General features: G+C 49.5%; 1 protein-coding gene across 1 annotated transcript; it reads left to right on the forward strand.

Annotated features, from left to right (window-relative positions):
* The first annotated feature begins 16,358 nt into the window (after positions 1–16,358).
* MARCO (macrophage receptor with collagenous structure) lies at positions 16,359–51,710 on the forward strand. The gene is made up of 16 exons (XM_036320594.1): positions 16,359–16,546; positions 27,500–27,601; positions 28,570–28,788; positions 30,216–30,251; positions 34,431–34,475; positions 35,614–35,658; positions 35,951–36,049; positions 39,211–39,309; positions 39,420–39,455; positions 39,864–39,962; positions 40,053–40,115; positions 47,391–47,435; positions 48,276–48,374; positions 48,888–48,932; positions 49,474–49,650; positions 51,422–51,710. The coding sequence occupies exons 1-16, from the start codon at positions 16,456–16,458 to the stop codon at positions 51,550–51,552; spliced, it is 1,431 nt and encodes a 476-aa protein (XP_036176487.1). The 5' UTR covers positions 16,359–16,455; the 3' UTR covers positions 51,553–51,710.
* Positions 51,711–71,254: the final 19,544 nt, after the last annotated feature.

A 71,254-nucleotide genomic window follows, 5' to 3' on the forward strand; every position in this document is an offset into this window, starting at 1 on the left:
AGGCATCGCAGCATTTCTCTGCCAAGGAGATTAACACCCTTCCCTCTCCCATGTAGGGAGGAAGGACTGGCTTTTCCAATACCTCCAGGGTACAACTGGTCTACTCCCCTGACTAAGAGGGGGGAGAAGTAAACAATAAAGGAGAAATCACTGTGCTGGGATTTCTGCTCAGTAGAAGCCACGATGGCTCAGGGGGAGGTCCTACTATCATACATGCACAGTAGGAACTAAGGGGCAGAGCCTAACTTGGGGAAAGGATTGGATTGGATAAGGGACACAGAACCCCAGAAGGTTAGAGAGAGAACCCAACACCAGCCTGCAAAGGATTGGGAAGTTGATCTGTTAGTTTGAAAGGGTACCTGGTCCTTTCCAAGCCCAAGATAATATAAGTTATAATCTCTCTCTCTCTCTCTCTCTCTCTCTCTCTCTCTCTCTCTCTCCCTCCCTCCCCTTTCTCCTCTCTTGGACATTTGTTTATGAATTCTCCCAGACAGGGACTGAACTAATGGCCCTATTGCTGGGCCTGATGAAGACAAAGCTGGACTTTTTCCACAGCAGGATGGCCAGAGATGAGACACCTGGAACCCGGAGCAGCCTTCTATTTCTATCCCAATAAATCTTACCACAATACCTCAACCTCCCATGTGTGTGTCTCCCAAAGTGCGTTTCCTGCAACTCTGTGAAAAGACTCCATTTCCACTGGCAGCATAGCTATCCCACTCCAAGTGTCTTCAAAATGTTTGTCAAGGACAAATACATATTTTAAAAATCTTTTTCACAAGTAGTAAAAGCCTTAGTCATCTGAACAAATAATCTGTTCATTATTTATAAACTAGTGAGTTTTGCATTGTTCTGCCTGTCTCATGGCTAAAATTTTAAAACAAAACTATCTGATCTTTGGTTGCATCTGTTTATATATATGTATGTATTGTGGAACTTGACAAGCTCAGAGGAGGCCTGCATGGCAGCATTGCAAATTTAGAGACCTAAAATAACCACATAGGATGGTCTGAAATGAAAACATTCTAGTTAAAAGCAAGTCATGGTGGACAGTCATGTCGTAGGCTAGTATCTTTCTTGACAAAGAGCAATCTTTACCTTAACAGAGCCTGTTTATTGTCTTTTGCATCTAGGATAACATACCTTTGGAAAGTCAAGGTAATTTTTTTCCTGACTCCTAAAGGCACAATTTTTTACCAGAGCAGGAGCCACAGAACCCTCATTGTTATTGTTAACCGTGTTAATTGTTAACTGTTAACTATCCTATATCCACCTATGAAAAAGAAGTATACGTCTATTTGTTTTACTTTTTATCCAATCCCAGAGATTTCCTTGCTTTGCTTCTCCCACCTCTCTAATCTATCACCAATTAATTTCGTGTAACCCCCTTACACCTTCCCTTGGATTATGATGTATAAAATAAGTGGTAATATTGCCATTTTTGGGAGAATTTTCTTAATCTATTAAGATTTTGCTTCCTGTTGCTGTTAGTTTGGCTCAAATAAGCTCATAAAAATTCTTACATGTTTGGATGCATCTTATGTTGACATTTAGTCTACCTCCAGAGGATATTATAAACTTGATTTGCAAAGACCTCTGTGAAACTCAAAATTAAACTGAAATGCGTGGTCCTCTGGGCAAGATGCAAAGGTGGCTTCCTGGGTTCCTGTCCAGGTGTATTCGAAGAATGAACCACGGAGAAAAGGTGTTACAGCAAAAGATGGAAATGTATTGGGAAACAAGTACAGACTCCCACGTGGGGAGGGGGAGAGACCCACCATGTCCCTCTATTCTGAGGTTTATAAAGACTGCAGTTCTTTGTGTCCTGATATCCCCTCTGATTGGTCACTATAGCAGCTTCAGAGCCCAAACCCCATGTGGGGCTCCCCTCTGTATCTCCCCACTGTTCTTCTATTCCACGTGACCTTCCTCTTTATTCTGCGAATGGGTAGCTTCCTCTCCCTTTATTCTGTGAATGTGTACCTTTTGGCAGCTCCCAGCTTTTCAGTCCTGTGGTTCTCCCCCATGGACCCCCTAATTCCTAAATCTCCCTAAACCTGTCTATTTTTACCCCTAAAAACTCCTTTCATCTGTTTAATTGGCTGAAAGAAATTAAGCACTTATGTAAATTAAGAAAAATAATAAAAACTCACTCAAATGTTTTTCAGGTTATGGGTAAATATTTAGTATTGAAGCTAATTTAAGTTGTTGATTTAATTAATTTAAAAAGACCTGTCTTTAGATTTATACACATTTTTATGATACTTTTATTTTACCTGGGTTTACTGAACTAAGTTAATGTTTTCTCTCTAACAAAATTTGTCAACAGAAAAAACAGTTTGGGATAATAATTCTGTCTGATGTCTCATGAAGTTTTCATGGGTAATCTAAACATAATTGTTGAGAACTAATAAATTAAGTAGATGTAAGTAGAATAGCTTTTTAGCAATAATTGTATTTTATATGTACTTAAAAATTGCTTCCTCAATCTCTGGTAAGTTGAAACTTAAAAATTTGCTAGCTACCTTAAATGGTAGCTAGTCATTGAATAGCTAGATCGTTTCCAAATAAAACACAAAAATATTAATTTCTGAAAATAGATTATTTACCTTTGGCTTCTTACTACAAAGGAGCTAAAAGACAAATTTGGATTTGTTATGTTTTGCACTTTGTTGAGGAAGCATAAAAATTATAAAATATATTTGTCAATAAAAGAGGCTGTGTTTTTAGAGATCATTAAACAACTAAATGGTTTTGCCAATCTGTAGGAACCTGCTATAACAACTCGTAGTTGCTTACTTTTAGCTTTTTAAATGAGAAGTTAACAATTTTAATGGTTAAGAATTCTAATTCAGGTGGAAGAAATTAATATAACATTGGTTATAATACCAGCATAAGGCTGCTTTCACTGGAATGTCATGTTTGAGAGAGACACACATCACCCCAGACAGCATTAGGCACCCTCCTCAGTTTATGCAGCCCCACGCAGTGGACTTGTTCTGCTTGCATCCAGTTTTTTCATCAGTTCCCTTGACCTTGCCTGATGCTTGAGGGTGACGGGTACAGTGAAAATGCCAAGAAGTTTCCAAGGTTGTATGATTTGCTCAGTGAAGTGAGTGCCTCAATCACTAGAGATTGTGAAAGTTAGACCCAAATTGAGAAGCAAATTTCCTAAAAGTTTCTTTGCCACTGTGAAGGTATCAGCCTTGCAGCAGGGGAAAGATTCAATCCATCTGGAAAACACACGACGACAACAACAAGAACATATTGATAGGCCACACTAAAGGACAGTTGCATGAAGTCCAGCTTAAATGCACTGTGGTAAATGAAGGAATAACAACAGCTGAAAAGCAAGGTTTGACAGGTAGCCCTGAAGTATACGTGGCCATCTTGGTTTTCCCATAGCCCAGACAACTTGTTTAATTTATAGCCATTGTTTACCCACATTAGTTTCTCTAACTTAGGAGCAGACTGCTATCATGCTACAAGGGCGTCAGGATGGTGAAAGGCTAGCAATAGGGGGCCGTTTTGGGGGATGTACAATGGATGAAGAGCTGCCTCTTATGAATGAACAATAAAAGTGGTTTCTTGAGACAGAATCTACTCTTGGTAAAGATGGTGTGAAGATTGTTGCCATTACAATCAGGGATTTAGAATATTACATAAGCTTAGTTGATAAAGCAGAGGCAGGTCTTGAGAGGATTTACTGCAAGTTTGAAAGAAGTTCTACTGTGGGTAATATGCTATCAAACAGCATCCCCTGCTGCAGATAAATCAGTCATGAAATGAAGAGTCAATCAATGTGGAAAACTTGGCTATTGTCTCATTTTAAAAGTTGCTTCAGCCATCACCTCCCTAATCAGTCAACAGCCATCGGCATCAAGACAAGAGCCTCCACCAGCAAACATACTACAACTTGCCAGAGGCTTAGATAATGGTTAGCAATTTTTAAATCTTTAACATCTTTGTAGATATTAAATTCTGGTTCCAGTCTTTGAAGCTTTGTTATGTAACTATAAACTGGACTGCATCCTGAGTTTTAGTTTTCTACAACTCACCAAACTAAAGTTTCCAATTTTCTCCCACCCTTCCAATTTCTCCCATGAAGCTCCTGGGAGGGGGCAGTCCCAGGTCTTCCTCACGACCCAGATGGCAGCCTGACTTCAGGGGCTTGAATCTCACAACTGAAGAAAACCCTTCCTGACTCCTGTTCTTGCACACACGCTGGAGACCTTCGAATCAAATCGACTAGGAAGAGAAGTACCTGACACTGATGTAGATTGCTCCTCCCCAAAATGCCAGATCAAGACTTTCTACTTCAACTAAACAGAAAACCTTTCTTCTTTTCTTTCTTTCCTTCACTCTGGCATTAACCTGGAAAGATAATGCCATCAGCTGCATCTCTCAGGCCATCGCTAAGGGGGGTCAGCTCTGGAACGTAGAACATGTTTTTATTTCCAGCTGGTAGAGAGCCTAACTGACCCCTGCTTTGAATGGGCAATTGTGCCCCAACAGGATTAATCTTTGTATGTGGTGGTTATTATTCTCCTTGGGCCCATGAATCCCTAGATGGCTGGTTCACAGCTGGACAATCACTTTTAAATTATTTAACTGCAGCCCTTACCTGTTCTAGAAAGGACCTACCAGAAGGCATCCATGTTTAAGGAATCACTTCCTTCGGCAGGGCCATATTTTCCTGGTTAGAAATAGATACAAATGGGAATATAATCAGAAACTCCTTCTTAACTCTTGGAGACATTGCAGATTATGTTGTTAGGCAGGCTTAAAATATGCAGCAAACCATGTAGATGTGCTGCCATCAGGCTTTGTTGTTGCATTTGCAGAGCACAGGCAGAGTAGAGCAAGCATGCTTCCTAGGGTCCTAGCATTTTTGGAATGGTTGATGAGCATTGGAGTCACCAGCTGTATTAGCCCCTAAGAAGGGAGTTAGCTTGTCCTTTGAAGCCAGGCATTGACTTCTCTTTAGCTGTAAAAGTCCCAGGCGGCATCTTCTTCCAATATAGAGCTGTTTTGTCTACATTAAAAATCAGTTGCTTGGTGTAGCCACGTCATTAGTTATCTTCATTCATCTTCTGTGTAGCTCTCAACAGCTTCCACCTCAGCACTTGCTGCTTCACCTGCACTTCCTGTTATGGAGACGGCTTCTTTCCGTGAACCTCATGAGCCGATCTCTACTTGCTTCAAGCTTCACTTCTGCAGCTTCTTCAGCTCTCTCAGCCTTCAAGGAATTTAAGAGTCTGGGCCTTGCTCTGAGTTAGGTTTTGGCTTAAGGGAATGTTGTGTCTGGTTTGACCTTTCATCCAGCCCACTGAAACTTTCTCTGTCTCAGCAATAAGGCTGTTCATTTATCATTCATGTGTTTCCTGCAGTAGCACTTTTAATTTCCTTTAAGAACTTTTCCTTTGCACCCACAACTTGCCTGTTTGGTGTGAGAGATGTATCTTTCTTGGCTTTTGACATGCTTTTCTCACTGAGCTTAATCATCTCTTGCTTTTGATTTAAAGCTAGAGACAGGTGACTATTTTTTTTTAACTTGAACACTTTGAGGCCATCGTAAGGTTATTAATTGACCTAATTTCAATACTGTTGCATCTCAGGGGATAGGGAGACCCGAGGAAAAGGAAGATGAGGCAACAGCAGTCAGAACACACACAACATTTATTAAGTTCGCCATTTTATGTGGGTACAGTTCATGGAAAACAATTGCAATAGTAACATCAAAGGCCACTGATCACAGATCACCATAACAAATACAATAATAATGACAAAGTTTAAAATATTGTGAGAATGACCAAAATGTAACATTGAAACATGAACTGAGCAAATGCTGTTGGGAAAGTGGTGCCAAATGACTTGCTCAATGCAGGATTGCCACAAACCTTCAGTTTGTGAAAAAGGGCAATAACTGTGAAGCACAATAAAGCAAAGTGAAATAAAATGAGGTACGCCTTTATATGGCATATCTGTAGAAATATGAGTCTGAAGTTCAAAAGAGAAGTCTGATCTAGAAATGTAAATTTGTGAATCATGACAGATAGGGGGACTTAGGAAGGGAGAGATAAAATCAGGAGACTACACAGCATCACCAAGGAAGTGAGTATAAATGAAAAAGACAGCAAAAAATAGGACCCTGGGGCACTCTAACATTGAAAGATGAAGAAAAAGAGAACACAGCAAAGCAGATGAGTGACCAGTGAAGTGAGAAACGTAGGAAGAGAGTGCTGTGTCTTAAAAGAAAACGGAAGAGATTGTTTCACAGAGGAGAGAGTGAGCAACCCTATGAAGTGCTTCTGATACTAAGACTTGCCTATAGAGTGGCACCATGTAGCGTCCATCGGAGATGTAGCAAGTGTAGTTTTGGTTGCAGATGGGGATGAAAGCCCCATTGGAGTGGACTTCAAAGAGCAGGGGAGGGGAGAACTTGCAGACAGTGGGTAGAGACAATTTTGAAGCAGTTTGCTAAAGAGGAGGGCAAAAAATTGGGAAGCTGGTTGTAGAAAGTGGGTCAAGGGTTAGCGATTTAGGAAGGGAGAAATAATAGTATGTATGTTTAGCAGTTGGGAATAACTCCATAGAGAGTGTAAAGTTGATGTGGTAGAGGACAGAGAACTGCTGTTGGCCAAATGCCCTTGAGTAGGTGAGAGGCGAGGGGATTTAGTGCATAGGTTAAGGCATTGTCTCTTGATAGGGGCTTGAAAATTTCTATCTGTATCTCAGGAAGGAAGGCGATTCTTCAGTGCAGATGCTGCTGGTGGTGGGAGTCTGAGGAATTTCACTTCTAATTGCTTTCCTTTTCTTAATGAAGGGGAGAGCAAAGTCATCAACTGAGAGTGAAGACAGGAGATGAAGTGATGATGAGTGAAGACAAGTGTGAAAGAACTGTTTGGGAGGGTAAGTTGAACAAAGAACTCTATACTACACTTGCCAGACAGGATTACGGTTAATTTGCAGTTCATGTCATTAGATCAAAATGAGACCATTAGCCTGGTCACACTGTAAGGTCGTGAATTGGCCTGATTGTCTCAGGGAATAGGGAGGCCTGCGAAGAGGAAGAGAGATGGGGAATGGCTGGTTTCCAACCAAACTGGCTTCCCTCAGTTGCGTTCAGTTGCATGGAGAGTTTGATCTAACCTGCATTGTGGTTTTTGTCAAGTACAATGAAGCAAAAGAGGGGTAAGGTAGTTGAGGATGTGTGCAAGGACGTGATTAGATTAGAGTTGATTAAGTAGGGGAGAGAGAGGACGTGAAATGGGAAATGCACAGTGGAATAGTGGTGGAACAATAGATCAGAAGTCCTAGAGGCAAAGGTTTGATGAAGGCAGTGCACTAAAGGAATGAGATGAAAAGACAGGAGGTGTGGCCTGAAAGTGAAATAGATGAGTGATTATGAAGAAGTTACAATTACTAAAACTAAGGTAGGGCATGACCCTGGGGGCATGTGACTAAGGGGGAGGATAAATAAGAAGCTCATTGGAGAAAATAAGGGTCTGTTTTCTTTTTTCTTTTTCTTTTTCTAGAGTTACTGTATTATTTATTTATATTACAACTGTAAACTTACTTTTGCCCATCCCTATATAGTCAAATTTATGAAAACTAAAGGTGATTATAAAGCTTAAAAGCACTTCAGGAGAACTGACACATTATCAACAGGATAAAAACAATTTGAACAACATTAGATTTCTTTTTTTAATTTAAATTCTTTATTGTTTAAAGTATTACATATGTTTCCTTTTTCCCCCATTGACTTCTCCTCAGCTGCTCCCATCCCACAGCACATGCCCTCAGGCCCCTACTGTCTGTGTCCATGGGTTATGCTTATATGCATGCATATAAGTCCTTTGGTTGATTTCTTACCCCCCCTCCACTGCCTTCCCTCTGAGGTTTGACAGTCTGATCAATGCTTCTATGTCTTTGGATCTATTTTTGTTCATCAGTTTATGTTGTTCATTATATTCCACAAATGAGTGAGATCATGTGATAGTTATCTTTCTCCCACTGGCTTATTTTGCTTAGCATCATGCTCTCCAGTTCTATCCATGCTGTTGCAAATGGTAAGAGTTCTTTCTTTTTTACAGCAGCATAGTATTCCATTGTATAGATGTACCACTGTTTTCTAATCACTCATCTGCTGATGGGCACTTAGGCTGTTTCTTAATCTTAGCTATTGTAAATTGTGCTGCTATGGACATAGGGGTGCATATATCCTTTCTGATTGGTGTTTCTGATTTCTTGGGATATATTCCCAGAAGTGGGGTCACTGGGTCAAATGGGAGTTCCATTTTTAATTTTTTGAGGAAACTCCATACTGTTCTCCACAGTTGCTGCACCAGCAGTGCATGAGGGTTCCTTTTTATCCACATGCTCGCCAGCACTTGCTGTTTGTTGATTTGTTGATGGTAGCCATTCTGACACGTGTGAGGTGGTACCTCATTGTCATTTTGATTTGTTTCCTTTTCTTACCAGCACAGAGCTTGGGACACAGTAAGCACTCAATGAGCATCTGTTGAATGAATGGGATGACTGACAACTACCTTGATGGCAATTTTGATTAAGTTTCTATCTTCCCTGTGCCATCCCATTTGCTCTTAGCCCAGGATTGCTCAGGCAAAACTGTTTGAGATCAACGGGAATTAGCATGGGTGACCATTGGCACCACTGCGCAACCTGCAAAATTCCTAATAGTGGCGCTTGCTTTTCTTTTTTTTTTAATATATTTTTTATTGATTAAGATATTACATATGTGTCCTTATCCCCACGTTACCCTCTCCCCCCCCCCGCTCATGCCCTCACCCTCCCCCCCCCCCCCATTGTCGGTGTCCATTGGTTAGGCCTATATACTTGCATATAAGTCCTTTGGTTGATCTTTCCCCCTTACCCCCACCCTCCCCTACCTTCCCTCCAAGGCCCGACAGTCCAATCAATGCCTCTCCGTCTCTGGATAAGTCCTTGTTCATCAGTTTATGTTGTTCATTATATTCCACAAATGAGTGAGATCATGTGGTATTTATCCGCTCTCCAGTTCCATCCATGCTGTGACAAATGGTAAGAGTTCCTTTTTCTTCTTCCTCTTCTTAAAGAATACCTTTCAGCATTTCATATAATGCTGGTTTGGTGGTGATGAACTCCTTTAGTGTTTTCTTATCTGTGAAGCTCTTTATCTGACCTTCTATTCTGAATGATAGCTTTGCTGGATAAAGTAATCTTGGTTGTAGGTTCTTGGCATTCATCACTTTGAATATTTCTTGCCACTCTCTTCTGGCTTGCATGGTTTCTGTTGAGAAATCAGCTGACAGTCGTATGGGTACTCCCTTGTAGGTAACTGACTGTCTTTCTCTTGCTGCTTTTAAGATTCTCTCTTTGTCTTTTGCTCTTGGCATTTTAATTATGATGTGTCTTGGTGTGGTCCTCTTTGGATTCCTTTTGTTTGGGGTTCTCTGCGCTTCCTGGACTTGTAAGTCTATTTCTTGGACCAGGTAGGGGAAGTTTTCTGTCATTATTTCTTCAAATAGGTTTTCAATATCTTGCCCTCTCTCTTCTTCTGGTATCCCTATAATTCTGATGTTGGTACGCTTGAAGTTGTCCCAGAGGCTCCTTACACTATCTTCATATTTTTGGAATCTTTTTTCTTTTTCGGTTGAGTCTTTTTTGTTTCTTCGTATTTCAAATCTTTGACTTGATTCTTGGGATCCTCTTGTCTGCTGTTGGATCTCTGTATATTATTCTTTATTTCAGTCAGTGTATGCTTAATTTCTAGTTGGTCCTTTTTCATATCCTCGAGAGTCTCACTAGATTTATCAAGGGTCTCACTAAATTTATCGGCGGTTTCCATAAAATTCTTGAAAAACCTTATAAACGTGGCCTTGAACTCTATATCCAGTCGTTTGCTTTCCTCCATTTCTGTCATTTGTGACCTGTTTCTTTGTCTCCGCATTTTTTATGCTTCCCTGTGTTGGTAGAGTGGTTTTGTGTGCTAGGTGCCCTGTAGAGCCCAGTGGCTCAGCCTCTCCAGTTACCTGAGGTGGACACTCTTGGTGTACCCCCTTGTGGGCTTTGTGCACAGTCTTATTGTAGTTATGCCTTGATTGTTGTAGGATCACTGGGAGGAATTGACCTCCAGGCCAATTAGCAGTGAGAATTGGCTGTGTCTGCAGTGGGAGAACTTCTGTGCTGAAGACACCCTTCTGGGGCAAGACTTGCTTCAGTGGGGTTTTGGTGCTCACTGAGTCTGCACGCTGAGTGTGTCCCTTACAGATCTGAGGAGTTGTAATCTGGATGGTCCCCCTCTGACCACTGGGTACACTGGCTCTTGGATCTAAGGAGGTGCTAATTTAGCCTCTGCCTGAGGTTACACAGCAGGAGCTATGAAGAGAACTGAAGATTCCCCTTCCTTTTTTGGAGTTTGGAGGTACCCTGATGAGGCCCAGCTGTGAAGCAATGCAAGCTGCTGTGGGGCCTTGGGCCTTCTCTTGGAAGTTCTGGGTCTGTCTGGCCCAGCTGCAGTTAGGTAATTTTCAGGTTGCAAAGGGTCGGGGCATTCATATGCAAAAGCCTCTGCCGCAGCCTGGGTGGGGCAGGGTCTCCAGGAATCAAAGGGCGGAGCAAGCAGCTATGGCAGATTCTCAGCCCTGCCCTAAGGGGCCCCGTGTCTCAGTGTCCCGGTGCTTGCTGCAAGCACCTCTGAGGGAAAGCCAACCTCAAGTTCCGAGTTCTGCCCGCTGCCAGACAGTCCAGTTTCTCCCCGTATGAGTCCTGGGTCCCCAGAGACTTCCCGGAACCGGAGTTCAGAGCAGTCGGGAGCTTGTGACTCCCTCCGGATTCAAAAAGACAGCCTCGTCCTCAGGTGCCAGCCCCTTTCTGTGCGCGTGAGCCTCCGTACCTCTCCACTTTACTTCCGCAGCTCCTCTGGCTCTCAGTGTGCTTTTCTTTCCTTCTAGTTGTAGAATTTCCACTCAGCCAGCTTTCCTGTAGTTCTGGATGATGTCCGTTTTGTCTTTATGTTGTTTTTTTTGAAGTTGTTGTGGGAGGCAGCAATTTCCCGGTGTTTATCTATGCCGCCATCTTAGTTTCCCGTCCACTTGCTTTTCTTTATTACTTTATTTTTTAAATTACAGTTGGCATGCAATATTGTATTTGTTTCAGGTGTACATCATAGTGGTTAGACATTTATATAACTTGGGAAGTGATTCCTCTGAGAAGCCCAGTACCCACCTGTCCCATACATAGTTATTACAATGTTATTACAATATATTCCCTATGCTGTACTTCACATCCTGTGACTATTTTGTAACTACAAATTTGTGCTTTTTAATCCCTTTCCCCTTTTCACCCAGTCCCCCAACCTCACTCCCATCTGACAACCATCAGTCTGTTTTCTGTATCTATGGGTCTGTTTCTATTTTGTTTGTTCATTTACTTTGTTTTTAGGTTCCACATATAAATGAAATTACATGGTATTGGTATTTCTCTGTCTGACTTACATTAGTTAGCATAATACCCTCTAGGTCCGTCCAAGCTGTCACAAATGGTAAGATTTCATTCTTTTCTCTGGCCGAGTAATAGTCCATGGTGTGTTTTCAGTGAGTATTTAACAACTTCTTGTGCAGAGTCTTCCAGGTCCTGGTTGGTCTCACTGTCTCCTGCTCCATCGTTTCCTCCAAACCACAAACCTGCTCTGGGACAGGAATAACATTGCTCATTTTTACTGCAGAGTGAATAAGCCACGGAGTCTCTCCTAGGAAAGCATACATTTTAACTGAGGGAATTAAAGGTTTGGCTCCTATGGAAATATTACAGGTCACAGGGGGGCAAAGCATAGTCTGGGGTCAGGAGAACCGCATCCTGAAATCAGACCAGAGAAGCACAGCTGCCTCGTCAGCCTCTGCCCTGGGTGGGCCCTGCATCTGTGGGAAAGTCTTCCCATAGACCCGTTTGCTTCCCTTTTCATTCCACTGTTCTGAGGGCACAGCCTTTAGTCCTGACACATTAATCCCATAATGTGAGGAAGGATGCCAAGACAGGAAGAAAGGGTGTGAGGGGGCCTCCCAGGTGGGGCACCTGGGAAGACAGCCCCCGTTTACACCTGTTGTGGGGAGGCTGAAACCACCACCCCCACCCACCCCAGTGGCTCTCAAACAGTTAACTCCGTGAGTTAGGGCAAGATCCAGTGATAATGATTCTGTATTCTTTTTCATTTCTGTTTTATTTAATTTTGTTGAAGTATAACTTATACACTGTGTTCAATTATCTTTATTTAAATGTAATGTGCAAACTATATACACTACATGCACATTTCAAGTTAACACTCTAATCAAGACCTAGAATGTTGCTATCACCCCAGAAGTCTCCCTGAACTCGCCTGCAGTCAATTCTCCCCCACCACCACTGCAAGAAACCATGGCTCTATTTTCTGACACTATAGATGAGAGTTGATTGTTCTGGAACCTTACATAAATGGAACCATGCAATCTGTCCTCTTTGGTGTCCAGCTTCTTTTATTAAACACAATGGCTTTTGAGATTCATTCATGTTGTTGCTTATTTCTTTCTATGCTGATTAGTGTCCTGATGAATAGATGTACCACAATTTATCAGTCTCTGTCTACTCACCTGTTGATGGCCATTGTGTTGTTGGGTCTTTAAATTTTTCAAATGGATCAGCAGTTAAGCTTCACTTAGTACCAGGCAGTGACGGAGGCTGGGAACACTGACTACCACTGTCAGCTCCAGTATCAGGAACAGTGAAGTCAATGGGCAAAATTGTTAACATTTGTCTCCTCGGCTTTTTCTTTAGTGCAGGTTCCTCTTCCCTGGGCTCTGCTGGCGAGCTGGGGCAGGTGGCAGGCTCCGGCAGATGCCAGGCTCAGGCAGCGGCAGGGAAAGTGGCCAGACAGCTAGTGAGGTATGAGGGAACTCAGGGTGGGGTGGATACTTGGCTGGCCTGCTTGCTGTGGGGTCGTGTCATTTTGAACATTAGCGGTTTTTATATCGTGCGGTAACCTGGTGGCCCCAATTTCAAGCTGGAATGGGGTTCTCAGGAGTTTTAGGTGATCTTCCAGGTGACCCACCAACTAGGCTAGTTTAGGACCCACTAGTTCATGGAGTGTCCAGTCTGTAGAAGCCACCAGGAGTGGGCTGCCTTTGCCTGGGATTCCAATCCCACTCCCTTTTCTCCTAAAGCACTTGAATCACAAGGCGGTCACTTTGGAGAACAGCAGAACCTGATATAACTACAGCAGAGCCGCTCTAAACACACATGTAGGTTCTCTAATCCAGTCATAGGCACTCTGCTAGAAAAATAAAGCCAGCCCTGTATTTCTTGAATAACATGGTCCCTAAATGCAAGTCAACCACTTCATCTGGTGCTGGGGTTAGTAGGGAAGTAGCAGCCAGATCCGTGCTCTCGAAGATAGATGTGTCTGACTGCACACTTTCCCCAGATTGTGTGCTTTGTACTTTATGGAAGATCTAGGGTACGGTTAAGGGTAACCTGGACAACGCAGGAGTTTCACATTAGGACGTGAGTCTTGATAGTAGATGCTGTTCTGAGAGCCTTTCATTCACAAATGTGCTTACATTTCTATCTAGTTTCATCCTCACACCCATGCTCTGGGCAGACAGGGCGACTACTGGTCCCTGCTTTGCAAGTGGGGATGTTGGCGTGCAGAGTAGTGCGTGGGGCTGGACCAGGGAGAGCGAGAGACCTATCACTGCAAGTGCAGCATGGGACCCTGTCTTTACTTAAAACAACCATGTTTTGCCCTAGATGGTTTGGATCAATGGACAGAGTGTTGGCCTGCAGACTGAAGGGTCCCAGGTTCGATTCTAGCCAAGGGCACATGCCTGGGCTGTGGGCTCGATCCCCAGCAGGGGGCGTGCAGGAGACAGCTGACCAATGATTCTCTCTCCTCATTAATGTTTCTATCTCTCTCTCCCTCCCCCTTCCTCTCTAAGATCAATAAAATATATTTTTAAAAAACCCCACAACAACCATGTTTTGTTCATGATGGGCTTTTTCCATTAACTTTCACTCTTAAAATATTGTGTTCAAATATTATTTACCTTGATTACTGAATCTTTTGCACCCCAGGCGAGTGCCTCGGTTGCCTCACTCTAGTCTTGGCCCTGCAGGCTGGATGTATCAGCCTAAACCCTATGAAGTGGCATTTATCACATGTCAAGAGGGATGGATAGCAGTAATTTCGTATGGCTCAACCTTATGGATCCTCCCAGGGTGGAGTCGTGAGGGCGCACTCGGGTCTGCGTGCTGCCTGTGAGCACTTCATTGTTTCATGCAGGGCTCTCAGCTTGGCGGCGCCTAGAACCCACCGGGGGCTGTTAAAGCCAGAGCCCCCGGCTGGGCGTGGGGACCGGCATGGGTGTTTTCAAAAAGCTCCTCTGGGCAAACCTCTGGCTTCCAGCTCCTGGATCAAACTGGGCTTCTGGGTTTGAATTCTGGTGTCGACACATTGTAGCCACAAGACCTGAGGCAAGCCCCAAGTTGTGAGTGTTGAGTAATGTGGGTAAAGTCCAGCACAGTGCCTGGCACCTGATAAATCCTGGGCAGCCGTTACTGAGTGCTGAGGTTCAGAGAAGTTAAGTAAGTCAGTGAGGTCACACAGCAAGTTAAAGAAAGACTTGGATTTGGATCCCAGGTCTGTCTGGCCCCGTAGCCAGAGCCAAAACATCTATACTTGACACCCACTAAATGTTCCTTCCAAGGCTGGTGGAACCCAGTAATGGGCCCCCAGAGTTTTCCAATGAGCCCGTTCCACGCCGCCACCCAGGAGGACGCCCTCGGCCGGAGCTGAGCTGGCCAGGCAGAGAGAGGAGGCGCTGCAGCCTAAGCGAGGGGCTCCTTAGCTGGGGGATTTCCCTCCCGCAGGGGGAGCCCCCTGAGCCTCTCTATTAGCTTGTGCGGTTCACCCCAAACTTCTGCCTGAGCTACCAGCTGCCTTCCCGGCTTCACTTACTGGAATCTCCTTTTAACATTTCTGTTCTGGCTTCCGTTCCTAGCCCTCAGCCCAGACCAGAGACTTCCTGAATGTTGCAACTGTGGGCACCACTGGGACCTCTGCCTGGTGGGACATTTTCCCCTTTCCCTTTCTGCCATGCCTCAGGGCAAAGAAAGTGAGTTAGCTGGCCAGGCTCATCTCCCACTACCTCTCCTCCTCACCTTCCATGGCCAGGGTTCCCGTCTATGTGAGGCGGTCTTGCCATTCCTCCTGCCGGGGGGGCCCTGTCTTACCTTGCTCTCCAGGTAAACCTGTGGTCATCCCCCTAAACCCAGATCTGATTGGAAGCTCATCATGGTATTCCCACCCCTGCCTCCCCCCTGGGCCACGTCCGTCCTCTCCAGCGCTTCCATTCCCACCACACTTAGCAGAAATCTTCTGGAATTCAGTTGTACCCACCTCCATCCTGCAGCCTAGAGTGCACCTTAGGGCAGAGGCTGTTTCCTTCATCTCCCTGGCACCCTGCACGGTCAGTGTCTCCGGCGCTAACGAGCAGCAGCACCTCAATGCTCATTGCCTACCAGGCACCTCTTAGCCACCAGGCCTGATTTCATTCATTTAACGTGCATAATAATTATTGCAATCTTTCCTATTTTACAAATGAGGAAAGTAAGGCACCTAAAGCTAAAGCGGCTTGCCCACAGTCACATGGCTGCTATGTGGAGGAGGTGAAATTTGAACCCAGGCGTTTCAGCTCTTAGGGTCTGTGCCTTAATCACTGCCCCACACAACCTCCCCGCAAGCATCTCAGCTCTTACTGGGGCCAGAGCAAGCACATGTGTGCACACATGGGACATGAGAACACTGTAAAGGGAAATGGAGCTGCATGCTAAATGGTGTGGCATAGAGCAGTGCTCTGCAATGCTAATGTGGACATCATCAGCCGGGGATCTGTTAAAGAGCACGTCTACATCGGGCCTGAGACTTCATTTCTAACAAGTTTCCAGGCGCAGCCATTGCTGCCAGTCTGTGGCCCACACTCTGAGTAGCAAGGATGAACTCCAAGAGTAGCAGGAGACAGGGGAGGGAGAGTTCAGTGTGGGCTGGGTCTGGGCTCAGGTAGGAAAGGGGAGGTAGAGAACAGCCTTCCAGGGTCATCAGCGATCTGCTCTCAGGAGCCTGGGAGCAAGGACTTGTGCCGAAAGCTGCCTATCCTCCCCGCCCCCCCCCCCCCCCCCCGCCCCCAATCTCCCCTTGACAAGCAGCTGCACGAAGCAGGAGCTGCACACGTGAATGGCCTGTTTCTGGGAAATGCCCGGTCCTGATCACGGCAGGAAACATTTTGCAAATTCAAAAGTCAGAGCCAAAGGGAAGTGCTGTGTGATCTACAACCAGGCAAATGGGAACAATCTTCCCCGAGTGGTTCCCCAGGAGGGACGCGTTTCTGCTGGCTTCAGGACTTTGACCGCCTATAAAGCTTAGCGATGGAACAAAAGGAAATTCTCAAGGAGGAAGAGTGCCCAGCTGCTCTGGACCACACCATGTTCTCTACGATGGAGTCCTTCGAAATCAATGGTAAAGTACCAATCCCCAGTGACGACCTTGCCTGGCGAGGTAGGCTTTCTGTTGGTGATGAAGACTGGAGATGCCATAGAAAGTCTGGGGTAGCATCACAGACTCCCACTAATACATTTCCGGAATGCTTCAATAGAGAATTTGTGTCACGCTAATGAAGGATGCTGTATTTTTAGCATATAGTAGGGTTTTTCAAGCTTCACAATTTCTGTCAATTGCACTTCTATAAGATTAATGCTAATGCTCATTATGCACCCCTTCTTTTTATTAGTGTCTTAGTCAGACACACAGGTTGTGTGATGAAATGGCAATGCAAGAGGAATGAGAAGCTTCCACAGAATAGGAGCCAAGTGCCTCATATTTATTTCATGCATTCCTTTGAAACGCTTTAAGGTGACTGCTGTTCTAGCTGTTGTGTTGACTGGGGAGCGCTTTCTCTAGCTTCATATTTAGTTTGTTTAGGTTAAACTCAGATTTTAAAAATTCAGTCAACTCTGTTGTCTTTATTTATTTATATTTCTCGGTGTTACGTGGGTGTTGCATCGTTTAAATCTTCTAGAATTTGTAGCATTTAAAGTCACAGGTGAGTGCTCCCTACAGGGGAGCTCTGGTCTGCCATTCTAGAGCATCCTCTGCAAATCATCTTCCAAGTCGGTCAGCTTTCCCACTCCCAGTCTTCTCTGGAATGACTGCAGCTCTGTGGGTGGATTTTCGGGGGACAAAGATGACGGGTCTGGGGTGCGGCAGTGCAGGAACCGTGCTTCTGAATGCCTTTCTTAACTGCCAGCTGTTCAGAACTTTGGGGAATGCAGCATTCTGGCTATATGACCTCTAAGATACTGAAGTGTTCAAACAAAGTCAGCCGGTCAAACATATTCAGCACCTGCTACCTGCTGGGCATTGCACCCAGCATGGAGGAAAGAGACACCAATAAATGCAGCGTCTGGCCTTAGGGAGCCCACAGTCCTGTCGGTGGTGGCAGGAGACTGGCAGGGCGAGTCTAATGACTTCTATACAGTTCACCCCCAGCTAGAACGGATATTGTACAGGACATTGCAGAGGAGCCTGGTGTGGGCCCTGGAGGTCAGAGCTGAGATTAATGGACAAAGGGGATTAGTTAGGAAATGGTGTGGTGGCTGGGGTGGGGAGGAAACCATATGTGCAAGATATATTCGCAAGGAGTATTCAGAAACATACAGACAGCTCAATGTTGTTGGACCAAAATTGGGTGGGGAAAGCTCAGTGGGGATTGAGACTAGGGCCAATTTGAAAGGGTTGAAGCTGGGCTGAGAGGTATTGGTGTACATTTCAGATTACTCACCATCATAGACAGACAAGCTGGTAAGAGTAATGCTGAGGACAGAGGCGCGTGGCAGCGACAGATGAGGCAGTTGTGAAGAAGGAAAGGGAGAGTGGTCTGGGAAATATTAGAAGTCGAATCAGAGGGACTGTAATGACAGGACCGGCAAGTGAGGGAGATGCAATCCCAGATTACTGACTTGGGTTGTGGATGCCACTTACTACACAGCTAACCAAGAAACAAAAGCACTCCAGTTTGGATGGAAGGACTAGTTTCCTAAGTGCATTTGTGACTGCCTGTCTTCTTGTACAGAGATTCTAGAACAAATGGAACTTTCTAGATGAGTGCCATGATGGACAGTAATCTCTATGGGGCTCTGTAACATAGTGACCCTTCATGTCTGTCACATCACATGATTATCAGTTCTTCTATTGTTGAAAGCAGTTAAGACCTACTCTCTCAGCAAGTTTGATCTTTATAATGGAGTTCTGTTGTCTATAATCACTGTTCTGTTTATTGGTCTCCAGGACCTACTTATCTACTTGTTGCAAGTATGCACCATGTCTTCCAGTCCCTCCACTTCAGTCCTTGGTAATTTATATTTATCTGCATCTATCTTTTCCTCATCTTTGAAGAACATTCTTCTTGACAGAGAAAACCCAAAAAAATATAGGTAGGAAAGTTATAATTTTTTTTTCTTTAAATCTTCACCTGATTATATTATTTTATTGATTGTTTTAGAGAGAGAGGAAGGGAGAGAAAGAAACATCAATGTAAGAGAGAAACATTGATTGGCTGTCTCTCATATGGGCTCTGACTGGGGATTGAACCCACAACCTAGGTATGTGCCCTGAATGGAATTGAACCTGTAACTTTCAGTGTATGGGATGACGCTCTAACCAACTGAGCCACCTGGCAGGGCTGGTATTCAATTAACATTAGGCCTTGGCTCCCAGCCATGGGCCTTGCTCTACAGATCATTTAAAAAATTTCCCAACACCTTAACTCCGGAGTCCATTCAGGGTCAGCCCTGCTGATGTGACTACTATTTGTTCATTGTTCTGACTTTTTCTTTGTCGTGTCACTATTTCTCAACATCTTTTAAACATCTGGCTTTACTCCAGAATTTTTTTAACTTTATTTAGAAATAATTATAGATTCATGGAATGTTGCACAAAAATGTACAGGGAAGTCTCTGTGACCACCCCATGTTTGCTCCTGTAATGACATCTTGGATCGCTATGGCACAATATCACAGCCTGGAAATTGGTATTGTGCAACCCTCAGAGCTTATTTAGAGTTCATTAGCTTTACATGCACTCATTTCTGTGTGAGAATTTAGTTATTTCCACTTTAATCACATGTGCTTATCTGTGTCACTGCCACCCAAAGGTACAGAGTGTGAGTTCAATCACCACCAAAATCTCTCCTCCTCCTTCGTAGCCACACATACTCCTGACCCCCCCACCAGCAATCATCTCCCACAGCCACTACTCAGAGTTCCGATCCTATAATGTTGTTATTTAAAGACTGTTCTATAAATGGAAGTGCACAGTTTGTAACTGTTTTAGGATTGGCTTTTTCCCACATAGCATAATCCCTTAAGATTCATCCAAGGTGATGTGTATATCAATAGTTGGTTCTTGTCATTAATGATCATTCCTTGATGTGAATGTACCACAGTTGAACAGTTCACCCATTGAACTAGACACTTGGGTTGTGTCTAGTTTGGGCTATGACAGAGAAAGCTGCCATAACTATTTAGTAAACGTTCTTGTGTGAGCATGAGTTTTTATTTCTGTGGGATAAATGCCCAAAAGTGCAATTGCTGGATTCTAAGTGTATGTTTGGTTTGCAACAAGCAGCTGATTTATTTTTCCAGTGTGGATGTAACATTTTACGTTCTCACCAGCAATGTGCAGCTGATCCCATTTCTTTGCATCCTTGCCAGCAATTGGTATTATTACTATTTTTACCTGAGCCACTCTGATAGATGTATGATAGTGATACTCATGGTAATTTTAATTTGCCTTTTCCTAGTGGCTCATGATGTTGAATATCTTTTTGTGTGTTTATTAACCATTTATGCACTCTCTTTGGTGACACGTCTCTTCCTGTTTTTGCCAATGTTTTAATTAGATTTGGGTTTTTTGTTGTTTACAAGTCCTTTGCTGGATATGTGGTATTCAAATATTCTCTCTCAGTATGTAATTTTTCTTTTCGTTCTCTTAAAGAGTATTTTGAAAGCAAACTTATTTCATTCTATTGAGGTCCAATTTGTCAATTTTTCAATTTTCAGCATATACTCTACACACTTTGTTAAATTATATCTAAACTAGGGGCCCAGTGCATGAATTCATGCACCTTGAAAGGAACTGTGAGCCTCGAGGCTGTGGTGGGCATAGAGGCAGGTCTCAGCCCATCCTCCACACCTCCACCTGGCCCCTCCTGCCGTGGACCCCAGTCGCCTGTCTGCTGGCAGCCCCACTCCCGTTGCTGCCACTCCCATATGCTGACAGCATGGAGTGATTTGGGCTAGCGCCAGCAGTGGGTGCAAGTGGTGGGAGGGACCACAGTGCAGGGGAGCAAAGAATTTTCTGTAACCACCAGAGGCTCACCCTGATGACAGTGACCGGCACCCCGCCTTCTTCTGGCACCCCTGCTCACCTGCTCCACCATCCCTCCACAGCCGATGCCCACCATGTTCCACATGCGCCCCCTGGTGGTCAGTGCACATCATAGTGATCAGTTGTTTGGTTGTTCCACTGTTTGGTCTATTTGCATATTAAGATTATATATATATATATACTAGAGGCCCAGTGCATGAATTTGTGCATGGGTGGGGCCCAGCCGGCCCGGCCTCAATCAGGGCAGATCGGGGCCAGGCCTGTCAGGAGGAGGAGACAGCGGGAGGTTGGCCAGCCAGCTCACCCCACTTGGGGTCCTATCAGGGCTGGGCCAGCTGTGGGGAGGAGCTGTGGGCAATTGGCTGGTAAGTCTCACCCCCAATTGGGGTGGGGGGTGATTGGGGGTGGGGCTGGCTGTGGGGAAAGGCTGTTGGCAGTGGGCCAGCCAGCCCCATCTCCAAATGGGGTGGGGGGGCTGATCAGGAGTCAGCAGCTGGGGGAGCGGCCATGGGAGGTTGGCTGGCCAGCCCCACCCCTGATTGGTGTGGGGGGGCTGATTGGGGGTGGAGTTGGCTGAGGGGAGGGGCCGTGGACCAATTGGAGTGGTGGGGGCTGATCAGGGGTGGGGCCAGCCATGGGGAGGGGCTGTGGGCAGTGGGACGGCTGGCCCCACCACAAAATAGGGTTGGGGGGGCCATTGGGGGCCAGTGTTCTAGGGGAGGGGCCATGGGTGGTTGGCTGGCCAGGCCTTCCCCTGATCAGAGTGGAGTGGCCAATCAGGGACAGAGCTGACTGGAGGGAGGGGCTGCGGGCCAATTGGGGTGGTGGGGGCCCATTGGGGGCAGGGCCGGCAGTGGGGAGGGGCTTCAGGAGGTTGGTCTGCCAGTCCCACTCCCTATTGGGGTGGGGGTGGAGATTAGGGGTGGGGCCGACTGGAGGGAGGAGCCGTGAGAGGTTGGCCACCAGCCCCACACCCATCAGGCCACAGTGGGCATCATAGCAACCGATCCTTCTGGTTGTTATGGTGTTCCAGTTGCTAGCTTTATATATATATATATATATATATATATATATATATATATATATATATATATATATATATATATATATATATATATATATATATAGACTAGAGGCCTGGTGTTCCTCATCCTGGCCTGCACCCTCTTGCAATCTGGGATGGCTGGCTCCTAACCACTTGCCTGCCTGCCTGATTGCCCCAAACTGCTTGCCTGCTTGCCTGATCACCCCCAATTGCCTCTGCCTGCCTCCCTGATGCCCCTAACTGCTCACCTGCCTGCCTGATTGCCTCTAACCACCTCTGCCTGCCTGCTTAATCACCCCTAACCATTCGCCTGCCTGCCTGATCACCCCTAACCACTCGCCTGCCTGCCTGATCACCCCAGCCACTCTGCCTGTCTAATTAGCATATTAAACTTTTGTTATTATAGACAGATATTCTGTTTTCTTTGGAGTGATTGTAAATGCCATCGTGTTTTAATTTTGATTTCCACATGTTTTCTAGTAGTTTGTAGATATGTGATAGAGTAAGAGAGTGAGGACATCCTCATCTTGTTCCCAATCTTAGGAGGAAAGTGTCTGTCTCACCATTATTTATCATATTAGCTTTATGTTAGAAAAAGCTCTTAATTGATGTTGTGGGAATAAAACAGTCACTCAAAAATGCATCAATAAGGCACTTTACTTCTGCAGAAGGATGCTGCAACCAGCAACAAAAATGGGCAGCACAAAGCAAGAAAGTCCGCTTCCCTTTTATCCGTGATGGTTACTGCACCGAACCTGGATTGACTTAAGGGCTTAGTTTCACAATCTGGTTGAATGTCTAACCCAGTGGTCCCCAGCCTTTTCTTGGCCACGCCCACATAAGCATCTCTAAAATCCTGATCTTCCTCCCCGCGCCCCCCCCCCCCCCGTGACATATAATTCTTATTATTCAAAAAGTGAACTATTCATGTGGAGGAAGCCTAAAAGGCCATTAACTTGGTCTAAACAAGCTTCCAAAGAACATGGCATCCCTGAAAGAGAAAAATAAAAGAACAAAAGGACAGTTGAAGTACTGAGGAAGAAATCACTCAGAAATTGTTTAAAAATAATAATATGAAGTGATATGAAAAAGTAACAAATAAAGTTTCAAAACATATAATAGAGAACTGAAATGCATAAATATGTCACAATATATATTTATATACTATATATGAGGCCCCTAGAACCATAAGAAATGCAAAAAATTCTCTGTTAATAACTCATTCTCAAATTTCCCCCCTTAAAAATCAAACTGCCCCCCTGTGGGGCATGTGCCCCAGGTTGGGAGCCCCTGGTCTCACCTGAGGAGGATGGTGCAGCAGGGATGGGGGCTGTTTCAAATGCCTGCAGGGAAGTGGTGCAAAACTATGTCTTTGTCTCCCACAGGAATGTTTGCGGGATTAATGCCCTGTTAGGCTTTAACTGCTGCCAGGAAACGGGGAGCACTATGCCTTTGTCTTCCAGGAGGGGAGGCCGGATTGATTTGAGTACAAAACGGAGGGGAGGTTATAAAAGGGAAATGTAGCTAATATCTAAACTATAACTTTTGATAGAAAAGACTTCCTAATCCTTACATTTAGATATTTTGTAAATGCTCCTTTTTTTTTTAAAGTTGAGGAAGTTCTCTATTTCTAGTTTTCTGAGAGGTTTTATTATGAATTTATTATTATGAGAGTTGAGTTATGAATTATAATTATGAGAGCTTTATTATAATTGTATTTTGTCAACTGCTTTTTCTGGATCAATTAGATGGTTATGTAATTTTTCTGCTTTAGTCTGTTGATTTGGTGAATCATATTGATTGATTTTTGTATATTGAACCAGGCTTGCATATCTGGAAATCCTATTTAGCCTTAATATATAAATTCTTTTTATACATTGCTTGACATGGTTTATTTTATTGAGAATTTTTTGTGTCAAATTTCATAAGAGACATTGATTTTTTTTTTCTTTTCTTGTACTGCCTTTGTCTCGTTTTCATGTCAGAGAATTCCTGACCTAAAAAAAAAAAAAGAAGAGTTAGGAAGTACTCTTTACTCTTCTATTATCTATAGGAGATTGTGTAAAATTGATGCTTATTCTTTATTAAAGGTTTGTCAAGATACTCCAATAAAATCATCGGGGCCTGGTTATTTCTTTTTCAGAATTTTTAAATTAAAATTAAATTTATTTAATAATTATAGGTATTCATATTATCTATTTCATATGACTGAGTTTTGATAGCTTATGTTTTTGAGCAATTGACCCTATTTCTTCTAAGTTGTAAATATAGAGTTAGTAATTTTCTTATTTTCTTTTTAATGGCTGCAGGATCTGTGGTAATATCCTCTGTTTTATCCCTGATATTATGATTTATACCTTTTTAATAAAATCTTTGTCAGTCTTGCCAGAGCTTTATCAATGTTATTGATTTTATTCAAAGAACCAGCATTTTGTTTTGTTACTTTATTTTTTGTATTTCTATTTTAAATCTAATTGATTGCTGCTTTGATCTTTTTTTTTTTAATCCTTGACCAATGATACGTTTATTGATGAGAGAGAGAGAGAGAGAGAGAGAGAGAGAGAGAGAGAGAGAGAGAGAGAGAGAAAGAGAAACATCTTTCGGTTGGCTGTCTCCTGTATGTGCCCTGATTGAAGATGGAACTATTATATTGTAAATCAGCGAGCTAAACAGAGGACACCTTAATCAATCAATCAGTAAGCCAAATTTTGGAGTCTTTATTACGCTAGTGGTCTCAGAGGAGTTGTCTCTCAAAGTCTGAGCAAAGCAATTTGGAGACAGCTTTCCCTTTATACTTTCCCAGGTTCTTTGTCCCCCAAATATGGGGTTTCCAGACCCTTTGCAGGCTTTACAAAGAGCCCTTTGCATTGGGAGATATTTTGCAGGAAGCTTGTAGCCTTTAACATAGCACAATTCAGTAACCTTGAGTACAACATAATTCAGATAACTAAAAGACACCTGGCTAGGAGCAATCAGGGACAGCAGCAGAGCAGCTTGCAAGGCTAGATAATTGAGCTTATTTTCCCTAATATTCGAGCAAGTGTGTTTACAGAAGCCAAGAATAGCAGTTAATTCACAGACCAAAGGACCATCTATGTTTAGGAAAATTTCAAACAGCAGTTTTTCCCAGCATAGAGTTAAGGGGACAAGATGGAGTGCCTATACTTCAGAACCCATAACCTCGGTTTGTGCCCTGACCAGGAATCAAACCCTCAGCCTTTGGTGTATGGGCTGATACTCCAACCACTGAGCCACCAGCCAGAGCTATTGTTTCCTTGTTCCTGGTTGCTTGGGGTTTACTTTGCTCTTCTTTTCTAGTGTCTTGAGGTTGGAATTTAGTTTATTGATTTGAGATCTTTTCTCATTTGTAACGTAAGCATTTAGTCCTATAAATTTCCTCTTGGTGCTGCTTTAGCTATATCCTATAGTTTGATATGTTGTTTTCTCATTTTCATTCAGTTTTTTTTGTGTTTTTTTGTTTGTCTAATTTTCTTTGAGACTTTCTCTATGACCTTTCTATATTTAAATGTGTTTTGTTTGTTTTTTTAACTAAAACAAAATAGAAACAGACTCATAGATAGAGAACAGACTGGCAGCTCTCAGAGGGGAGGGGGATTGGGTGAAAAAGGAGAAGGGGTTAGGTTAAAAAAACACCAACTCATAGATACAAACAAGAGTATGGTGATTACCAGAGGGAAAGAGGGGGGGCGAGGTAGAAGAGAGGGGCGGGGAGGAGATACATGGTGATGCAAAGAGACTTGACTTGGGATGGTGAACACACAATACAATATACAGATGATGTATTATAGAATCATATACCTGAAACCTATATAATTTTATTAACCAATATCACCCTAATAAATTCCATAAGAAAAGTAAAATAAAATAAACGAAAGTTTTTTTTTAATTTTTCAAGTGTTTTGGGGATTTTCCTATTGTCTGTATGGTATGTTATTGGTTTCTATTTTCATTCCACTGGCAGAGAACATACTCTATATGACTTTGTTTATTGTGCATCTTGTTGGGTTTTGGTTTATGACCCAGGATATGGAGTGTCTTGGTGCATGGGAAGAATGTGTATACTGCTGCTGTGTGGGGGGTAGTCTATCAGTGTTGATTAGATCCTGTTGCCTTGTGGTGTTCAGTTCTTCTACGCTCGTGCTGATTTTTTCCACCAACTGCTGAGAGTGACTTGTTAAAATCCCCAATTATAATTGTGGTTTTATCTATTTCTCCTTTCACTTATATCTATTTTTACCTCATGTGAATGGAAGTTCTTTTTTTTTTTTTTTGGTTTCTTGTAAATAGTACTAGTATATGGTTGGATCATGCTTTTTAAACCATTTTGCCAATTTCTACTAGCTATAACTTCTCTTAGTTTTTGTTCATCTGAGAATCTTTTTATTTCCTATTCATTCTTAAAAGGTATTTTCATTGGATATAAAATTCATGGTTGATAATTTTTTTTTTTCTTTCCAGCACAGGGAAAAAAAAATGTCACTTCCATTTGATCTCCATGGTTTCAGATGAGAAATCTGCTATTATTCAAGTTGGTATGCCGTTAAAGGCAATGTGCCATTTTTCTCCTGGCTGCTTTTAAGAGTTTTCCTTTTTCTTTAGATTTTTAATTTTCTTTTTATCTAGACTGTTTGTTGTTGGTTTTTTGTTTGTTTGTTTGAATTTTGCTTGTGATGTATCTTAGTATTGATTTTTTTGCATCTATCATGATTAGGTTTCCTTAATTCCTTGAATTTGTAGGTTTATGTCTTTCACTAAATTTGAGAATTTTTCAGCTAGCATTATTTCTTTGAATATTTTTTCAACCTCACACTCTTTCTGGGACTTAAATGGTGTCAATATTATGTGTTTTGTTATTGATTCACAGATCTCTAAGGTTGGGTTTGTGTATGAGAGAGGATTGTCTGTTTTTCAGATTGGACAATTTTAATTATTTTATTATTTAGTTTATTGATCTTTTTTGTGTCATGTGTATTACAAAATTGAGGAATGTCCGTGGAAAATCATTCTTTGCAGAAAGCAAGGTGCTATATTATATGTAATATGTTATCATTTATGTAAAATTAAAAGAAAAACAACTGGACTTAGGAATATATGGGTATTAAGTTTCTGAGAGCAAGGGGAATGGGAGGAAGGACACACCCGGGAATGCTAACCAAGTCCACCTCCTCAGTTAGGCGTTCAGGGGGTTGAGAGAAAATCATTAACTCTTGTAATGCTCTCTATATTGTTTAATTATATTAGGAATGTTTTTATTTTTTTTTATTGATTTCAGACAGGAAGGGAAAGGGAAAGAGAGATAGAAACATCAATGATGAGAGAGAATCACTGATCAGCTGCCTCCTGCATGCCCCACACTGGGGATTGAGCCTGTAACCCAGGCATATGCCCTGACCAGGAATTGAGTCGTGACCTCCCAGTTCATAGGTCAATGCTCAACCACTGAGCCACTCCAGCTGGGCATATTAAGAATTTTTTACTGTTATAATATCAAAAGCTGAAGACAAAGGAAACAATGGCCTGGACATGAATTCCAGGTCTGCATCTTAAAACCTAATAGATTTTTCAACTTCTCCAAACCTTTCTCCTTGTTTATAAAGTGGGAACAATGCTCCTCCTCTCTGGGTTTTAAACAAACACATGGATGTACTAATTCATCTGATAAACATCTTCCAAGAGCCCCGTGTGGCCAGGCGCTGTGCCACCAGTTTAAGGACCATCCTCTTCCAGCTATGAGACGTGGCACGGGGGGTTGTTCACTTGGCCATAGAAATGAATGAGCCACAATGGCGCTTCCTGTGCTGGGGCAAGAGGGAGGGTTTGAGGGTAGTAAGCCTTTGGTGTCCTCTCCACTCAACTTTACCGGGAGCCCTCTGCTCGCTCACACAGAGGGGATTCCAGCCGCAGTGGGGCCCCTGCTCCCCACCCTTGACAGTAGCCACCTTCCCCATGGGTTATTTCAGATCCAAAGCCCAACAAGAGAAATGGGGTGAAGTGCTTCATGGTCGCGGTCGTCACCTGCCTGATTTTGCTCTCCGCGGGCACCGGGCTGCTGGTGATGAAAGGTAAAGCAGGCTTGGTCCCTCTGGGAATGACTGAACATGGCCCTGACCCACAGAGCTGCAGCTGAGTACAGAGCCCTGGGGCCGCTGCTGCCCCTCCTGGAAGTGGAAGGGGGAAGTGTGTGTTGTGTTGCACATGTGTGTGTGGGTGTGCGTGTGTGAGAGAGAGAGAGAACGCACACGGGAGCCTGTGTGTGTCCAAAGCAGTGAAAGGTGCAATGCTCTCACACGGTGTGCCGTGAGCACCTTGCATCTAGCAGCCTCTGAGTGGGAAGGGGCTTTGCTGATCAGTGCGCGTTTCAATGAGACTTGACTTTCAAAGTGTTCCAGTCCCAATGTGAAGTTCATGAAGCAACTCCACCAGCAGACACTGAAGTCACGCAGGAACAGCATGTGCCCAGATGTCATGAACACATGTCACATGCACATTCAGGTCACGCATGAATAAGTCAGACCAGCACAGTAGTTGTCATGCATTCACGCCCAGAGCAGGCACGTGACACTGTGGGTATGTGAGTGTGAACATGTAATGTCATGCCTGAGTGGAGCGAGCACACATGTGTAAGGTATAGCTAAAGCTCTATGCCCACACGGTCCCCACAGCATAGGACAGGTGTTTGTCTTCACAGGAGTATGCACCTGCATGTGTATTGAGAGAAAATCATTAACTCTTGTAATGCTCTCTATATTGTTTAATTATATTAAGAATGTTTTTATATTGTTTTTATTGATTTCAGACAGGAAGGGAAAGGGAGAGAGATAGAAACATCAACGATGAGAGAGAATCACTGATCAGCTGCCTCCTGCACCCCCCACACTGGGGATTGAGCCTGCAAGCAATACACATGACACAAGGGCCCACAGGAGTTATGCACCTGCAACAAGAGCTGTCAGGAGTGGGATCAAATGCCTAAATGCCTCGGGCTCTAATGAGGTCATAAAAGAATGCCGTGGGGCGGGTGGGTGTCTAGTTCTGAATCTACAGGAGCAGCTCAGGGCCCTGGATATTCCCTTTGACAACGAAACGCTGGCCGCTGAGGACAGCCCATCCTTCACCTCACTCTGGTCGCATAGCCGTTCGCCACCTGCAGGGGCTCTGAGGCTGCAGGTGCTGCAGGCCCAGCTCAGCCAGGTCCGCGCCCAGCAGGAGCACCTGTTGCAGCAGGTGGACAACTTCACTCGGAGCCCAGGTTTGCCCCTCCCCTCCGGATTGGGACTCCTCAGAGGAGGACGAGAGTAGGAGCTGCTAGTTCATGGGCTTTTCCCAAGAGGGTCTTTGGGCCTGAATTTCCTTCCCTGGCAAGGGGTCTTCCCAAACCCTGGCCTGGTATGGAACCCTGGGGTTTGAGACATGGGTGAGAGCCATATGAGAGGGACGTGAAGCACAGGTCCCATGGGCTGCAGGCAGGGTGGTGGGGGAGTGGGGCCAGGAGCATAGGAGCCACAAACCTGCCCAAGCAGAGTGTGACCTCAGGAGCCAGCGCCTGGAGCAACCAGCCACAGGCCAAGTCTGAGTGACAAAGCCGTCAGCCTGATCCAGAACATTTATGAGGTCGGGTAAGACACAGAAGCTTGGGTACCTCCTGGGACCCCATCCATACATACAAGGAATATTGGCCCATGGCTGGCAGGAAGTCATGGTGCACACCAGGCCAGTGCAGGCGGTGGGGGGACCATGGAGGGGCAAGGACAGCTGGGCCTGCAGGGAAGACAGGCCAGCTTAGCAAGTAGGGCTACAGGCAGGAGGAAATGGAGCCAAAGGGGGTCCCTTTCCCCTGGCCCCCTTCTCTCAGGCTGTCCTAGAGTGGCAACGGCTAATCCAGGCACATCCAGCTTCTAGGTGTGAGCTGGCTGCCTCAGGGCTGGCACTGTTACCTGGAGCCCGGGGCCTTGCTCTGACCGGTGTCTGGGTGTGCTGGGGTCTAGGAGGTGAGCCTCTGCCAGGGGCTGTGCCCACGGACCACGTGCAGGACCCAGGACCCAGGACCCAGGACCCAGGAGGGCAGGACCGTGAGAGGCTGCTGCCTCTCCAGTGAGCAGAGATGAGAGCCCAATGGGGATGCGAGGGGAGGGGACAGTGGGGCAGATGGAGCCCAATGGGGATGCGAGGGGAGGGGACGGTGGGGCAGATGGAGCCCAGTGGAGACACGAGGGGAGGGGACAGTGGGACAGAAGGAGCTCAGTGGGGACACAAGGGGAAGGAACAATGGGGCAGATGGAGCCCTGAGTATTTGAGGGGGGGGACAGTGGCAGAGGAGCAGAGCCCAGGCTCTGGCGCTCAGACACAAGAGGGTCCCTCTGCCCCTTGGGAGGTGAAGGACTAGTTCTGATCGGATGAGGGCCCTTCCTTTAACCTGAGGCACTTGCCCAGCTGGTTTGGCTTCATGGTCTTCTGATGACGTGGGGTGCTCTTCAGGGTCCCACACTCTGGGGCTCCCAGGAATCTCAGGCTCTCCTGTGTAGACCAACAAGACACCCGGCTCTTCCTAAGGACTTGTCCTGAAGGATGCTGGGCTCGGCTCCTGTGGCCCAGCGCCCGCCCCGCAGTGCTGCGTGCCCAGAGGGTGCTCTGGCTGTGCCACAGCTCTGGCTGCAACCCTCTCTCTTTCCCTCGCAGAGCTCTTCAGGACCAAAGGTGAACGCGGCGCTCCAGGTGGGTTCATTTCCACTCGACCCCCATTCCCTCCCACAGCCTTCTCCCCCAGCCCCGTGGCCGGTGCCTTTCTGGGCCTCCGCACCTGACCCCAACTTACCTTCCCTGGGTTCCCACTGCCTCTCCACAAACTCCTGGTTCAATGGGAAATGGGTCCTTGCCAAGCATCACTCCAAATCCAGCCTCATCTAAGACAGCCCCGTGCAACCCTCAGCGGGCCTCTCCCCCAGGACCCCAGCTCCAAAAGGTCACCTCCTTCGTCTCCCATCGCTGCTCTTTCCAGGCCCTCTCACCTGGCCCTTAGCACTCAGTGCACCTCCGGCTGTGGCCACCGTGATGACGGGAGGCAGCCTGTGGGTCAGGCTGGCCTGCCTGGGCCCTAGGTCTACTAGCTGCATGACCTTAAGCCAGTTCCTCATTTTTCTGGACTCTTGGCTGCTATCCTGGGTAGAAAATAATGGAGATAAATGTGCTCCCTCGCAGGGTTGCTGTAAGATTCAAGGGCGGTGGTGTGGAAAATGCCTGACAGTAACAGTGCTCTCTGAGGACGAAGCCTGGGCTTAGCTGCCTGTGCTTCCTACCTCAGCACACACAGTCACACACACACACACAGTTACACACACATACACACACACAAACACACACAGTTACACACACATACATACACACACAAACACAGTCACACACACAGTTACACACAGACATACACACACACAGAGACACACACACAGTTACACACACAGTTACACACACATACACACAGAGACATACATACACACACAGTTACACACACATACACACACATACACACACAAACACACACATACATACACACATAAACACAGTCTCACACACACAAACACACACACACACACAGACACACACGCACAGTTAAACACACACACACAGGCATACATACACACACATACACACAGAGACATACATACACACAGAGACACATGCACAGTTACACACACACACACAGGCATACATACACACATACACACACATACACACAGAGACATACATACACACAGAGACACATGCACAGTTACACACACACAGAGGCATACATACACACATACACACACACAGTTACACACACGTGCATACATACACAAACACACATATACATAGTTACACACACATACACACACAAGCGTACACACACACAGTCCAGTGGCTGAGTGGTAGAAATTTCATCTTGAAAATAAACGTACACAACGTTGTCAGGCAGAACTCTTTGGCCTCATGATTTTTCAAGTGTGGCCCTGACCAAGCCTGGGGGCGGGGGGTGGGGAGGTGGGGGGGCGAGGGGACTGCTGAGTCAGCCTTGCAAGTGGCAGCAGCCTGGGCTTGGAGGACGGGCCTCTCAGGAGCTGGATGGCCTTGAACGTGTCGCTGCCCGCTCCGAGCTCCGCGTCCCTCCCTGGAGATGGGGATAAGGATGGGGCCTCTGGGCTGGCATCAGGTACAGGATGAACCGGACGGTGCTCAGCCCGGTGCCCAGCTCTGAGTAAGCACTCGCTGCTGCTGCTGTTCCATTTGCTTCATTGTCGCTGCTTTGAGAGGGTTCAATGGCTCACGCTCAGACGCCCCAGCCGGATGAATGGGGCTCCTCCGCTCTAGGGAGAGGCTGTTCCAAACCCCAGTCACTTTGCTGACAGAATCGGTGCTTAAACTTCTTCAACCCGGTGGGTTTGGGCGGCCCTTTAGAATCTGCTCCATCACCGGCCCGGGCATGGAGCCCGCCTTCCCCACAGCAGCGTGCGAGGGTGCAAACAGGCTCCCTCTGCCCCCCCCCTCCGAATATATATGGTGATGATCTCCCCTGCTATGTTTCCATTCTCTCAGTCTCTGACAGCTTCTATCTCTGTCTTTCTCTCTCTCTCTTCCCTCTCTCTCTTTGGAGCCAGAAACCAGAGGCAGGAAACAGCAACTGTAGCAGCATGAGCTGCAGGTCTGGGCCCCCTCTCACGCCCACCTGCCTTCCCAGGTCCTCCACCCCCTTGACTCCCCCCAGCCCCTGGGAGGCTGTGGCCTCTCCCCTCCCCCATGGCCTAAGCAGGGATCCCCCAAAGTGCATCCTGCTAGAAAGCCCTATGGTGACCAATAGGCTGGCCAGAGAGGACGAGGGTGGGGGTGGGAGGGGTGCTGTGCTCCGAAGTTGGGGCTTGCCACCCCCTGCCTCCCAGGCGGCCTGCTTATGAAGCTGCACGCTGGCCCAGGCTTCTGAAAACAGGGCCCGGGAAGGTGGGGGAGGAGCAACTGCACCTAAGTCAGGCTCTGGGGAAGGCAGTGAGGAACCCAGCTGTGCCTCAGTTTCCCTCCTTTGTGTGTCCCGGACGTTATCTTTCCTCCCAACAAGTCATTACTGAAAGCCCCTGAGGCCCAGGCACTGCCCTGCAGTGGGAGCCTGGACATGAGAAGACGACAGGGCCCTGTCCGCAGGGACCTTCCCAGTCAGGCAGGGCTCAACTTGGAACCTGTTCTGGCAGCAGCCCTGGCTCCTGCCCTGAAAGGAGGACAGTGCCCTGGGTGCAAAGAGCAGGGAGGGGACTCACCTCCCCAGCGCCAGGCCAGGCTCCTGAGCCGCCTCTCAGCTGAGACGAGGGTGAGGGAAGGCGCAGGGAAGCAGGGCCCAGGCAGAAGGAATCGGAGCGCAAGGCCCTGCGGTGGAAGGGCGTTTGGTAGGTCAGGAACGCGAGTGCCTGCAGTGCAAGAGCAGGAGAAATATGGGCGGAGGGGTGGGAAGCGGGGGACTACGCAGACGCGGGGTGGGTGGGCCCCTGGTGAAGTGAAGGCACATTTTGTCTGTGCTTAGCTGATCCTCACGCTAACCCCGAGTGGCTGTTGCTGTCATCCCCATGTCACAGAAGAGGGCAGTGAGGCTCAGAGGTTTTATAAGAATTCTAGACATGATTTAAGGTACACAGAAGGATGCGTGCAGGTTATATGCAGATACTTCGCCACTTCATAGAAGGGACTTGAGCATCCATGGGTGTTAGTACCCACGGGGGCCCTGGAACCAGTTCCCCTCAGATGCCAAGTTCCCCACCGTGGCGCCCTGGCCTGGGTGCAGGCGTTGCATTAGGAGATCCCAAATCTGCTGGCCTCTTTCCAAATATGCCACCTCAGGCAACACCCATGCCTCTCGGAAAGTCATTCTTCCCTGTGGGGATGTGGGGCTGTGCCATGGCCTGAATGTCTGTGCCCCCAGCCCCCAAATGCATATATTGAAAGTCTAATGCCCAAGGTGTTGGTATTAGGAGGCGGGGCCTGTGGAAGGGGCTTAGGGCACAAGAATGGAGCCTGGATGAGTGGGAAAAGAGACCACGGAGCACCCTAGCTCCTCCCATCACGTGGGACACAGCACAAGGTCAGCTGCCTGCAGCCTGCAGAGCCTCTCCGGGCCTGGCCATGCCAGCACCCAGGTCTTGCCCTTCAGAGCCCAGAACTTTGAGAAATGGATCTGTTGTTTCTGATCTGCCGGTCTGCATGTTTTGTTACAGCAGCCAGAATGGACTGAGGCAGGACAGGAGCCCTGCCCGTCCTGCCCACGAGCCGTGGTGGGACTGGAGCCGCGTAGCAGGGCGGCCGTTGGAGAGAGAGCCGCATGCAAGTGCAGCAGTGATGGGGGCCCCGTACCCCGACCTGCCGCATGTTCCCTGTGGCCGCCATGTGACCACCATGGGGCAGCCCTGTGGAGCTGGTATATCAACACCAATTTACTGACCAGGAAGGGGAGGCTCGAAACCACGGGTGACTGGCACGAGGTCCCCCTGCTGCTGCGGGGCCCCGGTGTCCGGCTCAGAGCCCGAGGGATACCCCCTGCGTAGCTGCGCCCTGCCCGCCAGGCCACGGGCCCCTTGTGGGAAGGAGCGCTGTGATGTCTGCTTCCTTCCGCACCGTTGGGCTGGTCCGGGCGCTCAGTGAGTGTGTTCAATGAACACTGGCACTGAGGGGCACTGGACACCCACCTTGTCGGCTGGCTCACTGGTGTCTCTGCTCCTTTTCCTCAGGTCTTCCAGGTGCCAAGGGCCTGGCATTCACGGCTGAGAAGGGGCCAGGGGGCCAGGGATTCAGTGGAGCCACTGATACCCGCCCCTTGTCCCCTGGCCCATAGTCCTCTTTCTCTTCCTTGTCCCGGTGACACGCTGAATGCCTTTTCCTTTCCAGGACCCCCAGGACCCCGAGGCCTGCCAGGAATCAAGGGAGAGGCAGGTAAGGAGGGGCCCGTGTGTGCACCGGCACCCACAGCAGGCTCCCAGGCCAACACTCGGCAGGCCCTGCGTGTGCCGGAGGCCAGCGCTGTGGGACACCCTGGGTGGACCGGGAGTGCTGAGAAGCGCCCTGTGTTGTGGGGGAGTAGGGGGGGCTCTAGATGAGGCTGGAGGGCATGGACGCTCCAGCCTCCTCCTCAGGGCTCAGGCGTCCAAGCCTCTGAGCATCACTGGGGAGTCAAGCTCAGTGGTGTAGCAGGGACGCCAGGGCCAGACACAACTGCCTGCAACATGCACTATCTGTGGTGCTGGGAACATTCTCTTGCCTTTCTGAACCTCAGTTTCTTTGTCTGTAAAATGGGGATAGGTGTGCTTCAGAGGGTCACTGGTGGATTAGCAGTAATGGTGAAAAGCCCACGATTGTGTCTTTTAGGCTACAGCCTAAACCTTCCCAGCACCTCACAGATGATCATGGCATGGTTGGGGCAGAGAATGTGGGGAGCTCGGCTGCACCCCTCCCGGGGAAGGGGGCGGACTGAAATGTCAGAGCCCATGACCCTTGCAGCCCAGTCCGCTCTCCTCTCAGACTCTCCAACCTCCCGATCCCTGGAGGAGCGGAGGCTGCTGGGATGTAAAGAGGATAAGACGTTATTAGAGAAGGGGCTGAGAGGGAGGGTTGCCTGCAAGGGCAAGTTCACAAACCAACAGTCACTAGGCCTCTGAGCCACTGAGGCAGGAAGAAACACCAGCAGTTATGGGAGGGAAATTTGTTCGCAAATAAAATCTTTTTGGAGGAACTAACTTGAGAGAGGAATTTAATAGGATCCCAAAGAGTCTCCCGTTCTGGGTCTGCAGCAGGGGTTCTCCAGGGAGGGTTTCAGGGGGGAGGGTGGGCAAACAACGGGAGGAATTGAGGTGCAGTGAGGAACCTGAGCAGGCGCCGGCACACCACGTGCCCACACAGGCACGCACATGTGCTCACACAGGCATGCACCTGTGCCTCTGAGTGTGCATGTGAAGGAGACACAGAGACGGAGAGAGAAAGAGCCTCCTCGGGCGCCTGGCCCAAGCAGGGCCCGAATGCCTGCTGACTGAAGACCCCGGGCCAGAGTGACTGAGCGCTTCCTCCTCTCTCCCAGGCCTCCAAGGACCGCAGGGTGCTCCAGGGAAGCCGGGAGCCGCTGGTAACGTGCGCTTTCTCTGCTTGGAATCAGTGATGCCCGGGCCCAGGCACCCGTCCGTGGTCCCCCTCCCCTCGGCTCCTCCCCAGCCCCAGAGCATTGGTGCCCTCTCACTGCCCTCTTCTCCCGAGTCCTGCTGGGCCACCATGAGATTACCCAGGAGATGAGCAAACACACCCCAGACTTCCCCGTGGGACGCCCTTCTCTTCTCCCCAGCATGCCCCCTGCCCACCGCCCAGGAGCCCATGCCCAGGAGGATGCTGGGAGCCCTCCTCACTGGCCGTTCCCTCCGCAGGCACCCCAGGACAGAAGGGCAGCAAAGGCGATGGGGGTCTCATTGGCCCAAAAGGGGACACTGGTGCGAGGGGAGACAAAGGAGACCCTGGCCTCCCAGGTAAGGGCCTTGCTGTGTGTGGGTGCCTGGGGGGCTGGGCCCCACTCTATGCAACCATGTCTGCTCAGCGCCTACTGAGGGCGGGGCTGTGCTCTGCCTGCCAGCATCCTGGGATCGGAGATGTGGTAGCTGCCATCCAGATGAGCCAAGGGCAGGAATGTGACATGAGAGCAAGGTGAAGGGGCAACATGTCACACCGGGTGGCACCTGGGGACAAGGCAGCTAGGAAGTCACAGGAAAGAAAGTGAGGTGCCAAAGTCGGTCCTGAAGTGGGCGCAGGGGAGGCGGGAGCCCGGGGGCAGTGGGCAAGGGCTGCCTCCTTGCCCCGTGCCGGCCGATGCTCTCTCTGGAGCAGTGCTCTCAAGGGCCATGGGGAAGAACTATCCTGGGGGCTTGTTCAAAATGCAGGCCGGCCCAGCCGCCTGCCGTAGGGACCCTGGAGGTCGAGGCGCCAGGGCTGGGAGCACTGCCCTGGGGCTCTGGCCGTGACTGAGCCACTTCGTGCTCCTTGTCACTTGGCCTCTTTTGTGGCCCCTCAGGTGGCTCTGGAGTGCAGCAGGGGAACAAGGATTGCAGGGCTAGCGGCCTGGCTGCCCTCGCTGCTCTGGCCTGTCCATCTGTGTGACTAGGCACCTGCTTCACCTGCTGAGATCTGATTTCTTCATTTCAGAAAAAAAGACAGTCATGCCATTAAAGTAATCATAATTAAATTTCACACACCTTGCAGGATAGTTATAAGTGTTAAAGGTTATGTTTTCAGACTGCCACATGGTTGACGCTAAAAAAGTGACAAGGGTTATTAATAGTAGTGTTAGTGATCCTGTAGGATGGGAAGGGAAGACTCTGTTCCAAGATCAGACAGATCTAGTTCCAGTGTGGCTCACTAGCTGTGTGACTTTGGACAAACGACCTAACCTCTCTGAGCCTCAATTTACTCACCTAACCAAGGAGGAGAACAACAGCAGCCTTTAATGAGGATTGATTACAGCAGGAACATAAGACATAGAAGAGGTGTGGTTCTGTCACCACAAACTGAAGCTACTTACAGGATAAGAAACGAGGTACACTGCCCTGGGGAAGAGAGCCCTTGGCAGGGCCGCCAGCCACCCTCAGATCTTCGGAAGGCACTTGTGGAAGAGAACAGAGACTCGCTCTAGTGGTGCCCAGCAGAACAAGGACCGATGGGCAAAGGTTTCAGGAGAAGCAATTGTGCCGGGTGAGGGAGGAAGAGCCAGGTACGGCTTGGGGCTGTCCCTGGTGAGCTGAACAGACAAAGGCTTAGGGAACAGCTGCTACTGGGACAGGAAAAGGAGGTGCAGAATTCTCCCAGGTGGGACTGCAGGGGTCCTTGCACCAGGCGGGTGGTGGACAGTTGACCTCTAGGGTTGGTTCCCAAGGTGGCACTCTGAGTTCTCTTTGCAATAGGAAAGGGAGGCCCAAACTGTTCTCAAGGTGGTGCTGCCAGACCCAGAGAGCGGGCAGCAGCCAGGCCTGTGTGCTCCAGGCCTTTCCCAAGGAGCCTGAGCATCCGGTTTCCCACCCCACTCACCACTGCCCCACAGGAGGGCATCGTGTCCACACCCCGGCGCCGCCTGGGAACACTGTGGTTAGCGAGGGGAAACGCGGCAGTTTCAGTTCTTCGGAAACCAGACTCCGGCCTGCCACTCCTCTGCCCCGATCTCCCAGGACCACAAGCCCTCCTACCCACTGCTGGCCCCACCCCGGGGACAGGGCTGGCCTGCCACATGCGACCTGCCCTGGTGGTACTGAGCTTTGTCCCAGCAGACGGTGTGAAGTTCCAGGGCACACACTCCATCCTTAGCAGTGACTGGGAAGGTCTGCGGCCAGGCCCAGCTGTGATTGCTCAGTTGGCGCCTGGTCTTTTCCCCGATGCTGCTCTGCTTCTGGGTTTGTCCCCTCTGATGGAGACACGGAAGTCATCCACCGCAGGCCCAGGCCCACGCCCAAAAACCCCATGCAGCCCCACTGCGGTCACAGCATGGTGGTCGTGGCTGGCCCACAGCCATGAGGCCCTAACCAGTTCCTCCAGGGAAATCATTTCCAGTCTCTCCTAACGAGTGCCATTTGGCCCTTGCGCCCGGTGAGCATTCTGAATGACCAAGAGCTGCCTTCTCGCTGGTTGCATCAAGGCTGCTGTAAAGATGTCAACTCTCACCAAGCTCTTCACGTTCGTTTTATCTTCCATGGAGAAATAATCATTCTTTAAGTACCCAGAGCATCTCCAAGAACCTGATTTTCCGGCCTTGTCCCTAGCATCACGCAGAGCTTATCCGAGATAGGTTGGTACAAGCTGTGTCTCTCCTCCTCTTCAGTAGGGAGAAAGCCTCTGCCTCCTGGGCCCGCTCTGGCTCTGCTATCATAATGAACGGTATGGGGGCTTTTACCCGATTCCGTCCCCACAGGCCAGCCCCAGGGCCCGAGGGAGTTGCTTGGCTGGGTCTTTGCTGGTGGTGGGACTTCAGCAGCAACACCCGCCAGCCCGTGGGTTCCTGATGAGCCGGCCCACGTGGTGCACTGGCAAGGGCCATGCAGCCCACTCCCAAACCCGACTCGCCATGTGGGGAGGGGTTGATGGATCCTGCCCTGTGAGGAGCTGCCCTCAATTGATATGCACCAAGCACTGGCAGGAAAGAGGAGGGAGCCAAGGGGGATCGAGGAGTGGACCGGCTGGACAAGCCTTGAATGCTGATGACAAGTGGAAAATTTGAAACCTTGGGCACAAGGAAAGCCGGTGGCGGAAGCGCTGGCAGGAAAACGAGCTGCTGCAATGTTTTCCTCTCCATCGATGCTTCACAGTTTTGATGCTCAGCATTTGGGGCCTGCCTTCTGGAATATTCAGATTTCAGTTTGGGAGGCTTGAAAAAACAATTCCGCATGTGATCCCGGCAGCATGAGTTGAGCCTGGGCTGTGGTCCCTCCCAAGGGGATCTGAGTGCTGACCTGGGCCCATAGAGCCAGACCTTCCACTGCCCATCAGCCAGGCCAGGTCGTCTCGTCCATTTCTGATGAGTTTATGGCTGTCTCTGGGGCGCCTGCCATGTCTTTGAGGGGGACAAGATAAGTGGGACCTGGTGTCAGTGGGACCTGGTGCCCAGGCTCGCCCTCCTCCCAGGCCTGACTCTGACTCTTTGGTTTTTCAGGAAGCAAGGGGAGCATGGGCGTGAAAGGAGACATGGGGGTCATGGGGCCCCCTGGAGCCCAGGGCAGTAAAGGGGATGCTGGGAAGCCAGGCCCTCCAGGTAAGAGGCTGCATGGCCAGGTCCACTGGCTTCTACATGTTACTTTTTTATTTTTCTTGGAAGGCTGAGCGACAAGAAAAAAAATTTCTAAAAGTCCTTCTGAATTATAGGTGTGGCTGGAATTCCTGGAATCAAAGGAGATCAAGGTAAGAACTGTAGGAATGTGGGCACCATGCCAGCTCCCACTGTCCCTGGGCCAAGTCAAGTGCAGGGCCTGCCTCCAGGACCGGATTCCATTGTGGTATTAATGCAGAGCATCTGCTTCTAAAACCGGCCCCTCCCCAGAGAGCAAAGCAGCCGCTTCACCGATGCTCCTCTTTAGGGCTCACCCTCTGCCACCAGGGCGGGGCTGGACCTTTGTGGCCCAGCTTCCTAGTAAGTCCCCAAGCTGAGACTCTAATCCCCCACTGCGAGGGCTGCCTCTTGGCTTCCAGGTAACATATTGGGTGTTAGGACATCCACGTGTCACTGCTGAGAACAGAGGTGTGTGGAGGGGACGGCAGCCAGGCCCTCTGCCGGCCACCCAGCCATGCAGTTACTACTTAACTTTTCAGGACCACCTGGAGCAGAGGGTCCTCAAGGCCCTCCGGGTGCGGCAGGATCCCCAGGTGCCAAGGGTCAGCCTGGCAGTGCTGGCGCCACTGGACTAACAGGTGAGGTCTCTTCCAGTGGTGGGCGTGGGGAGTGATGGCTGAAGGCCCATCTACCCAGCTCTTACGCTCACCGTGACGTGTGTTGTCCAGGACCACCAGGGAGACCAGGGAGTCCAGGACCTGACGGCATGAAAGGAAGCAAGGGAGACACAGGTGACAGAGGGTGTGGGTAGGCGGGCAGGTGGGGGTGGATGGGACGGAGGACTGGCTCCCTGTGGGCCTACCAGCAGGAGGCAGAGCACCTCCTGCACGCTGCCCCGTGAAGGTCTTTGGGCTGTTCTTCCTCTGCCCAGGGTTCCTTAAAGGCCTTGAATGCCACAACCAAACCTCTAATGTCCCCCTGTTCTGCCTTCCAACTGTGGGCATGGTTTCCACTTTCTCCTGCTGACCTGAGTGGGGCCCCAAGGGTCAGGGATCAAGCATGGGGGTGTCAAGAAACCCCTTCTTGCATATTCTCCCAGGGTTCTCAGGCCGGGAAGGCAGCCCACAGCAACTGAACTCTCAGGGGCTACTTTCTAAGCCACTGTGCCACCTTAGCTGCGTTATAGACTGTCATGTCGATTTAGTCTGTGTTATAAGCCATCGTGCCAACTTGGTCTAGCTTACAAACCATCACAGCAACGCAGCCTAGTTTATACACCACTAAGCCAGTTTTACCTCGTCGCTATCCAAGTCTGGACACCGGCAATGGTCTGGAAAGTTAGGGCCACCGTGTTGGGTGCTGGGTCCCCATAGAACTAAGACCTGGCCCCTGCCCTCAGACATACGGGTTAGTACAGACTTGCTGCACTGTGTCAGGCACACTTTGAAGTGGACATTTGCATGGCAAATAGTCACATGCCATTTAGAAAGCTGGGTGCAGGCCAGGAGGTGCGGTAGCATGTGGGGCTGTGAGGAAGGGCTGCATGTCTGCCAAGGATGTCTGTGGGCAGCCTGCTGCAGTCCCCTCCTCTGCCAGGTCCTGCTGGTGTTGGCAAACCTAGATGCCCTCATCCCAGGGCCATGCTAGGGACCCACACCAGAGGCAGGACCTCTCAGTTTTCATTGAGCAAGTGGTTGACTGGCTAATTCCTTAAACAAATGTGACTTAACCCTGTTAAATGCTTCAGGCTAGCGGTGGCTGGGGTCTGGTGGGGTGGTGAACGGCAGCCCAATGCAGGGGCGATGTGAGAGCATGAGCTGAGTCTTGGAGGATGAGGGGCCATCAGACATGTGCAGGAGGGGAAGGGAAGCCTAGCAAGAGGCCACGGAGCTGGTGATCATGGAGGAGGGAGGGCTCTGTAGGGTGTATCCCTGGCACCTGGTTGGTGTCTTGGGTTGGGACGGGGAGCTCTGGTCCAAGGGATAGGTGAGGCCAGCTCCTGGTCAGCTTTGGACTTTGGGCCTTTGGCATCTGGGGCTTCTACTGGAGGTTGTCGGGAGCCATGGCGCAGGCAGCTCCTACACCCACCCTTCTCAAAGCCTTGGAGCTGCTTTCTTTCTCATGGACTGTGTGTCCGTACAGGAGGGGCTCTGCTACCCGAGGCCACCTGAGGCCACCTGCAAGGTCTCACCGTCCAGAAAGACTCCGTCTGGGTGCAGCGCCCCTTTCTGATCCTATCCCTCACCTTTTCCTGAAGGTTTTAGGGCGTCTGACTTTGGCACCTGAAGCTGTCTTCCCTCTAAGTTTTCTGCTTGGCTTCATGGGGATGATGGCTTTCCTCCCTCAGTTATAAACAGAGAGCATCCCTTCACCTCCATCCCCTCCTTGCCTTGCTAGACTAAGCAAGGATATTTGTGCTAAAACATGATTTTACCCAAAGGGGTGCTGTGTCCCCTGTCTGAGAGCAGGAACCTTGCCCTGCACCCTGCGTCCTGGAACATTTACCATGAGCACGCTCAGGACAGCCCAATGGGCTAAGCACTCTCGTGAGGGCTGTTTCACAGTAAGAGAGGCAGCCTGGCTGGCCCAAAGCTGGGGCTTTATCCATTACACTTTGTCATACCACCTCCCTCCCCAGGCAGCCGAATGTGCCCCTTGTCCCCATCGGCGCACACTGGTGAGTGACACTTACCCTCCATCCCAGTCCAAAGGGATGAGAGCAAAAGCTGCAGCAGCCTCTTCCACTCTTAGAAGGACTCCTAAAGCTCTCAGGCCCTGTTTTGGCTCTTTCTCATTCACCCACAACCCCATCCCCCTTTATCACAGTCTGGGACCATTTTTACTTCATCGTCAAGTCCTTGTCTATTCATCGGGCACCCTTCCAGGGACCTCCATCCATCAGACTTAGTGGTAAATACCAACCTGGCAAATTCCAGCTGCCCAAGTAAACATGGTGAATGACAGTTTCATTTTGAGACGTGGTAATTACAGCTTATGTAAACTTGCATAGATTTCCCACACAAATCCCAATGATTGCCTTGAACAAGTAGCTGATGGTCCACACGGACATCTCAGAAGGGAATTCCACGGATAGGACCGTATCTGGCCCATCAGAGCCAGGTCTAGAGATCATCCTAAAGGGAAAGGTTAATGGGCTTTGGGAGAGGCTAGCTTTCTGAAGCGGGAGAAGGAAGGATGGGTGGAGAGTGGTGGCCAGATCTCATCATGGAAGATAATGCAGACTTTCAATGTCAGGACATCGGTATTCCCCAAATAAGAGGCCCTACGGTGTTTGTCCAGTTTTGATTCCATCAAGCCTGTTTTTCAAACTGATATATTTTTTCCCATTTTGTAAATAAAATCATTAATCTCTCAAGAGGATATCTGGCTGTGTTGATGAAAACAGAAATTACAGTGCCTTGGCTTGACCTGGGTAATAGCTAGCTTTCAATATCATGCATTAATAATAAAAACAAGAGGTCTGTTCCTTGTCAGCAATGCCTCTGGGCCAGACACTGTGCTTGGGACTTGATTCCCACGGTGTTATTTCATTTACCCCCACACCTGAGTTTCCTCATCCTTCTACCTACAGCCAGGGAAGCAAAGACTGACAGTGGACAAACGCTCTCCCCCAGGAGCTGAATCCGGGACTCAATCTCAAAGTCTGATTCCAAGTCTGTTCTTTTCCAGACTTTGTTGTGTAGAATAACACAGAGACTAGGACTCAAAATTAACAGAATTGCCCATACCTCCCAACCCACCGTAGGAGGGTAAATCCTGGCTTAGTCACCAAATCTCCCTGCTGTCACGCACAGTCCCTAACCACACGCCAGCCCATTCTGGTGAAATGTTTCCTCTGCTCACACCTCTGGAGGAAGAGGAGCCACCTGAGAGGAAGGATGGTGGAGAGGACCCCTTTCATCTGTGGGAAGGCAAACTGCATAGCTAGTAAGCAGGCATCACCTCCCAGCAGAGCTTCTCCAATGGGAGTTCCCGTTACCATTCGCAAAGCAGGGTCAATCCAACCCCCAAACTTAGTTTTTCTAACTTTTGTCTTTTAAACAATTGCAAAATCATTTAAATAATTATATTTTTTTCAAAAACAAACAGACAAACAAACAACCTCCCCTAAATGAATTTTAGCTCAACGTTCCATATAGTTTGTTTGGAAATGGGGAGGACTTGCTTCAACTAGTCATCACGGCATTTCTCTTTCTATTTCCATCTCATGGGCTAATGTTAGAAGCAACCAAACCTTTAGGCTCCAAAACACGAATCTGATCAGAAATTTTGCATCTCAACAGCCTTCAAGTCCAAAATATAACAAGAGCCTGAATTTTCTGTTCTTTTATTTTCCTCTTGAGGCAAACCCAAAGTGGAAAATAACTTGAAATCTATTTTGTCATCTGTATTTTACAATGTTTTATTTTAAAGATAAGCAACAAAAAATAATCCATAATAGCAACCAAACCCTATATTGTGAATTTACTTTCTCCCCATTCTACGTACTGAGTTAGTCCAAGAATTTATTAAATTCTACCATCATCTTACTAAATTGTCACTTATGAATCTTTTCCTTGTTTTTCTCTAAGTCTCTTAGATACATTTGCAGGAGTCTATGTGCCTCCCGGTTTGGGGTCAGCTACCCATCCTCTTACTTCTCAACACACAGCTCCATTTGTCGGCTATGAAATTAACCCTAAATTTTCCAGGCTGTACTTAGTCTGTATATCAGGATGGGATTGAAGGTAGTTTCCTAATGTACCAGAAATTTCCACATTCCATCAGAGTCAGGAGACCTGCACTTCAACTTGGACTTGCCACTGATTAGTGAGGTGACAGTGGGTGAGTACCTGACTTCAGCTCAGTCTCCCCATCTGGGAGATGTGAGGAGTGGTCTAGAATAATATCTGGGTCTGGCCAGTGGCGTCACTCTGGGATTGCAATAGCCGAAGTTCCCCTGGAGCAGGAACAGTCTAAGACTTTAGGCAGGACACCAGCTGAACAGTAAACAGCAGGAAGGCATTTGCTTTCTACCTAAACGATGCTGTGGCGAGAAATATTCCCCTGAGTAAATACATATGTTGGGCCCTCTCAGCTTACATGGTTGCGAGACCAGGAACCAGTCTGCTGTGGTCAAGAGGAAAACCCAGCATCATGCGCTTTCCAGTGTAGTTTATAGACATCTGGATCCTGTTTTCAACCTTTTCTCCCTGATCCAATTGGGTGCGGCCTTGGTTTGTTGTGAAGCAATTCTAGTCCTTCGATGGGCCAGCTGATGCCAGCCACTCTGGAACGTCCTCTAGAGTCCAGAGGCCAAGAGAGAAACCACACAAACCCAGTTCTGTTCCTCCGCCCAAAGAGGGGAGTATTGAAGACAAAACCACCACCTGTTATACACATACCAGCAGCACTCATCAAGGCCAGAGGTTCTGGGAGCGTTCAGGCCTGGGTGGGGCAGGGACTCCTCACACACAGGAAGGCAGCTCGCAGGAGACTGTGCGCTGGGCCCAAAGATCGAATGAGGTGTGTTTGGGGAGGTGCCACTCCAAAGGTGGTCCCTGACCAGCAGCAACACTCACCTGGTACCTGTCAGAAATGCAGTCTCAGGTCCCACCCAGACCCATCCACGGAATCAGCCACTCTGGGTGGGGCCCAGCACGTTGCTTTTTAACAACCCCTGGGCAGGCGATGCCGAGTCACCCTGCAGTCTGACTACGTTCAGGAGGAAGGAGTGGCCCCAGGCCAGCTGCAAACGTCCTTGGAACCAGGTGAACAGTGAACTACCTAGCCGCTGCAGGGCCCCCTGGGAGGCCAGCCCTGGGACCCAACCCCAGCTTCGCCATAGAGAAATCCCTCCATCTTGGAGCGAGGGCTTCCTTCTCCATTAAAGGGGAAGTGGCCTGCCTGGCCGAGAGATGGAACAAGGCCGTGCAGGTGAAGCCCCTGGCAGGGTGCCTGGCCAGAGCAGCAGAGGCTGAGTCCCAGGCGGTGAAGGGGTGGGAGGAAGGGTGTGAGAAAGGAGGGAGGGTCAGGCCAAAGGGACCATGGACCTCGTGCATAAGGGCCTCCCTGTGGCTCCTCCTGCACAGGGTGTCTGTGGGTCGGTGCAGCAGAGGCCGCTGGAGAGGGGCACTTCTTTGAGGGATGAAGGGGCGATACATGAAGGTCACAGTGCTGGCATCCCCGAGCCTTGCTTCTATGGACAGGGTCCTAAGGTAGCGATGTCTGCAATGTGATGTGCCTTAGGATGCAGACAGAGAGGGCCAAGGGTCTACAAATGGACCATTATTTCACTTAGTCACAAGCAAAGACGTGTTTCTAACTGTGTCTTCACCTCCCTAATCTTGACACGTGATTCAGATGCAGGTGAGCAGAGAGGAGATGTCTGCCCCCGTCTGCCGTGACCTCGGGTCAACAGCAAATGGGGGCTGGCTGGGCAGCAGGCCCAGAGGAGGGAAGGGTGGCTCAGGGAGGGACACCTGCTCAACGTCATAGGTGGACACAGCCCAGGGCGCCTGACTTTGGCCTCTTTGCTGCCTGGGGAGGAAGTGCGGCATCCGTGGGCAAGGCCAGAGAGGGTTTCACATCTGACATTTTTGCAGGTTTTACAGGATTGATAGGAGTTCTCCGGGCACCAAAGGGGTGAGGCATTCTAGACAGAGGGACCAGAGAACGAACAAGTGGCCTGGGCGAGCTGGGGCCTGTCTGCCAGCGCCAGGCCTCTAAGGTCCCCCCCCCCCCCACACACACACACACACTCCTAGAAGCAGCTCTGAGCCTCAGTCCTGTCTCCACGCCAATGAGGGGCTGGAGCAGCTGTCCTCTTGGGGCCTTCCAGTGCATCCTGCTTCTCTTGGTGCCAGGCATGTAGAGGCAGCTCCTGGCTCCTTGGCCCGCTGATCCTCCTCCCTAGGCAGCGCCTGGCCTCAGGCAAAGCATCTGAAAGGCTACCAGGAGCCAGGATGTCCTTGGCCTGTTATTCCAAGGTGTCCCAACAGACCGGCCAGGCCTCCAGCTTGCCCTCCATTGACCAGCACACAGTAGGTGCTCAAGAAAGTCAGGCACTGGGAGGCAGGAACTTCCCCACGTAGGAATTTCCCCCAGGCAATTGGCAATGAGGGGAACTGTGGTTCCTGTTGGACATCAAAGGGCAGGCCTTTGGTTGAGGCTGGGCTTGCGCCATGGGAGGGACACGGTCAAGGGCATGGCGATGAGCACAGCCGCTGTCTGCACTCCTATGTTATCCTCTAGTAACTGTTACTTCACGTCAATATAAAGTTTCATTTTCCCAAGTTTGTGTGACTGATTTGGAGTTACACAGTTGTGTAACTGTTTCTTTGAAATAACACTAATATTGGCCTTTATAATCAAGAGGCCATGATGTGGCAAACCAATAAATTATTATCCCACAGTGACCCAACCTGGTGCTGGGAACAGTGGACCTTCCATGGAAGTTAGTGAATGAGCAGATGAGTGGGAGGGAGGGAGGGTGGGAGGACTTTTCTCACTTGAACTGCAAATAGGATCGTCATCAGTAATTGCAGTGATTATTTTTCCATTTTCTGGACATGAGACCCTTTAGCTGCACAAACCTTTAGCCACACTGGGGGTCACATTGAAGTAAACCAACCGAACTATTGAACCTCTACGTGGGTGAGGGCCCGCAGAGCTCCGACTCTGAGTACCCTCCAGTCTTTTGGAAATAACGATAATTTTATTTTCAAAATATCTCTCAATTCTTTTCCAATAAATGCAACAGGAAGGAATGGACCTAGATTTAGACACCAAGTCAGGCTACCACCGGCAAGGAAGGCCAGCCAGTAAGTTCAGGGTCTGTCCAACTCAGACGTCTACCCAGAACATTTCTACCTCAGCCCAACGCATGGTCCCATTTATGTGGGTCCGTCTCCTTGTGCTCTGCGGAACAGGCTTTAAACAATCCTGAAGAACCAGCGTGTCTCTCCATCTGCATTAATCAGACAAAGGTAGAGGTTGTCTAAGATTAAAAGTGTCTCATATCCAAGTTTTATTATCTTCTCCCCTTCTTTGTATTTTGATCTTAGGATTTCAAGGACAGAAAGGAACAAAAGGAGAATCAGGAATTCCAGGTAAAGGGCCGACTCTATTTTAATTTCCTCGCAATGATGACTGGAAAGGGTGAGGCCCGCTTGCTGACTTTGAATGCACCGCTGTGACCTTCCCCCAGGGTGACCGGGGCCGAGACCATTTGAGGTGAAGACTGCAGGGCTCTGTTACACAAGCCTCAGATGTTCTCCCTGGGAAACCTGGGCAATGACAGGAACTCAGTGAAGTGAGGGGGTAGTGAGATGGTGGAGGAGGGTGGTGAAGGGTGAAAGGTGCCAGGAGAGCGGGGGGTCAGGTAGTGACTTAGGCTGTGCAGCCACCATGGCGCCTCCAGCACCCCCCGCCCCATTCTTCTCACTGGACTCTCACACCCTCCTCGCTCCCAAGCCCTTGCTGGGAGTTGGTTGTTGTGCTCGGCACTCGGTTCAGCATCTCCGTCTTCTCAGTGCCCGACCCCAGGGAGCGCCTCAGCAGGGCTTCTCAGACACAGCGCTTGGGCAGTCTTCCTTCCTCCAAAACTGGACACTCTATTCCTATTTTAACTTCCTAAGGAGAAAACGAGGCCTAGCAGCCTTCTAGCACCTTCTCCCGGAATGGCTAGAACTTCCACACGATGATGTAGTCCACTGAGGACCAACCACTCTGGACTCCCTCAGCCATCTCTCAACCAGCATTTACATGGGGGCCGGGAGATTAGAGCAGCACCCCTCCCCCCAACTGGACCAAAGACACCCCTGAATTTCCCAACAGTCCGTTCAGAGGGGCAACCTGCTGGTTAAGGGCCACTCGCTCATTAGGCACCAAGGCTCGGGGCCCCTTGTAAAGCAGGGCAGCGCCTCTGACAGATGGTCTTTCTCCTCCAGGCCCCGCAGGCATGAAGGGAGAAAGGGGAAGCCCAGGCCTGGTGGGCCCCAAGGGTGCAACTGGACCAAGTGGCCAAAAGGGAGACCCAGGAATGAAAGGTGAGGAGGCCCTGTTTCTTCTTTGTGTTTTCAAAGGAGAGGCCCTGATGTAGGGGCGTGGAGTTTTCAAAAGCAGAAGGTCAAGGTCGGTGGGTTCAGAGGGTGAGTTCTGAGCTGGGGTTGGCCTCAGCACTGAGCTTGCAGGCTCGCGAACGTGCACCCCCTCCACGCCCAGCCGTGCCCGGCCACCTGCACAGCCTGGCCTGACCGCAGCTTCCCGCGAAGGAGGTGCGTCCCCTCGCTGTCTCTTACCCGTCAAGAGTCCCTCACTAATCTAGCCTAAATCCCTCCTGCTGTGGCTTAGGTCCGTTTCTTCATGCTTAACTGTTGGAGCCCGTGGAACCTTTTGTCCGTTTAATGCCAGGTCACGGGCAGAGCTGGGACAAGAACCTGACCTCCTCCACACGTTCTCCCCCCCCCCCCCCCCCCCCCCGCCCTCCACTGCTGGCAGAGGAGGGTGAGGGAGTCCTGGCCTGTTTCCTTCAAATCATGTCGTTTTTCTCCTCGTAACAGGATCTTCTGGGCTGCAAGGAATAAAGGGAGAAAAAGGTCAGAAAGGTAATTGCTGTTTTTATTCTCTTTCATTTGTGCTTCAGAGTCAGTCCTGTACTTGAACATTTATGTGTGTTGGGGGGAGAGGCCTTGGTTCTCAGAGAGATGCCTCATTCTGGGGCAGGTTAATGGGCTTTCCCTTCAATGGCCTGCTCATGGCACAGCCACAGCGCAGCAGCTCCCCCTCCCGCCCTGCCTCCTCCCTCTCTTCCTCTCCTTCCATCTCCCCTCCTGTCTTTTCTCTCTCCCTCTCTTCTTTTCTGTCTTCCTTTTTTTCTCTACTTTTCTTTTTTGCTCCCCACAACACAGGCCAGATGGGGTCGCCTGGATTTGCCAGACCAGCCACAGAGGACCTGACCCTGTGGCCTTCTGGCTGCGGGCCCAGGGCATGGAGGCTGCTAGCCAGGCCATGTTGGTGCCATTGGGGGTCTTCCTGGCCAAGCAGGGCCTTTCCCTCTAACTAGAGACCGTCCTTCATTGGAGAGCCTACACCCACACAAAGCCCCAGGGGCCGTCCTCACCTCTCACACGTGCGTTTCTCACTCAGGTGAATCCCTGGCAGCTGTCAGGATCGTCGGCTCTTTGAAACGAGGCCGGGCTGAAGTTTTCTATAACGGCGTCTGGGGGACAATTTGCGATGATGGCTGGGACAATTCGGATGCCACCGTCTTTTGCCGCATGCTGGGTTACTCTGTGGGGACGGCCCTTTTCAGTATGGTACCTGGTAAGTGGTCCTCCACCACTGCCTCTTGCCTGGAGGAGCCGGCATGGGCTTTCTCTCCCTTTGGTTGCAAATGACTCCATGTGATTTGGGTTAAAAGAAAAAGATTGGTTCAAGCAACTGAAAAGGTCTACAGCTCAGGGCCCTGGGCTTCCATCCTTGTGGCCTGGCAGACCTGTGACCTTCTTCCCCTGGCAGACCTATGACCTTCCTTCCCCTGGCAGACCTGTGACCTTCCTTCCCCTGGCAGACCTGTGACCTTCCTTCCCCTGGCAGACCTGTGACCTTCCTTCCCCTGGCAGACCTGTGACCTTCTTCCCCTGGCAGACCTGTGACCTTCCTTCCCCTGGCAGACCTGTGACCTTCCTTCCCCTGGCAGACCTGTGACCTTCCTTCCCCTGGCAGACCTGTGACCTTCCTTCCCCTGGCAGACCTGTGACCTTCCTTCCCCTGGCAGACCTGTGACCTTCCTTCCCCTGGCAGACCTGTGACCTTCCTTCCCCTGGCAGACCTGTGACCTTCCTTCCCCTGGCAGACCTGTGACCTTCCTTCCCCTGGCAGACCTGTGACCTTCTTCCCCTGGCAGACCTGTGACCTTCTTCCCCTGGCAGACCTGTGACCTTTCTTCCCCTCAAGAACTGTGACTTTCCTTCCCCTGGCAGACCTGTGACCTTCCTCCCCTGGCAGACCTATGACCTTTCTTCTCTGAGAGTGACAGCAAAGGGTTGGGTCAATGTCTGTCCGCCCTTGAGCAGGAACACGCAAGGCTGCAGTGTCTGTGGACGGCCTTTGAGATGCTGGGGCTTCAGAAGCGGAAAGCATGCCAGGGAGGACGGGCCCAGGCCTCCCTTCCAGCTCCCTGGAGGCGAGAGGTCTGGACTGCCCACACCATGATCACGTTTAAGGAGAAGGTGGGAAGAAGCAAAAGAGCAAATCAGAGCAGGGACTTCCTAAAATCAGCTTGGGGTGTTAGAGACTCAGCCTGTGTCTTTCAGCAAACAGTTCAAACTTTCAATGAAGGAGTAAAACTGAGGCTGACACCGTTTCTTCAGCCGTAAGGGCTGAGCTGGCAGGGGCTCGAGGCCCCTTTCTCCTGCTCCCGCCCCCAATGCTCTCTGCCCTTACCCCAACCCAAAGTGCATGACTGTGTTTTATTCTGAGTCCAGTTGGTTTGTAAGCCATTTCCCTCGTATAGATTGCCACACTGTGGTGTAAATGTCTGCAATCAAACATCCAACTGGTTTCCTCTGAGCTCTGGGTCTGAAATCAGCTGTGTCAGAGAAAGGGGTTTGAGGAAGGTGAAGGCTGGGCAGGAACATGGATGCGCTGTAGCAAGTTCGTGGGAAGAGAGGAATGCTGGGAGCCCCAGGAGGAGATTTCAAATAGTTCATGGATTAGGATTAAATACTTGGATGAGACTTTTGTCAAAAAGGCTATCAAACAGAACAGAGGCAGAGTCTTTAGAAGAGAAGAGCCCATGGTGGGGGGCGGGGCAGGATGGGAGAGGTCAGTTACTTTCAATAACATATTTAAACAAACAAGCAAGTTAATAGATAAAATTTTAAAAAATGGCATATTTAAGGAATAGTGAGAGAGAGAGAGAGAGAGAGAGAGAGAGAGAGGGGGGGGGGGAGGCTAGTCCAGCGTCAGCACTTTGGGCCTGAGTGGGTGTGCGAGAAACTGCAGTCTACCCAAACTGGGACCCCCAGCCACCAGCGGGCCACTTGGCTTCGCGCCTCATCCCACGCTGCTCTCCCTCCTTGTCTCTGCCTAGGCTCTGGGTCCATCTGGCTGGACGACGTTGCCTGTCGCGGGACAGAGGCGAGCCTGTGGAACTGCAACAAGAGTAACTGGGGCTCTCACAACTGCAACCACAACGAGGACGCCGGGGTGGAGTGCAGCTGACCTGCAGGCCGCGGCTGCTCTGTGCCATGGTGGCTGCGGGCATAGACACACACCCGGGAAGGGCGGCACTCTCTGAGGCTCCCTGAGAGCGGGGTCATCAATAAAACGCAAAGTGCTACCTGGCACTTCGTTGGCCTTGGCTGAAATCACTGGTGTGTACCTCCCACCCCTTCTTGACGTGCCACTCGGTGCACACAGCACTGCGTCGAGTTCTCACGTGCCCCTGCGCACAGGGGCCTGGGAGTTTCAGCGTACAGCCAGGGGAGAGTGGGGCGCCAGGGGATCTAAGCGCGATGCAGTCACAGTTAGTCGTGGCCATCCCTTCAGTCACTCAGATGTGGTATCTCTCCTAGCGAGTGGGTTCTCCCTCCAGCACTGGAACTATTCTCCAGCAAATGAAGAGGTTGGCATGTAATTGGCACCATGCTGCATGATCAATAGGAACTGTACCTTTAAGCATGAAAATCATCTCTCATTAGGATGTGAGCTCCAGCAATGCAGGGATTTTGTCTGCTGTAGCCATCCCCTAGGGGCTCAGTAAATATTTGCTCAATGAACAACTGAATTAAACCAAGAAGGTAGAGCAATTCACCCTCTATGAGAAATTTGGCTCCTGACTCCCTTTTCATTCTTCCTCTGGGATATATATATATACTCTCTCTGAGTGCAATCACATTCTCTCTCTCTCTCTCTCTCTCTCTCTCTCTCTCTCTCTCTCTCTCTCACACACACACACACACACACACACACACACACACAATTTTCGAGGGACAAAAGCAGTTTATAAGCACAGAACAGTCAAAATCCTTGCATGGCATGGACTGTCCGTGCCACATGGCAGGGCTGTGGCTCAGCCCTGCCCAACACTTCCCTTCCAGGGCATTGGTTTTTATCTCTGAGCTGCTGATGAGGTGCAGATCTGTCTCCTGAGCTTCAGTCATCTATATCTGTCTAGCAACTGCCTCTACACGGGACCTTGCAGGCCAGGAATTTGGATGCTGACTCATCATCTGCCCCTCCTCTGTTCCCATCTCAGCCAGTGGCTCCCACTATCCAGAGCCCAGGACAAACACTGTCAAAAGCCATGCCTGCCCTCTGTTACCCCCTCATCCACCAGGCACCAAGTTTCCCTAACTCTACCTCCCAAATACCTCTCCAGCCCACCCACTTCTCCCCGCTTTGCCATCGCAGTGGTCTTGGAGATACTTGCAGCATCTCCTAACTAGACTCTCCCCTCTCGCACGCTCCAACAACCACCCATTCTTCCCCACACAGCAGCCTGAGAGACCTTCAGAAATGGCAAAGCTAACCATGCCAGTCCCTGCCTGAAGCCTTCAATGGCTCCCAGTCCCTTAGGCAGTGGGCCAGATGCGTGACTGTGGCTTACAAGGAAGTGACCCTGTGATCTTACACAGTCCCCCAGCAACCTTAATGTTTCATCCTCTCTATTCCAGCTGGCTCTGTGTCCATGCAGCTTCTCCGACTCCACGTCCTTTGCTTGTTGCTCCAGCTGACCCCTGAGCAAGGCCCTTGCCCTTGAATCCTCGCTCGCTCAGCTCCCTGCCTGCGAGGCTGAGCCTGCTCCCTGGTCACTTCCTTTGTATGCTTCTTCTTGGCCTGCAGACCCTGTCTCTCTAGGACCTGGGAGTGTAGTCACCTTTGTTCCCTGCACCTCTCCTGTGCCCACTCTTGTGGGCCAGACTGACCATCCCCCCAAGAACACAGAGCTTCACGTGATACAAGTGAATCGCTTCTTTAAATTAGCAAACTGCAGCACAGAGAGGTTAAGCAGTGTGGTCTGTTGGCTTCGATTCACACCCTCTGTCCAGTTACCCTGTGACTTTGCAGCTCTTCTCATCAGGAGCCAGGTCTGTTGCTCCTTCACTCTCTCTCTAGGAATTCCTGCCGCATTATAGCAACAAGCCCAGGTCCGCCTCCAGAGGATGCGTGGGCATGTGGAGCAGGGGAGGTGTGCCCCCAGAGGCCATGCTCCATCAGCTGAGACTGCTCAAGCCAGGCCCGTATCAGAAGGACCACTGGCCAACCAATCCATCAATTCATGAGCAATCGCACATGGTTGTGGCTTAAAGCCACTAGGCTTTGGGATGGTCTGTCATATAGTAATAACCACCGGATAGGGTTAACCTGATGACACCAGCTGGTAAGAGCAGAGGGGGATTCGAACCCAGGTCTGTTTGATACAAGTAAGATTAAGAGATAAAGGAGAGTTGCTGCCACCTGCCCCTCTGTCAGGCAGTTCCTCTGAGCAGCTCCCAGGCCGAGCGAAGCTGAGGAAGCTCCCCTTGCACACACAGGGGCCGCAGCGCCTGGCAGCAATGTGGGCACGCTGGCTCTGGGGCCGGCCGCCTGAAGGCTGATGTGGGCTGAAGAGGAAGGAACTGGGTGAAATTAGCACGACAGCATCCCCAGCTGCTAGAGAGCAGTGCCTCTAACTGCAGGGCATGGCCTCCTGACCTCTGCGTGACACTCGGCTGTGATGTCTACTTGACTGAATTCTCCTTTCTCCTTTCCCCTCCTGGGACAGTAGGACCTGGCTGAGGCCTGTGGGACAGATACTACCACCGAATAAACTGGCTGGGCAGGACAGGGATGGCCCCTAAAGGACCCTCTGTGCACAAGCCCCCGCCCGCCCCCACCCCTGCCCAGAGAGTTTGCCCGCATCCAGCTGTAGAGACACATATGAGAATGAAGGTTCTGGGCTAGGATCCCGGTGCTATCATGTTAACAGGTCTTTACCTGGACAACCAAGTTATTGAACCTCTCTGGGCCTGTCCAGTTTTCCAGTCTTAACATAAAAATAACAGTTCTCTCCTCTCAGAGTTCTTGTGAGGAGTAATTAAAATGAGAAGCAAGAGGGAGCATTTGAAATGGTGCCTGGCACATAGTAAAGACTCAGTGTTAGTTATTATGATCCTTCAAGATCCTTCACAGTCCACCCCTCATCCCAGCACTGCCCCTTAAGCCCTCTGCACCGAGTAGACAAGTCTCAGGGCTCTCCCATCGGGACTAGGACTGGGGTGGGATGATGAGGATGGTGAGTCTGTGGGTCCTCCAGAGGCTGGAACACAGGGAGTGGGGAGCAGGAGAGGTTTATTGGGGGAGACGTCTTTGCAAATGTGGAGGAACAGGAGTGGGCAGGACAGCCTCAGAGCAGCATGCAAACATGACCCAGTCTCAGCCAACTCTGCAGGGTGTTCGGGAGCAGAGAGGAATAGCCAGGCCCTCCTGCAACCCTGCTCAGTCCCTGCCAGGAGGGGGAGGGGCAGGAGGGGAAAGGGAAGGGGGGAGGGGAGGGGGGAGGAGGGCTGCCCCCAGAGTGCAAGGAAGTGCATGGCCTTGACCGGAAGTGGAGGTGGCCCCTGAAGGTGTACAAGGAGGCAGGCAGCTTCCCCCTTCTGTGGCTGAACTTCAGTTCCCTCTGGAATCCAGAGACTCAGAAGTACCCCATGGCTGCGAGAGATGGTTTGTTGAAAAGAGGGTGGTGACCAAGTCTGTGGCTTTAGGGAAGTCACATAACCTCTCTAGTTTCTGCTTCCCCGTTTGTACAGCGGAAATAACAATGAGGATAAAAATAAAATGTTCTTTATGTGGATAGCTGTGTGCTCTTGGCTCCCACTGAGGACTGGAGAGCAGTCGCATTCATTAGAGCAGCTCTGACTCCAAGCCTTGGCCTAAGCCTCGTCCGCAAACCCAGAATATCTTCCCTTTTCTATCCACCACTCCCAAACTGCTCCTCTCCCTCAGAGAAATCTCCCCTTTCTCTCCACCCTGTAGCTCTTCCATGTAAGGAAGGAAACATCACCGCAGATCTGTTTGGAGGGCCTACTGTGCGGGATGCCCATGCTGCATGCATGATAATTTTGTGCTGGTCGTCCATCATCTCATTTATTCTTCACAGCAACATTGACAGAAAGGCTCCATTATTATCTCCATTTTACAGCTGAGAAACCGAGGGTGGGAGAAACAAAACGAGTTTCCTTGGGTCATTATAACTCATCTCCAGGTCTTCTAGTTCTGAATACTTTTCCGTTTGCACCCTGATGGACTCAGGAAGCATTCAGAAAACACGTCTTGTTGCAACATAGGAATCTGCATTATTAAAACAGTACACAAACAGGGTTGTTTTAAGTCTGTGGGGCCGAGGAGGGGATCAGAACTCAAGGAGTGCGTTCATTCAAACCCTTTCAGTTCCCCTCCGTGGCAGGGTAATCAGAGGTGAATAAGGTCAAGTGCCAGGAATATAAACCACCAGTTCACAGAAGAGAAACCATGGGCCAATAAATATGTTTAAAGATGTTCTTCCTCACTTATAACAACAGAATTGCAAAAAACCTAGATCATTTGTTTGCATGTCAGATTGGCAATTTAAAACAATCCTTGGTGTTGGACAGATGGGGGAAACAAGCTGTTACCTACTGTGAATAGAAATATAGATGGATTCCCTGGGGGCAAGAGGGATTTGGTGAGATGTGACCTAAGCTTTTTGAAATAGAAAAAGAAACTACAGTTGACCCTTGAACGACATGAATTTAAAGTGCACGGGGCCACTTATATGTAAATTTTTTTCAAAAGTACAGGGTGTCCCCCCAAAATCTCTATACACTTTAACAGCTGATAGCTAAATTTTGAAAATGAAATGTATTTTAATAAACACTGCCTTTATAATTATTCAAAGTATGTGTATACATTTTTGAGACACTCTATATTTTCTCTTCCTTATGATTTTCTTGATAACATTTTACTTTTTGTAGCTTACTGTATTGTAAGAATACAGTATATAATACACATAACATACCAAATAGGGCAGAGGTCCTCAAACTTTTTAAACAGGGGGCCAGTTCACTGTTCCTCAGACATTCCACACATGCACACTGTGGGCCCGGGACGAGTCGGCTGCTAAGAAGACAGGCAGCGGCGGCAAAAACACCTGGCGGGCTGGATAAATGTTTTCGGCGGGCCGCATGTGGCCCACGGGCCGTAGTTTGAGGACCCCTGAAATAGGGTTATTCAACTGTTTATGTTATCAGTAAGACTTCCAGTCAGCAATAGGCTATTAGTAATGTTTTTGAGGGAGTCCAAAGTTACACTTGGATTGTTGGTGAAGGATCAACTATAATCAGAAATGCATACTGTATTGATTAGTTACTGCTATGTAACAAATCACACCAAGACTTGGTAGGCTGCAGTTATTTGTGCTCATTTGTGTATCTGCCAGTCAGCTAGAGATGGGCTGCTCTGGGCGGGGCTCAACCAGGCAGCTCTGCTTCAAGCTGCAGGTCCAGCTGGGTTAGGCTCTTGCTTCAGGTCAGGCTCAGGCTGGTCCACCTGTGTTCCCTCCATAACCTGCCTCCTGGTGAAGGCAGCAGCACGAAAGGGTAAGCGAGAACACATGATGCCTCTTAAGGCCTATGCTCAGAGGTGTTGCATGGTCACCTCTGCCCAAACTGCATTGACCAAAGCAAGTCACATGACTGGGCCCAAAGTCCCAGGGCAGGGAAGTTCCCTCCAGCTCTAATGGGAGGACAGAGAAGGGGCAAAGGGCTGTGCGGGAAGGGTGCAGACTGAGGCCAGTGAGGCAGCTGCCAACCCACAGAAGTGCATTGAAGTTCTTAGGAGCATTGGGTGGAGCAGTGTGAAGTCACAGAGATATACCTTTAACTTAAATCAACTACCTGTGTTCAGAAAAATTAAAAAGAAAATGGCTATTAAATAGTGGTCTAAGGTCATGTTTTGAGCATAGCTTCTTTTTTAGATGCTGTATATTATGTATTTACACATACACCTTGCTAAACACTGCAGAACAACAAAGACTGTACATCATGGGTGATTTAAGGGGGTTTCGAAGGTATTTTGACTGTATGTGATTTCTCCCTTATGAACTGAGGTTTGCTTCTCTTGTAAAAAATAAAAAAAAGGGAATAGCCAATAGCTGACAGTAGAGTTTGGGCTAACTGACAGTACATGAAATGCCACCACAGACTATTTGACCATTATAAACCACACGAGAGGGGATATTTAGGAATATGGGAAGTGTTCATGCTGCATTTACTTTAAGAGAAAAGAGTTATAAAACAGTATTACGGAAGGACCACAATTTAATAAAAAGTTTCCTCCTTTTCCTCACCACTCGGACCCCAGGTTCACTTGAAAACATGTGAGTCCTCCCTCAGACGCCTCTCTGGTGAGACCTCTTTCTGCACCTGCCGCGCCCCTGCACCAGGCCCAAGTCACATGCCAATGGCCTAGATGACTGCAACAGCCCCATAGCTGGTCCCTCTCCCTTCAGATTTCCCTCTTCCTAGCCATTCACCCAAACAGCCCGAGTGGCCTTAGATCCTGTCCCTCTCCTTGTTTCAACCCTTTCAAAGACCCACTGCCATTGCCAGGAAGTGCCCATTCCCAGCCATGGTCACCTGGCCCCTGCCGGCATCTCAGCCTTGACTTGCCACTGGCCACTAGCCCACATTTACTCTCCAGCCTGAGGGATTTCATCACCATCTCCCCTTCCTCTGTCTTTCCTCCCACATGCTTCCTGACCTCACATGTCTGGATTCAGCCAGCATGACCCCACTAGGCTAGTTCAGGGGAACTCATTATTGCCTCTCTCCGCAAGAGGGCAGGGACTGTGTCTGTCTTGCTGTATTCCCATTACTAATCATATATATATATATATACATATATATATACATATACATATATATTACTGTATGTCATATGCATTATATATTGTATATATCTTTAATAAATTATTTTTTAAAGTATATGCTTAGGGAAAAATTGTAAAAAAACACACCCAAATGTCTCTCATTGGCAATAGAATTATGATTAATTTTTATTTTATTTTTTACATTTTCCATAATTTGGGGGTCAGCTACCATGAGTATATATTTATAAGCAGAAAAGAAATTATTTAAATAATAAAAGTACAATATGCATCATCTAAGAGCCCTGAGCCTCCCTCCTCCTGAGCTCAGACTTCCAGCCCTGTGAGGTGCGTGTGGCGCTGGTGAAGGACCAGGAGTGGGGGGTGAGGGGTGTTGGGGGAGTGACAAAGTCTGAGAACATCTCTGCTGTGTGGGCTGCGAGGAGAAATGGGGCCGCAGCTGGGGGAGACAGGTGGGGTACAGGGGAGGACTTCATATTTTATAACAAGATATAATAAGTCCTGTTTGCATGCTGATGGCAACGACCCAGTAGAGAGGGAGAATTTAATAATTCGGAGTGAGGGCATACTTTCAGGAGCCGAGTCCTTACAATGACTAGAGGGCAAGGGATTCTGAGCAATTGGTGAGAACAGCAATAGTTCTCCAGGAGAGCAGGAAGGAAGGAGAGAATATGAATACAGATGCAGAAGCAGTGGATTTGGTGGTGAGGAGATAGGGACGGGGAGTTCTCATCTCATTGCTTCTACTTCCTCCAAGGGCATGAGCCAAGGTCAGCAGCTGAGTGGAGGGGGGCGGGTGATGGGGGCGGGGAAGGTGTTGAGGGGGAGGATCCAGCTTTGGGGTGTGGACCTGTCATGCAGCCCTCCACTGAGGGCTCACCCTGTGCCAGGCTCACATGCGCTCATTTAATCTTCACAACAGCCTGCAGGGTGGGATCCTGGACCGCTTACAGAAGAGGAGCTGTGTGTTCAAGGCCACAGCTGGTAAGAGGCAGGGGCCGATGTGAAGCCAGGGGTGCCTGGGGGCAGAAAGTAGTGGCCTTTCGGGACTGCGCTCAGGCCGCCTTGCCTTCGCCTTCGTGGAGCCTCCGGTCCTGCCTCCCACTCTGCCCAGCGGGGCACCACTTCATGCCGTGACTCGCCTCCTGGGCAATTCCTGTCTCCTGAGGGCCAGCAAATCTGGGGGCTCTGCCAATGGGCAGCTGCCAAAAGCTTAGTGTCCTACCAGGAGTGGGTAGGGTTCCTCACTTACCTCGGCCTTACTGTGTTGCCTCGGTTTTCCTTTCTACCTGTCACAACCTGTCCAGCCTCACCATCTCCCCCTGAGATTTTGCCTGGTTTGGTAGCCATTTACCTGTGCCTCTATGAGCAAGACTCTATGTTGGGCGTCGCTGACACAAAGACTAAAGACCCAGTGCCTGTCCTCTGAGCTCAAGGGCCACGGGGAAGCCACAAGTGAACACAGGCTCAGTACAGAGTGCTGGGCTGGGCTGGCCTGTGGGGTCTCTGCTGCGAACCCCCACTAGGCTCAGGGCCAGATTCATTCCTTTCCTCTGTGCACTCCTCAAATCCATGGAGTAAAATCTCAATGAAGACATACAAAACAGCTTTGTGGTGTCTCCTCGTTAACCACACTCAATCATACAAAAGATAAACAGGAAATGTGCATGGTTGTTAAAATGCATGTTGAAACAGCATTTTTCTGAATTTTCTGGTTGCAGCCCTCCAGTAAGCTGCGGGGAGCTCTTCTCTGGTCCTCTGCCCCATGGTGGGGGCTGGGAAGAACACAGTAGGTGCACCACGGAGCGTAGTGGGTGCTGGTTACACGTGGGCTCCTGGCTTCCAGGGAGAGTTGGTAAACACGGGCGATGACTGACCATTGCAGGGTGGCAGGGCTGAGACTGAGGAGCAGTCGGGGAAGGGGGGCTTCAGGTATAACCAACACAACCGGCTGCCCCCCTCCAGGCCTGCAGCTGGGCCTGCTTCCTGCACCTGCAGACACTGGCGTGGTTTGGGAGGTCACCTTCTAACTCTGGGCACACGAGGGCGCTGCAGGCCTGCTTAGCCCACCAGGCGCAGGCCTTGCTCTCTTCCCAGCTCCACTGGTCTGGACCTGGAACAAAAGGCAGGGGTCTGGTCCCCCAAAGACTCCAGGGCAGGTGCCACTGGGACCTAGCCCACCCGTCTCATAAGAAATACACCCCCTTCATTGTGCCCAGTCCAGGTCTCCACAAAACTCCTTCCTCCTCCCCTCCTTCTAATCCCCAATAATAGCCCATGTGCTCCTGCCCCGGGCAGAACGCATTCTAAAGGGCATGTTCAGGGAACCAGCTCCCTTAGAAAGTAGGGAAACTTCCATTAATTAAGCACGGACTGTGAGCCTGTACTGTGTGAGGTTCTTCCTATACATCAATCCCATGAGCTTATAGCTTTGCTCAGAGAGGTTAGGTCAGTGGTTGGCAAACCGCTGCTCACGAGCCACATGCGGCTCTTTGGCCCCTTGAGTGTGGCTCTTCCACAAAATACCACCGGTGGGCGCGCACGTACAGAGCGATTGAATCTTCGTGGCCCATGCGCAGAAGTCGGTTTTCAGAAAGGAGGTAGACGAAACAAGTATACAAGACGAGTGTGGATGGGAGAGTTGGAAGGGGTCGACCTCAGCGAATGTACCTCAATCAGATTGAGGACGTTTTTAGCAAAGACCAGCTTAGGAGTACCCTAATTAAGTTAATAACAATGTACCTACCTATATAATTTAAGTTTAAAAAATTTGGCTCTCAAAAGAAATTTCAATCGTTGTACTGTTGGTATTTGGCTCTGTTGACTAATGGGTTTGCCGACCGCTGGGTTAGGTTATTTGCCGTGTGCCACACAGCAAGCTGGAATGCAGCAGAGCTAATGGTCTGAGCCCACGACTGACCCGGGAGCCCATGTTCTTCCCTTATACCTGCCATCTGCTTCCCACATCCACTTCCCAGGATAGAGTTTGAGCAGCAGGGTGTGGCCACTCGGGAAGGCTTGCTGGAGGGAGATCTGAAGAGCTTGGGAGCGGCTGAGGGTTCTACAGTGAAAAGCACCAACGTAGTCAGGGGCCCTGAGTTCGAGTCTTCAGTCAAATATGGCTTGGGTCCTTGGCCTCCAGCACTGATTTCGTGTTTGAACCAGGAGGGATGGGACGAGGTCATTCCAAGCCCCCCACCCACCAGCATCTCCAACAATGCGCACACAGAGGACTCCCTGAGGAGGGGCTTCCTCTGGCAGCTGGCCAGGAGGAAGAAGGGCACCGAAGAGGCCTTCATGCAAAGGGTCTCAGGGCTGTGATGAGGGGGTGGGGCACGAGAGGACCAGAGCCTCTGAAAAGTGCCCCCATCCCAGGCCTCCTGAGGGGTGGCCGGTGGTCTGAGAAGGCAAGCAGCAGGGCAGCAAATGTGTCCCCAGCAGGTGCTCACCATGGCCTCTGTGGGCTCCCTGATTCCGTCTCACCTTCCCTGCACCAGGAGGTGCCCCAGCATCTGACAGCCCACCCTTCCCTCGTTGGAAGTGTCTCTCTCCTCAGACTCTTTCTCCTGTGAGTACTTGGGGTTAATTCCAGTCCAGCAAACCCTGCCAGAACCCAGTCTACATGCCAGGACCTATAACAGGTGCTGGGCATGGAGAGGAGCTCAGGAGCTCCTGGTCCTGCTGGGGAGAGACTCATCCACAGACACTGCCGATCTACTGCAGGGTCCAGGGACACAGGGGCAGCGAACCCGCTGGGGGTTATGGAGGCCAGGGTCAGCTTCCAGGGGTGTCCCACCTGAGCTGGGAGGATGAGTAAAGTGGGTATGGGATGGGCCCTCACTGCCCAGAGTGTAGGGTGGACTCCAGGCTGACTCCTGGCTGAGGTGCCCAGGAGTGCAGTTGCACTGCTCACAAAAATGAAGAATCTAGAGGAGGGCAGGCTGGGGTAAAGAGAAGCATGGGTGTGACTTGTGAGACCCCCGAAGGAGCTATCTGATGGGCTGTCTGGGCCTGCGAGGAGGCCCCCCAGGCACCCGGAGTGTGGAGTTCTCAAAGACAAGGCGATTCTGCGATGCTGATTGTGGGCCCTGCTGTCACTGCTGAAGAGGCTGTGATTAATCAGAAGGAGCCTCCTCCGCCGGTGAGCAACGCCGAGAGACGCCGCCCTGCAGCACCCGATGGCTCCTTATCCCCTTGCCTCTCCCGGCTGAAGACTGAATCCCCACGGGGCGCAGGCCGAGGGGCCACTGCTGACATCATTTTGCCCAGAAAGCCCTCTCTGCCCCCATCCATGAGGCAGCCCTCCTGGGTCTGCTCAATCGGACAGAGATGTGTGGGCCAGATGGAAGCTTGAGGAAAAGGCAAAACTACCCTCCCAAGCCTGCAGCCTTCTCAGGCCTGGCTGTGGGTACACATGCTTGACAAAGGCATATCTCTGTGCCAGGCATTGTGCCAGGTACTGGGGATCAGGGATGAAAGTCACAATCCAGGACCCCAAGGAGTCCATAGTCCATTCGAGGAGACAGAGAGCTCAATGGGCCATTGAGTAGTGTGTGACCCAAGTCGAAGGAGTGGTGATGAAACACCCTGGAGAAGCCCGGAGGAGGGGCGGGGCAGGCATTCTGTGTTCTTCCACTGTTGCTTTCTGGTACAATTATAAGAATTTCCCCAAGGGTATCTGCCTCCTAGGCTCAGATTCTGCATCCCAGGGTGCCATCTACTCCAGCCCCCCATAGGCTCAGCCCTAACGAGACTCCATGGGTAAAGTAGAGAAATGGAAGAATATACAACCATAGCTTGAGTTGGGATCTAGAAAATTTGTAGAAAACCCAGAATGTTCTGCCTGTGAGGCTCATCAGAGTTCCTGATGTGAATTGAAGTCCTTCACTTCAGAGACAGTAATGGCAATGCAGCTGGCCCCAGGCCCCAGCTGTGGAGTGCTGAGCTGGATTAGAATCCAGGTCTCCTGACTCTGATTCAGGGCTTCTCCCCCTCATTAAGCTGTGCCACTCACCTTGGGAGACAAACACACACACACACACACACACACACAAACACACACACACACACACAGTGGCCCAAATTAGTGATTCATTCTATCTTTTTTTTTTTCTATTTTATTTATTTTTAATTTTTTTACTAGAGGCCCGGTGCATGAAATTCATGCGTGGGAGGGGGTCCCTCAGTCCGGCCTGCACCCTCTCCAATCCGGGACTACTCAGGGATGTCCGACTGCCGGTTTAGGCCTGATCCCAGGGCCTAAACCAGCAGTCAGACATGCCTCTCACAATCTGGGACTGCTGGCTCCTAACTGCTTGCCTGCCTGCCTGCCTGAGCGCCCCTAAACCCTCTGCCTCAGCCCTGTACCCAGGACCCAGGATTCCCTCTTCTAGCCAGCCACAGGTATCTGGGACCCGGGCTTCCTTCCCTCTGGCCAGCTGCAGGCACCTGAGACTCGGCCTAGCTTAGCCCGGGCCAGCTGTAGCTGCAGGGGACCATGGGTGAGCGGCTTCACCTGGGCTGCAGCTGCAGGCGCCTGGGACCATGGGATGGGCCGCAGGTGCAGGCATTGGTACCCGGGACTGCTGGGTGAGGCTTTTCTCCCTCCCCTGGGTCACAGCTGCTGCAGGCGCTGGCAGCCAGGACCGCGGGGAGGCGGCTTCACCCAGGCCTGGCTTTGTCAGGATGGACGTCTGGAAGGTGGTCCGGAAGATGTCCACTCTAATTAGCATATTACCTTTTTATTAGTATAGATTTTTTAAAATTTTATTTTATTGTTTAAAGTATTACAAATAATAGTACATATGTCTCCTTTTTTTTTCCCCATTGACCTTCCCCCGGCCTCCCCTACCTGCCTCACACATGCCCTCACGTCCCCCTGCCCTCCGCCAGTGTCTTGCGTCCATTGGTTATGCTTATATGCATCATTCTATCTTTGACCAAGGCAACACTTCACAGGATAGAGAAACAACGTGGTGCCCATCAGAAAGACTCCCTGTCTTGGCCCCTGTTGGCTGAACAAGTCACTGGTGTTTCTCCATGTGGCCTTGAGCCAGCTACTCATTTATTGTCTTAATCTGTAATTTTACTTAAAGTCTATTATAAAATAAAAGTAGTACATGCCCATAATTAAAAAGTATAAGTAGTGCTTGAAAAAATAAAATAAAGCAGCCCCCCCTTTTTACATGAAGCCCCTTTCAGTATTCCTCCCAAATGCACTTTACACTCAGTGGTCAAAAGCCAGGCTCATGCCCTGGCCAGTGTGGCTCAGTTGGTTGGAGCATTATCCATACACCAAAGGGTCGTGTTTCCGATCACCCACTGGGGCGAGTACAGGAGGCAGCCAATCCGTGTTTCTCTCTCACCTCTCTCCCTCTCTTCCTCTCTCTCTCTCTCTTTCTCCCTAACTCTGACTCTAAAATCAATAAAAATATCCTCGGGTGAGGATTAAAACATAAATAAACAAGAAAAGTCAGATTCATGATTTCCACCCAAAGACCTGCTCCTGAATTTCTCATCTCACCTGTGAAACAACCATTCATATAGTATCTCAAGGCAGACATGGTTGCCAGTTTTACATGCATCCTTCCACAAAAACTGTGCATGATCCATACATACTACATATGTTTGCTACCAGCATAGGACATAATGCTAGAACAGTGCTCTCTGCTGAGCTGTCCCACGAATGCCTCCTCCTTCCTACTGGGAATCACAGTCCAGATGCAGCACAGCTCGCCTCCCCAGGCCCCTGCTGGACACCAGGTATTTGCAGCCTTGGCTCTTTCCCACGGTGCTGGGAGAGCGCCCTCCAGGGCCCCTTAGGAACCCCCGTAAGAACCTGTGGAGCTCGCGCGTAATGTGGAATTTCGGGGCATGAGCTGTGTATTTTAAATGCCGACATCATCCTGAAATAGCCTCCGAAAGGCTGGAACAGCGACTGCCAGCAGCAGCAAGAGGATGCCTCATCGCCCCCACCCCGGACGGCAGAGCATAATAACACGCATTTTTATATTTGCCGATTCGAGTTGTGATTATTGAAGACTCTGCTGTTTTGAATTACATTTCCCTAATTATGAATCAGGTGGAGAATACTTTCATGTTGGCTTTCATTTTTAAGAACTTCCTGTTCACATCTGTTCATTTGGGGTCTTTCTCGCAATGATTCTTTCCATGGAAATTAAGGAAATTAGTCTTTTGTCTGTCGCGCATTGCAAATACCTTTACAGTTTGTCCTGAAGATATTTTTCCTCTGTGCTAAAGCTTTTAATTTTTTGTATAGTCAGATTTATCAGTCTTTTCCTTTTGGCTTCAGGGTTAAGCTGTTTTTTAAATGTTTTATAGCTAGTTTCAGTTTCACTTGATTAAAGATTCTAACACGATTCTAAGGCATGGCTTAAGTATTTACTGATTAGATGGATGGGGTGGCTAGATAGATAGATAGATGATAGATAGATAGAGGATTTGACAATGCTTAACTATTACTCTTTTCAAAAAACTGTCTTTAAAATTTAAAATGCTTTTGGTAATACTGTCTCCTCTTCCTTTTCTCAACCTTTTTTTTGGAGTCTTACCTCACTTTTCTCCCTGACTCCCCTCAATCTTCCTCCCAGCTCCTTTCTCTCTGCCCACCCCCTTGAAATTGACATTCACCCTCTTCTCTCTCCCATATCCACATGTTCCTTTGCAGAGATGACACCCAGGGGTGGCTAGGGAGTAGTTACCCCAACTCTATCTTCTTCCTCCCAAAGTCACCTCCAAAGCAGAGGAAGAAAAAAGAGGAAGAAAGAAAAAAGTAAGGGAAGCATGTGTTTTCTTATTGTTTTATTGTTCAGTAACACTTGTATAAAAATGTCTTAGAAAACTGAAATTTCTGTTCATGTGATGTAGGCAAGAACAGGACATGTACACACAGTCCCAGCCCCGTGTGGCCTCCCCCCCCCCCCCAACATTGGTGCTCCTGCTGCTGCGGCCCTCCTGGGGTCAACCTGCTGCCTGGGTCACCGTGCCCACTGCCACCATCACCACCCTCTGGAGTGCCCTCGACTACACAGACCCAAACCAGCACCAGGGCTTTTCAAATCACATGCCTCCTCTCAGTTGAAGGTGTTGTTCATGCAATCGTTCAGAAAGGAAGCAAAGGGCTCACTCCAGAATCCCTGGTTCTTCCAATTCATTCTGCATCTGAGTCACCCTCAGACCCGCCCTCTTCCCGGCACCTCTCTCTTAACCCAGATCTCTGCCCTCTCTCACCTGAACCAGCCTCCAGTTTACCACCTGCTTCAGGTTTTACCCCTTTAGTCTCTGTGCCCCCTGCCACTCAAGGGTTCTCTAACATTTAAATCTGACTCCCTCATTCCCTGGAGCAAAACCCATCCCAAAGCCAGGCAGGGAGTGGGTGCCGGACAAGTATTCGTGGGTCTGAAGTAGACGGGGATCCTAAGAGGTGGGCCTCCAGGGTGTGCTCCTCACATCCCCAGCTGCCCCTCCCGGCCCCCACCCAGGCCCTGCACACAGTGACTCCTACATGTTTGTTGAATAAGGAATGACTGACTGCCTGGCGGTTCTTGGGCTGCCCTCTTTGCCTTCCAATCCCACCTCCATGCTATTCTGCTGGCTGCTCAGGCAGGAGGTTCTCCCAGGGAGGGGCCACCGCTGCTTCTAGTTTGGGCAGACCAACGCCTCCCGGCCCTGCGCACCTGGGAGGGGTGTCGCTGGGAAAACAGTGGGGACAGAGCTTTGGGGAAGTGATGAGTCTTTACAGTTAAGATACTGAAGCTTTCATTTCTATCTTTCCTTTAGTTAGATTTTTTTTTTTAGTGAAAAGTTACTTTCACAAATGGTTAAAAAAATAATGAAATCAATGCAACAGGCTGTATTATGAAAAGTAAGTCTCCCCCTGACTCAAACCCTAGTCCTCATTCACAGTGTCTGTGAACAGGATAGTCCCAGATCTATTGCACATGGACAGAGGCATGTGCTCTGTTCCACACGATCATCAGCTTTCTCTTCCTCCTGCTCTCAGTCACTGTTTCACTCATGGTGTCTGGGAGATGGGTCCTGGAGAGCACATACAGCTCTGTGTTCTGGTCCTTGGCCACTTGGGATCCCATCTATACTAATAATAGAGGAATACGCAAATTGTCTGGGATGCCATGACAGTAACAGTAATGACCGAATAGCAGATTGTGTGGGACAACCAGGCCAGCGGGGGTGGGGGGGGCAGTTAGGGGCAATCAAGCAGGCAGGCATGTGAGCAGTTAGAAGCCAGCGGTCCCAGATTGTGAGAGGGATGTCTGACTGTCGGCAGTCAGACATCCCCTAAGGGGTCCTGGGTTGGAGAGGGTGCAGGCTGGGCTGAGGGTATCCTCCATCCCATGCACGAATTTCGTGCACTGGGCCTCTAGTTAATCCATATACTGTAACCGATTTAACTAGTTCACTATTAATGGCCAGTTAAGTTCTTCAAGTTCCTTGCTGTTACAAATCATGCTGCCGTGAGTAGCTTTGCCTGTAAGCATCACTGGAGAATTAACTCCATGAGGTTGTGTGGCAGACAGCACAATGACCCCCAAAGGTGTCCTCGTCCTAGTCCTCAGGCCCCATGCAGGTTACCTTAGGTGGCAAAAGGGACTTTGCAGATGCGATTCCATTAAAGACCTGGAGGTGGGAATGTGAGCCTGGATTACCCAGGTGGGCCCGGATGGAATCCCAGGGTCTTTATAAGGAAAAGGCAGGCAGGTCAGCATCTGAGAAAGGATGAGGTGGCCACCAGCCGAGGAGTGCAGGAGCTTCTAGAAGCTGGAAAAGGTAAGAAGACATCTCCCCTGGAGCTTCCAGAAGGAATTCAGCCCTGCTGGCACCTTGATTATGGCTGACCTCCAGACTGCAAAATGCAAACTCGTGTTGTTTCTGTCACTCAGTTTGCAGTGATTTGCCGCAGCAGCAGTAGGAAACTAACCCAGGTGTCTGCCCTCCCCGCGTACATCCAGTGCCAGGCACAGTGCAGGGCACACAGAGGAGTGGACCCTGGAGGACACGGGAGGTGACAGCGGTAGAGCCTCCTGGCCGAGCACTGCCTCTCAGAGGAGGGCTCTCGGTAAAGTCGTGAAACTGTCATCCAAGAGCCCGCACCAGCCAAGAACCCATAGCAGGCATGGTGCGTCTTCTTCCCCACCACTCGCCTGGCTGTACTGTCATCTTCACTTTGTGGCCATAACTGTAAAATACGGCATCGCAGTGTTTTGATGGGCATTTTCAAACGAGTGAGTCTGAGCTTCTTTTCATGTATTTATTCATTGACCATTCACACTGCCCTTTTTGTAAACTGCCTATGTGTTCATTCACTAAATTTTTAAGTGGAGTTATTATTCTTTTTCACTAATTTATGAGAGTGCTCCGTGTTGCATGGAGATGCGTATGTAAATGGATTCCCTTGGTTTGTCCTCTGACTAGGCCCAGGTATTTGTGCCATAGAGAAGTTTTTAATTTGACAAAGGCGTGATGAGGCGCTCTTCCCGGCTCGGCAGAGAGAGGAGGGGAGATCACTCAGTGCACCTGACAGGAGCACAGGCTCGGAGATCAGAAAGAACGAGGAGATTAATATGACTGGAGCAGTTAGGGGAGAGAAGGATTGATGGGGAGTGTGTTGTCAGGGTGGGGACGGGGGCGGGAGGTGGACAGGGACAGTGGCGACAGTCAGAAGCTGGAAGGGGATTCGGATCATCCACTCCTTGCAGGCGCGTCTGCAGGCGAGAGAATAACCTTTTTAAAAAATTGTCATATTCTAAGTATTATGTTAGGTGTTTAAAGCACTTTACCCTATTGTATCTCCACAGCCCCAAGAGGTAATACTAATATGCCTATTTAAAAACTGGAGAAATGAAGGTTCAAGGGAGGTTAGATAATTGTGCAAGTTCACACAGCCGCCTGCCTGACATCTGAGTCCATGGTCTCAATCATTGAACTCGTGACAGTCCTGTGAGGCATAAGTATCTTGTTCTCAGAAGAGAAAATGGGATCTCAGAGAAGTTAATTAACTTGTTTTAAGTCACACAGCTCATAGGTGGAGGAATGAGGATTCAGCTCAGGCTTGCTGACTTCAAAGCCCTTGCTGTTCTCCTCTCCCCTCTTCATCTATTTTCTGAACCATAAGCTGCCGGAGACCAATTCCAGCATGTCATAATTTCAAGAGTTTCATCAAAAGGTTGATGAGACTTGGGGACTCAACAGGGTTGAGTCACACATGTAGTCACCTGTTGGGAATGGCTGAAGGCATTTCCCCAAACCTGAAAAGGGATTATTTCTTGGCTGCCAGACAGTTAAAGGGCATCTTAATCTACATGTTATCGCCTCCTACTGGCCAAACACCTAAATAGCCGTAAGCTAATTCCCCCATTCTGACAATGGACTCTGTACCAAACCCTGACCCTTTGAAGTGTATATCTCTGCCTCGCCTAAGGATAAATTGTGTTAATAAAAAGCATGGGGTCCTGGGGAAGAGGAGAACCTAAGGCCTTAGACTTAAGACCATAGAACTTAGCTCCTTTAGCTAAGCTCCTCTGACCCCCAATGCCTTTCAAAATTATATTTCGTCTCCAGACTCTATTAGTCTCTGGATTATTTAAAATCTACGCACAGCCTTCTCCAGATTCCTGAACCCTTCTTGATGCTGGGACAAGAACCCTGGCAATAAGCCCCTGGAGATTCTGACTTAACTGTTCTGGCAGGGCTCTTGGAACAGCACCAGGTAACCCCAACATGCAACCAGGTTGGGCACCCCTTGCTCTGGACGAAAAGGCAGGGCCTGGGGAGAAGCACTGCCTGTTGAGCAGCCTCCTTGGTGGACCAGACTCCGCCCATCTGCCCCACCGCAGCCCAGCCAGGCCCACAGCCATTAGAACTAGCACCAGTCAAGGCAGAGACATGCTTACGTGTTTCAGTTTTTCATGAACCTTGGATTTGTAATCTCATCCAGCATTTTCTTTGGAAATACCCGCTTTGGGTCTAGGAAAGCAGACCCCTGCCCTGGCCCTGTGCCTCAGGAGGCCCACTTTGGATGCCTGCCTTGAAATTCTCCGAGTCCCGCTTGGGTACCCACAACCAGCTAGGGTTGGGAGTTCTGTCCAGCAGAGGACCCCAGGCCACCCAGGCCCAGAACTGGGTTCCAGGTTCCAGGGGACCCTCCTCTACATTTTCTTAGGTCCGCTCTGGTACCTGACACGCTCCAGGGCTGGCAGAGTCTCTGTGAGAAGAACCCTAGTCCAGACTGAGACCAGCATGAGCCTCTGGAACTGAGTCTTCCCTTCCAAGTGCTCTCAGACCCTCTGTCCTGCACACGGATTTACAAAACAAGTGGAGGAGCCCCAGTGCCCATGACTAGGGGATCACCCCAGGGCCCACGACCAGCCCATGGATCCAGGAGGGTGTTTGAGGAATGCATTGCAACCGCTGGCTGGCGTGCTATTTCTTTCCCTGGATGGTGTGACTCGGGCCCCTAGAACAGTGCTGACATGCTGATTTGGGGTAGCTCTTCTTTGGGAGGGTGAATTTGGGTCTCTGAGCTACCCACAGTTCACTGCAGATGCTTGGGCTCGAGCCACCATGTGGTCCACGTGCTGATTCTCAATGAGTGTGTTTCAACTGTGGTGCCGCTCAGGTCCACAGCACCGAGGCTGGTGGAAATGGCGGCAGGCTCTCTTTACTCTATGCGTCTCCCACCACTGGTATCCAGGGTGATGCCCACATCTCCTCCCCAGGCTCCAAGTCAGGCAGCTTCTGGAGTGGCTATGCTTCTCTTCTCCTGGGCTTTGGAGAAATGCCAATATACTTTTCCAAATGATGCAGCCTCCTGTGGCTGATGAGTGTGGTGACACCAGGCTCCCCTGGCCTGGCTTAAGAGGTGCCAGAGAGGGGAAGGACACTGTGTGTGTGAACGCACCAGGCTCTCCACACACCCTCACCTGTCCTCCAGCTGGCAATGGTCTGTGGAAGGTAAGGGCTGGGCCACGGTGAGAGCAA

This window comes from Myotis myotis, unplaced genomic scaffold (genome assembly GCF_014108235.1).
Source record: "Myotis myotis isolate mMyoMyo1 unplaced genomic scaffold, mMyoMyo1.p scaffold_m19_p_8, whole genome shotgun sequence".
Lineage (NCBI taxonomy): Eukaryota > Metazoa > Chordata > Mammalia > Chiroptera > Vespertilionidae > Myotis > Myotis myotis.

Bases quoted from the DNA above. Each gene is read 5' to 3' on its own strand.
- MARCO (XM_036320594.1), top strand. From the start codon at position 16,456: ATGGAACAAAAGGAAATTCTCAAGGAGGAAGAGTGCCCAGCTGCTCTG. The intron at 30,252-34,430 runs GTGGGTTCATTT...TTTCCTTTCCAG, and splicing joins AGGTGAACGCGGCGCTCCAG to GACCCCCAGGACCCCGAGGC. The intron at 39,963-40,052 runs GTGAGGTCTCTT...TGTGTTGTCCAG, and splicing joins TGGCGCCACTGGACTAACAG to GACCACCAGGGAGACCAGGG.